Source organism: Rhinolophus hipposideros (genome assembly GCF_964194185.1).
Source record: "Rhinolophus hipposideros genome assembly, chromosome: 11".
Lineage (NCBI taxonomy): Eukaryota > Metazoa > Chordata > Mammalia > Chiroptera > Rhinolophidae > Rhinolophus > Rhinolophus hipposideros.
In genome coordinates this window covers 55,311,510-55,383,598 of record NC_138057.1, presented here as the reverse complement: position 1 = coordinate 55,383,598, position 72,089 = coordinate 55,311,510, and the positions used below count along the sequence as shown (strand labels likewise).

The window sequence follows — 72,089 nt, the reverse complement described above, 5'->3', positions numbered from 1 at the left end:
GATAATTGCACTCTTACTCCCTGATACTCCAAACAAAAACTACCCGATTCTTTCCTGAATAGTTTGGAGATGATATTCTCTCCTTGTAAAGAAAACTGTTCCTCTAAAAACTTCCTGAAATAGAAGAAGTGGGTGTCTGTAAAATGTCAAGTTATTTCTTCATATACTCCCTGAGTTGTTGACCGGATGCCTTATGCTTCGTCTTCTGCTTTCTTTGGCCAAATAAACCAGTCAGTGCTCAATTCTCCAATTGACTGGTTGGCTCAGGGAACAAACCCTCAAATCTGATCACAGGAAAATTCATTACTTGAAGTCCTCCCTTAGGGTTCAGAGCTCATAAAAGAAACCTCCAGAGGCCCCTGCTTAGGGGAAGAGAGGTCCCTGTGCTCCAAATCTACAGATGGGCAATAATTAACCTGAACTAATTATGGCCAAGCCCCAGGCCAGTCTGCTCAAATCAAGGATGCCCCCTGACAAGCAGGTTTTTAGAGCAAGAACTTTGTATTCAAACACTCAAGGAACATTCAGCAGATTTTAACAGAAAGGAGCTTCAGGCAAATAGCACCCTCTACCAGCCAAAAATGGAGGCAGCTGGAGGTTCACTGTTGGGAACACATGGAACCCCAATACAGTGAATGGGCAAAGATGCTTTCCCTGGAACCATCTTATGAGATTCTTAAGGATTTTAAAACAAATACTACCACAGATATCCACACATAAAGACAAACAGCGAGCTAGGAAAGCTATGTTTTATCAATATATTAAAGAAGGACATGGAAAAATCAGAAGAAAATGAATACCCCAAAAGAAAAAAATAGTAAATTATAAGGAAAAATAGTTCACCACAGAAACAATGGTCAATCAACATGGTTTTTTAAATGTTCAACCTCACTCTAGTAATAAAAACACAAAATCAAACTATGAGAGAACTTTTTGTCGTACGAGTTTGGTAGCTTCTTTTGTTAATGGTAATGCTCACATTTATAAGGGTAATGAATTGGGCACTTTCAGACCCTGTTGGTGGGAGTAAATCATGCAACTTTTGGAAGGCAATTGGCAAAAGACAGCAAAAGTCTTAATATATGGATGTCCTTGGCCCTTCTGACTTAAGAACTTTATCCTTAGAGCAGGTGTTCTCAAGCAGAGGCAATTTTGCCACCCAGGGGACATTTGGTAATTTGGAGATATTGATTGTCAGGATATTGGTGGAGGGGTATGCTACTGGCATCTAGTGAGTAAAGGCCAGAGATGCTGCCAAACATCCCATAATGCACTGGACAGCCTTCCAGAATAAGAATTATTGGTCCAAAACATCAATAGTGTCACTGTTGAGAAACCCTGCCTTAGGGGACAAAGTCAGGCAAGTACACAGGGATATATATATATGCAAGTATATTCAATGCAGCATTTCATAGAAGGTTAAAAGTTTAAAGACAGTGAACATCGATAGGGCACTAGGTAAAATAAATCATACTCCATGCATACACAACAATACAGTCGAACCACTAAAAAGTACATAAATCTGTGTTTCTTAGCATGGAAATACATTCATCATGTAGTGCTCAGTGAGAATATCTGGATTCAGAATCATATGCCTTGTGTGATAAGACTTTTTTGTGTGCATATATGTACAGAAGAAAGTCTGAATGCTTTTAACCACCCTATCACATATTTGAAAGGTGGAAAGATGACGGGTGATTTTAGTTGTTTATTTTAGCTTGGCAGTGTTATCTATTTTTCTTCCAACAGCACGGCTAATGGGGACCTTGTAATGTACAGTTTAAGGCTAGAGTCGGACACCGAGCATTCTGGCTTGGTCCTTTTCCAGGAATGTGAAAAACGGAAAACTCTAGTACCAATGAGCCTGTATTCCCATATGCCAGCAAGCAGCTGGGGCTGCCCCCTTAGACAACAGGTTAACTCCAAACCCCATCAAGTCACCTCATGGCACTATGTCAACATTTCCCTTTTCTCTTCCTGGAAGTCACTCCACAACAATTGTTATTGAAGCCGAGGATATTTAAAACTCCAGAACCAGCATTACTTGGAAGGGCAACCCAAAGCAGTGGAAATAAAGCAGGAGCTTGAACAGGGGTAAGAGGAAGGAGGCTGCAGACCTCCCAGAAAGGATGCAGACAATTCTGAAAATGAGGGCCACCCCCTGACGAGCAAAACTGGAGCAGTTTGTTTTCAGCAGTGGGAAAGGAGGAAATGTTTTGGTTTTAAGAAGCAGGGGAGGCAGGGCTAAACGAGAGATCTTCCAAATTAGCCATATTTGCAGGAAGCAGTCTTCCTCTGGAGCAACTGAGACAAGCGTGAATTTGCATAGCAAAACCAAATACCACCCCCAGCCCAAAAAACAAAACAATTAAAAACACAGCTTAAGTCCATTGGCTTGGGAGCAACAAAGGCTCAACAAACTCAGGTACAATCCCTTGTATCATTTTTGTAAAAAAAGAATCATTGTGCTGGGAACAGTGGTGGAGCAATCAGACATGCTTCCTTCTGCCTTTGCAGTTCAGTTTTCTGGGGAGCCACAGGTCAGTCAGATCATTCCAGAAAATGCAATATGTTGGGTAAGAGCTTGGGCTTTGGAGGTTGGTAAACCCAGGCTGGAACCCCTCTGTCATGCAGGGTGTCATGCGGGGTCTCATGTCCCGCTCCCCACACAAGAATGCAGAACATGGTGAGGCCAAAAAGGAACACCCACAGAGCCATAGACAGGGGAGTCATACCACTATAGTCTTGCTGGCAGCTGTGTTGGAGACACAGGAAGCAGGAGCCACACGATCAGCAACCTGCTGTCCACTTTTCTGCCAACCAACCAACTCCACTTACTAGCTGCAATCCGCGCTTGCTAGCTCAGCCACCACCTTCTGGCTAGACCCCTATTTGCTGCTAGCGTAGCCATGGCAGTTATATTAGTGGCCAATGGCTCACTGATTACAGCTGACAGCCAACTAGCCACAGCTGATGGCCATCCAATCACAGTTGATGGCCATTTACTACCTGGGCCAGCACCTTTCCACGTGAGGCCGAGAGCCTGGAAACTGCACTCCTGGCTCTGTCCCCACACCCTCCTCTTTGGGAGACTCTTTGTTCATCTGCCAAATGGGCAAGTATAATAGCTCCTACCTCCTAGGGTTGTTGTGGGATTTACCAAAGGTACTGCATGCACCGTGGCCAGCTGGACATCAGTGCACACGCGGTATGTGCTACTGCTACTAACACAGCTGACACGGTCAGTAGCAGTAGCCGCAGTAGTAAGAGTATGATGAAGGGAAAACAAAAGTTGTTGTAAGAACTTACAGTGGGGAGGGGAGCAGTCTCCTTCAGATTGTGGACCAGGACAGCTTCTCTAGGGAAGAGCTAGAGGAAACTAAAAGAACGTATGTCTCCAAGAAGTTACAAAAATCTTGGGGATGATTTGGATTCTGCTAGTGCGCGGCACTCGTATTATACCTGAGCTTAGCTGGATCTCAAGGGCCAGGAGACCCCTGCTGACACCTGAACCTAATATAATGCAGAGGGCCCTCTCTCCCACCCCATTCTGCCTCTCCTGTCAGCAGGTGTGAGCGGCCTGGCAGGAGCTAAGGAAATGTTTACTGAAAAGATTAGCTTGTCAGTGGGGCCTGGACAGATGCCTATTGCTCCTCTGCTGTCTGCCATCCCTAGTCCATCTGAGACTAGGTGAGGGGGCAGGTTCCCTCTGACCCAGAACGCAGGATGGGGGCTCAGGCCTCAGGCACACTGCAACACAGGAAAAGATGCTGGCAGTGTGAGAAAATCGTTCAGATCTGTGGTGTGGTCAGATGCTCCCTGAGTCCTTGGAAGACCCCACCTCTGCTCCCAGGGATTGTTCAGCTGCAGAACCATGGAAAGAGCAAACAGAGTTCAAGTCCTGCCTTAATTATTTTGGGACCTCAGATTCTGTGAGACTCAATTATTCTCATCTGTAAAATGGAGACAATAATACCTACCCCATGGAAGTGTCGCAAGACTTAAATCAGGAAATAGATATCAAAGTTCTGAGAACCAACACTGTTGAAGGGATGTTTGTTTGATATTTATAAATTAGAAAATTGGGGCTGAGATGAGCATTCTTGTCCGAGTCCATGAATTTTCCCAAGGTGTTGTGCCAGTCAGTGGTCTTGAGGAATCTGGCTTGTAGGGTGTTCTCAAGAGCATGACCTTTGACATACGGGCAATGCTGAGCCACTAAAGGGTGTAACTTGAGAAAAGACAGATTTAGGAAGATCACTCCGGCTATAGGGCGGTTAGATGGCAATTTGTCACAGCTAAATTAATGGCAGTGGTAAAATAGAGGCTCCTTGGAGATTGAATGTATAGGGCTGGATGACTAATTGATTGAGCCATTCATTGGACATGAGAGATGGGGGGGAGGGATGAATCTTATATGCCTGGTGACACTTTCAATGAGACGGGGAGTCCTAGGGGAGAAGCAGACAAGGGGAGGATAATGAGCTCATTTTGAACGTCTGAGTGTGAGGTGCCTGTAAGACCCCCAAGTGGTATGTGAACCAGGGGGCTGGATATAAGCCTGATGCCCAGGAGTCAATACAGACTCAGTACAGAGATTCAGGAGCCATCTTCATCATCATCATCATCCAGTTGGTAATGGAAGCCACCAGAGTGGATGCAGTTACCCGTGGAGAATGTGTGAGGAGAAAAGAAGGGGCCTGAGGGGGCAGGCAGACACAGATGCCTGGAAAAGGAGGGGTGTTTTCATGGAAGCCAGGGGAAAGTGAGGTTCAGAACGGAGCGAGGGAGTGATCAACAGTAGAAAATACTATGGAAAGAAATTTCTATTTCAAAAACCCAAAAACCTAAAACATGATTCCTGAATTTAGTAACAAAAACGTTCTTTTGAACATAGGAAAGGCCGTTTCTGTGGGGCAATTGAGAGTGGGTGGGAGGTGAGAATTTGCAATGAGTGTAGATGGCCATTTGGAGAAGCTGGACACTAAAGGGGAGGAGAGAGGGAGGTAGCAGCAGGAGGACGCTGGGCTATTTTAGGATGGGAGTCAGCCGAGAGTATTCCAACGTATGGGAAGAATCCAGGAGAAAGTGAGAGGGTCGAGACAGAAAGGAGAGAGAGGAGCCAGGTCCATGAGGAGGCACAGACTCAGAGCCCAGGTGGAGGACTCGGGGCACCTCTACAGCTAAAGGGCAGCCCCGTGGACCGTGTGGACAGGGGGGTGGGGGGGCTGTAGTCCAGCAGGAAGGAAGAAAAATTCATCAGGCCCCATGATGATGTCTGTTTCCTTCGGGAGGGAAGTGAGGGTGTATGATCAGAATATGGAGGGACCAGTTAACGCCTTAAGGCAAGTCAGGAAGTTGTGAAACAGTCGCTGTGGGGAACTGAAGAATGGCCTGGGCACACGGAAGGATTGCCCAGCTGGGATGGAGACCATGAAAGTGCACAGGGAAAGGAGAGCTGGGTCTCAGTGATGCCAAGGACCTGGGAACTGATGGCAGGTGGGGGTGAGGGAATCTGAGGGAAGGCATCTCAGATTGCTGGGCTGGGGGATTCGGGTGCCATTCAATCTAACTGCACACGTGGGGAGGCGCAATGGGAGTCAGATTAGGACATTCGGGCACAGGCTGCCGGGAGACGCTTGTCCCATCTCCATTTGTGAGCGGGTGCCCACCCCTCCACACCCTTCAGGTCATGAAAGTTGACGATCCTGATTGTCTGCCATCAGTGGATCAGAGCAGATGCCACCCCAGCATTTCAAACCACTCCAAATGCCCATGGCAGAGTGGAGAGAGGACAAGGCCAGGACGACAACCAGCTGACCCTGTGACCCTGGGCATTTCTCTTCCTTTTTCTCAGCCTCAGTTTCCCCACCTAGACAATAAGATGATTTCCAGGAACCTCTAAGTGCAGACTTTCTTCAAAGTGCAGTTTTACTTATTATGAGTGTGTTTTTTATAACCTGAAGTGCCGGTGAGAGGGGTGGGTGCAGAGCAGGGCTCAGCAACACACACACACACAGTTTACAGGGAAACATTCAGTCTCACCAAGATCTGAACGCTTCCTGTTAATTAATGGCTTCGTTTGAGATTATTAAGTTAGACTGGGTAGGTGTATGGCCTTTCTTTCTACTGCCCTTCCAATTAACAGGCACTTTGCAGGGTAAATGTTAATTTAGAGTAATTGGGCATGCAGAAGGGAAGTGCAGGCAGGGGAGAACAATGCTCCCTCTACTGCAGTTTAATTGCTAGTAAGTGTTGTTCCCGCTGCCCTAGACCGGGATGATTAATGGCCTTGGAGTCCAGGCTGAAACCCCTGAGGATGGCAGAGGCTGTGGCAGTCTTAACCCCTCGGTGACTGAGATGAGGGTCGAGAAAGATCCCAGTGGGTCTTTCTGGGCTACGGAGCAGGACTTGTGGTGGGCTCCTCATCTGTGAAATAGGAGGTTGGATCTCTTCCCACTGGTATGTTACGAGAGTCAGGTATCCTTCCAGGTAATGTTGGCAAAAATACTTCAATCCATTGACGTAAAGAACAGGTCATTGTACCAGTTGGTTACCCTGAGTTATCATCATCTGGGGAAATCAAATTGATTAAAAAAAAAAAAAAAACCTCCAGCACCCCTCACTAAATAGCTGCTGTCAATCTCTTTCAGCTGAGTCAACCTATGATGATCAGTTGGCCAGGCTATATTCCCAGTTATTCAAACAAATGTTAATCTAAGGATTGCCATGCAGGCATTTTGTAGATGTAATTCGTTTACGATCAGTTGACTTTGATTAAGGGAGATTATCCTAGATAACCTTTGTGGACCTGATCCAAATCAGATGGAAGGCTCTAAGTGCCAGGTTGAGGCTTCCCTGAAGATGAAATGCCACAGTAAGGAAAATTGGGAAGACACAAATTTGACAATACTATGGTGGCCAAGGCCTCACAAGACGCTGCCCCCACAGCCCTTTTTAAATTGTCCCTCTGCTCTGAGACTGCTCATCCACACACACACACACACACACACACACACACACATGCACGCACACACAAACTTTTTTCCTTCCCCCACCCACCTAGGTGGATTCCCGACTTCTCCCTTCTTTTTAGGAAGGGCAGAAACTTCACCGCAGGTACTGTCCAATTTCCAGTGCTTTCTTTCACAGGATCAGTTCAGAGCACTGGAACCCCACATGGGGACATGGCAGTGAGGGAGAAGATAGGCAGAGAGAGAAAGAGACCATTCAAGAAGGCCCTCAACGATCAGCTTCTTTCTTCAGTTGAGACATCTACTTTCAGGGCTTCCCCAGTAAGCACAGGGCTGGGGAAATGGCTGGGCCCACTGGGCATCCATCGGAAGCACCAGCTCCTGTCCTGTAAAGACCCCAGAAAGATACAAGATGGGAAGAAAATGGATTTACTGGAACTTCTCACAAGAGATTATGCTGTGTGGCTGTAACATTTCAATAAATCTCTCTTGGGGCAAGGGGGAATGAGTTCTCTGAGGGTCATGTTTGAGTAAGAAACTGTCTCAGAGTGGAGTGGGTTGAGTTTTGTTTTCATTAGAGGGCAGTGTGTACATTGGAGGCAGAGCTCAGTTTGTCACCAGCAATCCTCCTTCTCAAACAGAGCCTGGGCTCTTCTTTAAAGAACAGCTCTTTGGTACAGCACCATTTATGTAACAATGGAGAGGGGACTGTGTGTGTGTGTGTGTGTGTGTGTGTCCGTGCATGTATACATGTACTTGCTCATCTATGCATGACATATCTCTGGAAGGATTCAGTAATAGGATCCCATGGGTGCCTCTATGGAGGAGAACTGAGTAGCCCAGAGATTGTATCAGTTGGGAGGGAGGACAGGCGGCTGTGAAAGTGACCCCAGAATACAAGGTTTAAACAAGATGACATCTCATTTCTCTCTCACATACCAGGGCTGGTATAATGGTGATGAAGTGTCGGGGACCCAGGCTCCTCTGTTACGTAGCTCAGCCATCCCCACAGTGTTGCCCTTCTCAGAACAGACGAGGATGGCTCCCCACTGCATCTGCATTCCAGCCAATAGGAAAGGGGAAATCAGGAAGCCGCGGAAGGCACATCCTTGCCCTTTGAAGGAGCCGCAGGGATGCTGAACAGGCTCCTTCTGCTCACCTCCCATTGGCCAGAATGCAATCACTTGGCCACACTTTAGGGAGTGTCCTCCTTAGTGGAGCAGTCATGAGACCAGTTACAATTTAGAGCTTTATTTTTAAAGGAAGAAGGTGGAGACGAGATACAAGGGGACAAAGAGTAGTCTTTATCTGGAATAGGATGAAAGAGGTATTTTCACATCATATATCTATCTTATACCTTTTGAACCACATGAATTAAGAAAAAATCTTGTTTAAAAAATGTATTAGAAGTTCACAAATTGAGCACATACACCCACCTCTCCACTATACCATGGACCCATTTGAATAAAATGTTATTTTTAAAAGAATGAACTCATGTTAGTGCTAGAAGAGAGGGTGCCAGTAGATCAGAAAGTCTGAGAAAACATGGGAAGCTAGAAAGTAGAGGAGATCAGATTGAGAAAGACCAAAGGTAAACTACAGCCCCACACACTAGGACTAAGAACTTCCCTTCTCAAGGTAATTCCAGAAAAACTCCAAATTGAGAGCGAAGAAACAGGGAAGAAGAGTAAATCAAAAGGCAATCAGAATAATTGAGCAAAGACTGCATTCACAGTGGCTGGGCCAATTGGGCCCCCACCTTTTTTTCTTCCCCTACCCCCTTATATACCTTCAACCCACAAGGAGCAACTTTCTCTAGGACCCAAAAATTCTTCTCCAAAACATACGGGTGATCTATTCAGGAAGGGATCCCAATATGGGGTTGAAACTCAAGAGAGTAGAATAGAGCTTAAAATTACTCTAGATACCCACAGCAGACATGTATGGCAAGGGGAACGGGTTGTTGTGCTGCTCACGAGGAAAACATAGTAAAATGCTCTAGTCCCATTATTTAAGCCTCTCCTTACACTGGCATGTGTGAGTATCCCCAGGCTGCAACATAGAGGAAAGCCTGCTAACAACATGGCCCAACCACTCATGGGAACCTGTAGCCAGACCTCCCATGGAAGGCAGAGAGAGGCCTGCCAGGGAAACAGGCACTTTAGCAAAGCAGAAGGAATAAGGAATGAGATTTCCAGAAACATGAGATTAATCGATCTAGACGGATTAATCTAGACTTTCATTTATGAAAGTGGATGAACAGTCCTAGGTCACCAAACATTTGAGGGAAACCAATAGCATGAAAGAGCTAAACAAAGATGAATAAACAAAAGGAACCATCCTAGGAAAACAAAAAACAGGACACAGTAGGGAATGTTCAAGAAAACTCTAAGTATCTTTGGAGAGATTTAAGAGAACTTTAAACTTCTGAAACAAGAGCTAGCTGCCATTAAAAGAGGGAACCATCAGAGACTAAGAAATCATATCTGGAAATTAAAAATGATTGTAAAAATGAAGAAAAAAAATCCAGCAAAGAGAAGGAGTAATAGAATGGCCAAGACTAAAAGCCAGACTGGTTATCGGGAAGACAACGAAATCTCCAAAAACGGGAAAAACAAAGCAGTGAAAAGAAAGTCCAGAGACAGAGGAAAGATCCAGGAGGTCAACATCCATTCATTCAATAGGAGTTTGAGAAAGAAGAAACAAAAAAGGGTGGGGGGAACCAGACATAATAGAAAAATTTTCTGAGCCAGGGGAAACGTGTATCTTCAGATTGAAAGAGCCCACTGGTACCAACCAGGATAAGAAAAAGCAAGATCCATACCTTGACACTTGTAGAAATTTCAGAACCCCAGGAACAATGAGGACGTCTTAAAAAGCTTCCAGAAAGAAAAAATATGGGTCAGCTACAAAAGAATGAGAATCTTACTGACATGACTTGCCAGCAGAAATACTTTCAAATCATGCCTTTAAAATTCTGATGAAATAAGAATTTGAGCCTAAATTATACCTCAGGCCAAACCAGCGATCCGGGGCAAGATATTTTCAGCAATGCAGAGAAAGCTTATGACGGATACACTCAAATTTACAAATTATTCAAGGAGGCACTTGAGCAAAGCCAAAGGAATAAGGAATGAGATTTCAAGAAACATGAGATTAAAGCAAACTCATAAAAAACAGTGATGGTGAGTAAAAGTGAGGAAAATGAAATTAAAAGACAGCTTTCAACCTTGTCAATTGTGTGGTAGGAGTTAAGCACATAGGATTATCTTTATTTCTCTATAGATCTGATCACATTTTGTTCTGCAGTGATTAATATTTACATAACCACAATATGGTATGTGCTAGTTTTATTGCATTTAAGTATTCAGTTTGCCTAGAAGACTGGACTATAGTTCTGAAACAGAATGTAAATGTTATAAACTGTGAAAGTGGAAAGAATGTAGATCATGTATGTCGATGTAAAGGAACGCACACAATGGAAAGAAGCAACGGTAAGTTGCAGAATAATATATGTTATATGTATATTTTATATGCATAGTAAAACACCTGGAAAATTTCCATTTACTTTTACTTTCTACACTTCTATATATTTTGAATTTTTACAAGCATGTATAACTTTGGTAATTAAAAACTTTAAGTAGAATATTAATTTGAGGGTTTATTAACATGCCTGGGGGACTTAGGTTTTGGGTAGGGACCTGAACAACAAAGACTGAGTAAAAAGAACTACATTTTGTGAAACCCACAATCTGAAGCTAGATAGAAACCTCAACTGTTCTAAATCTGATAACAAAACAAACAACAGCAAAACCCACAGACCAAAAATCAATGAAAGATCCACACTGCCATCTACTGAGGATTTCTTGGCGAATAGATTGAGTCAGGAAGGCTTTCTCTTTTATGAATAACATTATGTACTCAGACCTGCACAGACCTGAATCTGGTTTATCTTCCATCAGGAGCAGGGATTCCTACAATGAAAGAAATCAGGATCATACACGGAGGTGCTTGAGAAAACATGGGCAATAGTAGAGGAAATGGAAGTTGTTCACCTCAGCAAAGAAGTGACCCAAGGAACGTGGACTCATGGACGTTTCTGACACAGTTGTAGTGGGGCAAAGCCTCAGTGTGTGGGACCAATGAAGAGGAGTGACTGAGTACCAGAAAGAACCTTGTATTGACAAGTATTACTTCCCAAAGATATATCATCCTAAAACATAGCAAATGCACCCCTGGTCTCTGAAAATGGGTAGAGTCAGTGTAACCCTCTATCCTGGAAGTTACAGAAAGGATGCCTGCATTTCTGAGAAGTCAGATTACATAACCATGGCATACAGGCATTCAACCAATACTTTGGACTGACTTAAATATAGCCAAGGCACCAGAGGCTAAGAGGAATCAAGCTCTATCTGGTGAGCCATTCTGCCAAACCCAACCTGTGTTTAGCAAGCACTGGATTTCCATCACACTTATCCACGCTTAGGACACATTCCTTCAACCAGGTCCTGCGACCTAATGAACCAGACTCTTGTTCCTTTTTACAGTAAAGGTTGAAAATACTGTTTCCCCCAAAATAAGACCTAGCCCGGTATTTTATATTATATATTATATATTACACCCGGTCTTGTACTAATTTTTACTCCAAACGATGCATTAAAGCTGATGGTCCGGCTAGGTCTTATTTTCAGGGAAACATAGTAGTAACATTCCACTAAGATCAAAGCAGACTTCATTCACGTATTGTTTTAAAAAAGGAAAACAAAGAGAAAAGAAAAAAACTGTATTGGATCACAAAATATTAGAACTGGAAAGACTTCCAAAATCATCTGGTTCACTAAGCTCATAGCTGGGCTGAGGTCTGGAATGCTGTAAATAAGAATTCTGTGTTTTTAATTTGGAAGGATAGTACAAGAAATAGGAAAAGGTAATAGGTACAGGATTTATATAGTCAATGCTCAATAAATGTTGAGAATGTAAAAATATTCATGTCAAATTTCAATCCCAAAGCCGCAGGCTTCCATCTTACTATAATAAAAGGTGCTAGGTTCTAAGGAGAGCCCATTGTTTTGTTGTTGTTTTTTTAAATATCAAGTATCAGAAAAACAAATTAAAAGACCAACGGAAATAGTTGATGGAATAAGTAAAAAAAAAATATCAAGAGGGAAGCCAGAGATTGGTGAGGCAGTTAAGGACAAAAAGTCTTCCTTCTCTGAGAAGTCCTGAAGGGAAGCTGGGGACTGGAATGCCTTTTTATGAAAAGCTTGCAGGCCCTCCATCTGGTGGGGGCCCAGGGTCAAAGATTTTGCTTCTATAAATATCCAGGCCCATAGCTGCATTCTGTCAGATCAGTTCATAATCATTTAGGATTCCTTTCACTGTACGATCCCTCAACGAACTCTTCTTGGGAACTGCTCTGAGCCAAACCCTGGGCTAAATTTCTGCCAAGAGATTTACAGAAATGAATGACACGTAGTCCCTACTCTCAAGGTATCCCTTTCCAGCCTCAGAACCATCCAAGAACACATTTATACAAGGTCTTAGAGGGAAGTGTGTGTATGATATGACATGGCTCCAGAGAGCTACGCAAAGACTCCCCTAAGAAGTGGTACTGTGCTTCTGACAAGCACCCGAGACATGCCACATTCCCGGAGAAGCCAAAGGTCCAGTGGGTTAGCATCCAAATAATTACAGAACCTATTCTGTTCTTGCATTATGTGCTTGGAAAGGGAAAAGTGTGAAACCATCTGCTTCCTTCAAGGTGAAGAGGGAGAGTCCTAAAAACCCTCAAGGTGGTTAAAATGGGAAGAAAGTGCAACCAGTGGCTGTGCCAAGTGACTTGGAAATACTGCAGGGGACCAGCGATCTACTAACAAGCAGGACGAGTGCTTGGTGGAGGAAATGACTTTTGAGTGGATCCTTGGATGATTCAACTAGCAAGGCAGAGGGGGAAGAGCCTGAGCAAGGAGGCAAGAGGTGTGCTGGGGAACATGAGGGTGATTCAGCATGACTGGTGTCATGTGAGTCTCGGCTCCCGCTCCCCACATAAGAACGCAGGACATGGTGAGGCCAAAAAGGAATACCCACAGAGCCATAGAGGAGTCATACTGCTATATTCTTGCTGGAGGCCGGGTTGGAGACACAGGAAGCAGGAGCCACATGATCTGCAACCTGCCGTCCACTTGTCTCTGCCAACCAACCTCACTTGCTAACTGCAATCCGCTCTTGCTAGCCCCCAGTTGCTGCTAGTGTAGCCACAGCAGTTATATTAGTGGCCAATGGCTCACTGGTTACAGCTGACGGCCATCCAATCACAGTTGATGGCCATTTACTACCTGAGCCAGCACCTTTCCACGTGAGGCCGAGAGCCTGGAAACTGCACTCCTGGCTGTCCCGACACTGGCATATAAAGTGTGCTGGGCAGGAGTAGCAGCAATTTTAACAGATTTATTGAGGTATAATTTATATATCATTCACCCACTGTTATGTGTACAATTAATGATTTTCAGTCAATTTAGAGTTGTGCACCCATCACAAGAATTGTTTTAGAACATTTCCATCCCCCAAAGTTCCCTTGTGCCTCTTTTCAGTCTTTTTGTGATGCTTATTTTACTTACCATGATGGTTCTGAGGTTCATCCACGCTACACCACCAGTAGTCCATTCCTTTTTGTTACTGAATAAGAAACCACTGAGCAACTATAACGTTTTTAAAAAAATCAATTTACCAGCTGGTGGACATTTCGATTGCTTCCATCTTTGGCTATGATGATCAATGCTGCTGTGAACGCTCACCTTCAATTTTTTGAGGAAATGTTTTGATTTTTCTTGGATTAGGGTTGTCAGATTTAGCAAGTTAAAAATACAGGATGCCTAAATTTAAATTCCAGCTAAAATTTTTTTAGTATGTCGCATGCACTATTTGAGATATATTTAGATAATAAATTATTTATCTGAAATCCAAATTTACTTGGGCATCTTATATTTTACCCGGCAACTGTATTGTGCCAATTGCAACTCTAGAAATGGAATTGCTGGGTCATACGGTAGGTTTATATTCAACTTTTTAAGAAACTGCCCTTCTGGTTTTTTCAAAGGGACTGCACCACTTTACATCCCAGTAATGTATGAAGATTCTAGTATTTTCTCATCTTCACCAACACTTGGTAGTGGTTTTTGATTATAGCCATTGTACTGGATGTGATTTCTCATTATGGTTCTAATTTCTTAATTAGTCTTTAAGAAATTGTTTATTAGCCATTCATACCTTATTGAGAAAATGTGTATCAAATCTTTTGACTCCTTTGAATTGGGTAACTTACCTTACTGAGTTACAAGTGTTCTTTATGCATTCTGAATACAAGTCCTTTATCAGATACAGAATTTACAATTTCTTTCTGTCTTTGGTTCATCTTGTCTTTGTCTTAACAGTGATTTTTAAAGCCCCAAAGATTTTAAATTTGATAAAGTCCAATTTATTCATTTTTTAAATGGATTTTGCTTTTGGTATCGCATTGAAATCTTTGTCTAACCCAATGTCATGAACACTTTCTCTTTTTTTATTTTGCCACCTTCTTTTATTTTTTGCCTTCATTTTTGAAAGCAAGATGTTTTCAAATCTTGTAATGCACCCAACCCAGTCTCTGGAGCCTCCTGAAGGTACAGGAATAGCCCTTGAGCACCCCGTCTCTTCATTGATCGCAAGTCAGAGATCCCAAGCAGGCTTTAAGATTAGATTTAGGAATATCGGACATTCTGAGGCCCACTGGGGAGAGTGGAAACTTACTCCAGAATTTGCAGGCCCTACACCTGAGTCACAACCCCAGAATGCCCAGGCTTTCTGAGCTCACTAGAGGAACTTCCGGGCAGCAGGAGTCACCTTCCTTACACTCTTGTGAGCACAGCTGGAAAAGGAAGGGAAGATCTGAGCTTGGCACAGAAAAATCTGCTATGGTTCTAACCCAGGTGCCCTCCCTGTACCTCCCTAATTCAGAAACCAGAAAGAAGTGAACCTGCAGGCCACCCACCGAGTGTATTCCATCCAATGCTACTGTTCATAACTGCTCTAGCCTATCACAGATCTAGCAAGGTCTGCTACATACTGAGAACACCTCGAGTGTCCAGCGTCCTAGGCTTTTCTTTTTTCACCACGAGAAGAGGAAGGTGCCTGAGAGGCCTCACCACCCTTTGAGACTAAGGTGAATACCATAGCTGGCTCTGGGGCTTGGCCAGCCGCCACTGGCCTCCAAGCTAGACACCCCCAATTAGAATTCCCAGGGGGACATGCGGAGCTCCACCTTCTGGGTGAAAAGCAGCTCACCAGGCAGAATGGCCAGTGAGGGAGGAGGCTACGCCTGCGGCTCCCATCCAATACCTGGCCTCTCTGGCCGCAGCCCTCTATCACACATCCATGCCCAGGTTACCTTCAGCCATTCCCTAAAGGAAGGATTGCCAGGCTCCTCCGTCATGTGTACCCTCCTTAGGACACCTTCAACTGTCGCTTCAATGTGTCCTACTTGCAAAAAGCAGGTGAGACATGCAAATAAAAGCACTTGGACAAAACTCAAATGCTAGGTAATGACAAGCACAATCATCTCTCATATCTAGAATTAAGTCTCAAAAGTGTATTCAACCCATCACTCACAGTGTCCCCATCTATTCCAGCCTGTGAGTCCAAGGATCACCTGTATCCTCTTCAGGTATCAGGAGTGCCAAGCAGCAATTCTAATTTTATTTGCGTGTTCACGTCCATAACCTTTCCCCCAGAGTTGCTCCTTTTAAAACGTCTAACATTACCAAGTAGGCTACCATACCACACCTCCCTTTGAAGGAAGAACTGGACCTCCCCGTACACCATCGATTACATTAAGATCCCGAGTGTTTTAGAGCTGCCTACCACAACACGTGCACATTTTAGTACTGATCCACGCTAAGGCTCCCTTTCACCTCCTATTTTGCTTACCCTCCCTCAACTGTTTTCTTTCCCCTTTTCCCCTCTTTGAAATACTTAAGTGACTAATCCCCCCTTTTATTCTATCCTTTTATGATAAGTAAAATAGTTCTTATGTTTCTTCCCTTTTCCATTTCTCTACAGCTCACACAATCCTTTATTTCCACAATGATTTATTATTTAATTGTATCTTTCCTGATCCTTAAAAACCAGGCATGACTGAGCCCTAGTTTTTGTAACATCAAGTTTTTCTACTCATTTCTCAAAATAGCCTATTTCGTAAATCCTCAGTTATGAAACCCAAAAAAAGTACAGTTGAAAGCTATGTCTAGCAGGTCATGTATGTAAAAATGCCTTTTCCAAATTAGGAAACACCAAAGGAAGGAGAGGTTTGTATAAAACTAGTCCTGCTTTTTCTCTGAATCTATGCTATTTTGAAAATAATTTCACTTTTTTCCAAATTTCAACAAAAGCCTTACATTCTGGTGATATCTTCCTTATTAGGAAAAATAAAAACAAAAACATCCCCACATCCAGTCTTGGAGTTGAAGTACCAGTCTTCAATGTGAGAGCAATCCAATCTACAAAGTTCTCCCAGAGTCAGTCCAGGGTTCGGGGATCGCATCTCCTCCAGCACTATTTTCTCAGTTCTCTTACCAGCCAAGGTCTCACGCCCAACGTACTGATACTACTTAAAAAAGAAGCCAATTTCTATAAACAAGCCCATTCTCACAAATCCTTAAATTAGAAAAGAAGATGAAAATTTCTAAATTGCAGCTGAAAATCATTGAAAAGCTTTTAAGAATCAACGGCGGCTGATGGCTCAGGTGGTTAGAGGGTGAGCTCTGAACAACAGGGTTGCAGGTTCAATTCCCACATGTGCCAGTGAGCTGCGCCCTCCACAACTAGATTGAAGACGACGAGCTGCCGCTGAGTTTCCGGAGGGGCAGCCGGATGGCTCAGTTGGTTAGAACGCAAGCTCTCAGCAACAAGGTTGCTGGTTCAATTCCCACATGGGATGGTGGGCTGCGCCCCCTGAAACTAAGATTGAAAACGGCAACTGGACTTGAAGCTAGCTGCGCCCTCACAACTGGATTGAATGAAGGACAATGACTTGGAGCTGATGGGCCCTGGACAAACACACTGTTCCCCAATATTCCCCCCTCCAAAAAAGAAAAAATTAAAAAAAAAGATTTTAAAAAAACCAAAAACTTTAAGAATCAAATTTTATACAAACTTACTCAGCCAGAAGCAAAGCCCTTCCCTGTGGACAGGTCCCATCGTGTCCACTGGGGTCAACAACCCGCAGCCTGTACGAAGAAGCCACCACGCACGTAGGTGCACCTTTGAGCAGGTGGGTGCTTCTCCAACATGTTACAACACTAGCTCGTCAGGGCAGCGATCCAAAGATTCTAGTTGATCTACAGCCACTACATTTCCCAGCAGCACGGCCCACTCCCATATACACACTTTATTTTAAATTATGCCACTAGCACTTGGGGGGAAAAAGTAATTTATTTGCATTGCTTCCATTTTTCTACTGTAGTGTTAGGACTTGACATAAGTATCACTCTTCTACTTCCTATTTACAGTTCATTCAGTATATTACTACAAATACAATATACAATCTTTAAAAACTTATGGGGAACTGCAGTTTTTGTTTCTCCTCTTTACAGATTTCTCAAAATCATTCAACATTAATGAAAATTTATATGGACATTTTCTGTACACATCTGAAAGAACAGAGATTATACTGATAAAACCAAAAGAATTTTGCACAAATACAATAAAATACAGAAAAGAAAGAATAGATGATGTTATCTGGGGTACAAATATAAACAATACAGTACCATTTGAGTAATTTAGCAACATAATACTCATACTTTATAGAAATAAAACTGCAAAACCTGGAGAATGCTCTGACAAATATTAAACATATATATACAATGAGGTAAATGTACCTTGGTCTCTTGAGAGGTAATTTAAGTTTAAAGCAATTGACATTTTGAAGCATCTCCTTGACATATAAAGAAATATCAAACACCTCATTCCATTGGCACAATGTGAAAAGAGGATATCAAAACATGGTTCATGATATTCAATTCACAAATCTTGTTAAAAAAAATAAAAACAAATTCACTGAAGTTCTTTTTAAGCCTTAAGAAACAGATTGAGTCACCCCAATAAACTTTAATTTAAAAAAACACCAAAAAAAAACCCAAAAAAGCAAAACAGGTTGAATGTTATTAACCACATTTTTAAAGTTTACAATTACACATAAGATTGCATAATGGGATTGGAAAGTTTAAATGTGCTGACAATCCTCAGACTGTCCTAGAAGTCCAGCCTTCCTAGACAGAGGGTCCATGGGTATTCCAGCATCCCAAAACAGACACAAGAAGCTGCAGTACATGTCCAGAGCTGTTCTTTAAGACCCCAGAAATATCTGAATTGGCATTGTCTGCCAAGTTGTAACAGAACCATTATTTGGAATCTCTTCCATTTGGAGCCAGAACACTTCCCGCCATGGTCAAGAAACAAAAGAAACAGTTAACTTACAATCATTCTTTCAGTGCAAGGATAAACTCTTGACATGACTGATTTTGTTGCATTTTAATGAGCACTTTGCCTTTTTTTTTAATTTAACAAAATATTCTATAGTGACAGTTCTAAGATGTATAAGAAAAACAGGTACCTCATGCATAAGCTGCAAAATGGCCAGGTGAGCACTTTAGGTTTTGCAGTAAGAACTGAAATTTGGACTTCCTGATGACCACGGCACTGGACACCAACTCAAGGCACTTCTTGCGCACTTTCATTACAGCAGAATTACAGGCTCAGCTCTTTGGGCCTTATCTGTCCGACAGGGGCTGTAACTGGCCACTGCTTCTGGCACAACGCCCATTGCCACAGCTGACACTCTTGGACAAGGCTGATAGCAGCTCTGTCATCTACCCTCTCTCCAAACTTGGAGACTCCTCTCAGCAACATCCAATGACTCAAAGAAAGTATGTCCCACAACTTCTATCAACCGTTTTGTGGCTACTCAGTCAAAAGGTTGCTAGGGGGAGGTGGAAGGGATGAGCGTGGCAAGGTCGTGGCCTCTGAGTCAGAGACCAGCAGGAAGGCAGGCTGGGAGAACCAGAGCTGAAGTTGTTAAAAGAAGAAGCGGGGATGTCTGTGCCCCATGAGGGTATACCTCCCCCATCCCCACTCCTCCGGGGTACTGACAAAATGGATGTAAACAGGTAATAATTTGCCTGAAGGTATATTTTAGCCAAGTTGAATATTGGAAGGTGAGCCTGTAAAGACAGGCAGTATAAACAAAGGTATGTTTCTAAACAACAAAATTAATATTCTAGTCAAATTTATCTGCAGTTGATCTATTTGATCTTTTAAATTACTTTCATTTTCAATATTAGCCAATTGGAGTTTATCAAACCATCATTAGTCAAAAAAGGAATTAGGTGCAGTAATATGTAACCCAATTTAGAACTAAATTCCAGCTTTAAAAAAATTCCCTGATTCATCAAAAATACATTTTATCCACTTAGGCAAGAATAGTATAATTGTAATTGAATCTTTGATTTAATAAAGAATATCTTCAGCAAAAGTTGATTACCTTATATGAAAGTGAGAAATCGTATATCACAACTTTAAATCAGACAAGAACTTTTGGTATGTTCTTAAAATTACATAAAAATAGTTTCAGTGATAAAATACATTGGTCCCCTGACTTTCATAAAGCAGATCTGGTAGGCTTAGAAATGGAAAAAAAAGTACCTGATCACAGAGCTAGATTATTTAACTGGAAATATAACACAATTATAAAAACAATCCTCTCTAACTCATTCATTTGCTTTGATGAAATTGTGGTAACTAGAGAAAAAACTCAAATTTGGAGTCAAAATATTGACCTCTAAGCACATTTTCCCCATGATGTTTTTAAGCACATGAAATTGACACTAAATTCCTATGCAATATGTCATTCATTCTAAAATTACTTTGGCTTAAAGACCAAATAGTCTTTCAAATTTATTCTATGTATACGAGATAAGACACTATTCAAATGCAGCTCAGTCAGCGTAAATGGCCACTACCTCTTACTGACCCAAATACTGTAAAAGTTATTCTGACCTTTTCATTGGGAAATCAACAGCACTATAAAGTCAGCGTCTTGCCTCACAGCTAGGATAGTTTCCCTCCCCCTCAGAATAAGATCACAGTGATAAATAGAACTTTGAAAATTGTAAAAGTCTTGCAAAGACTTTTAGCACTGGAAGTAAAATCCAGTTATTATACGCCAGCTTCAAGTTGATGTGAGAAGACCACAAGTTTGCTTTAAACATTTAATTTGACCAAAAACATCTGCAAATGGAGAATCTATACTCAGAATATGCTGTAGCTACCACTCTTCCAAATATCAAGAGTGCAGTGAATTCATTACATAACCATGTAAATGAAGCAGTTAGAATATCTGCACACAGAAGGAAAGACTGAATTAAAAGCTGCCTTCCTCAAAGTGTAGTGAGACCTCAAAACCACACTGACTCTAACTTTAGTTACAAAGACAGAAAATCCACCAATGACTCCTACATAACAAATATGACTTGCACATACCTGTTACCTACTCAAATTATTAACTACCCTTAACTTCCTAGAAAAAAGCCTATTATTTAACATCAACCATAAGCTAACTTTAAATGTAATTCATTTCTTAAAAAAATAACACTGTCTTTGATCAGATAAACAAAATGGCTTACAGAACGCCACACAACTTTTCACAAGCAGCTAGACAAATTTTCCCTTTTAAGAAAAATTAGTCTGTATGCTACAAATTTTAAATTATTAAAGTACTGTAAGCATCTAGAGTGCCACTTGATTTTTTTTTAAGTATACTCAGACAACACAACTAAAATGTAAAAGCATGATGTGAGACTATTCAAACAAGACCATGATAACAATTTACCAATTAATGCCACTTCATTTCTTTAGTGGTTTAAGCGCATTTTGGTAGGAGAAAGGCATTTTGAAAATGGAATACCAAATGACATACCACAAAACTCTTCCAAAAAACGAAACAGAAAAGGTCTGGGTTACCCAGATAAATAAACTCTTTGAATTGAAACACTACAAGTTTTAACACACACAGACTTTAAGCAATTTTACTCATTTCCATTAGAAAGACACAGGAGTGGCACTTACTGGTATAGTACAATCCCATTTTGAAGGCATGTAATGTTCTAAATATGTGAAAGAACAATAATAGTATACAAAATACAATTGCATAAATTATGTTCCTCACTACCGTATGAGGTCATTTTTAGACTCAAGATAAGAGTTTTATAAGTGTTAGTTTTAAGATCCTGAAACTTATAGAACAGTACATTCAAAGTCTGAATCAAGAAAACTCTTTAGTGGTTCAGAATCCTCTGAGAATGTACTAACCAGGAGTAAATCACTTTCTTTAAAAATAAGAAATGTTCCGTATTAATTCAGCATCCAGCTCCTTTACCCTTAAAGATGATCTTCAGCACAGCAGTTACCTAAAGTTAAGACCAGCAATCATCTTTAAAAGAAAAAGTTTTGTATTAATAAAAAATAAAGGTAGACTACGCAACATTTTGTAACCGACCTGGGAAAGAAGCATCCATAGTGCACAGAAAGGACCCACGTGGCTGTTTCCTGGGTCCAAAGAAATCCTGGGAAGTTTTTCATTGACCTTATTACAGTTGCAAAAGGAAGCAATCTCCTTCTGTTCCCTCTCAGTTGAGGTAGAACAACTGATCTCCTAAATTAAAACCCAGGAGCAGATCTGAAGAAAATGTGGAGTTCAGGCAAAGTCGCAGAATTACATTTTGATGCCTTCCTGTTGACTGAGTTGTGACAATGTTTTCTTAATCCTCAAAGCTGTAAGCCTCGCTGCTCCATTGGCATACCAACATTCTCTCATAATTTTAGCCATTACTCTCAAGGCCTACAAGAAAATACAAGAAAAATAATTAATGCACGCACCATTTCCCATTGATCTGGATAAGAATCTTTACCTGTAAGCTTTCTTTCTAAGTGACATGTGCACAAGTTTTTTTTGCTTGTGCATTATTCCTAATAGCAAATGAATAGAAATGACCTAAATTCCAATCAGTAGGGTCCTGGTGCCAGCAGCTGGAAAGCAGATAGACACGGGGTGGCTTACTCAGCTAACCCAATAAAGCAGAATCCTAAACCAGAGGTGTGCAAGGCAAGGAGGAGCCTGACTTATTTATACTGAAACCCCCTAAACTCAGGGCTTAACTATATATACCAAGTACCTCTGCAGTGAAGCTCAGGTCAAAAATAGAAGGATCAGCCAAAAGAGTTGGAACCCCAGACACTAAGACTGGAGGTCTGTATCTGAGATGGTAGAACAGAACCTTCTGACTTGGGGAACGTGAGCACAGTGCTACACCGACAACACACTAAACGCCAAGCCCACAGGTTTTCTCCCCAAAACACAGGCACCAGCTCGTACAAAGGCCTCCAGGCAAGAGACTGGCAGGGTCCTCTTGGGGAGTGAGCAGCCCAGGAGGAAAGACGTGAAGGGATTGACATCAGTGGTTCCTCAGGGCAGCAGCCCAGTTAAATCATCCTAAAGATCAGTCCTAAAGCTCCATTCACTAGCACGAAGCTTCTATAAGCTTTCAGGGCCGTTTTCAAATAGGAAGAGAGAATGAGTTTGATCACACATTGGGGGAAAGTAATATGAAACGCAGAAGCTGACACAAACAGAAAAAAGCAACTTGGAGAAAACAGAAGCTGCACAGAGAGAAAAAAATATCAACAATCTATCACTAATATCCTCAAAGAGATAAAAGAAAATACTGATATTGGATTTATCATTGATAAGTTTTTGTTTCTTGTTTGATTTTGGAAAAACTTTACAGAAGAACTAGAAGATAAACCTGATGAAAAAAACATAAAAGCTGATAAAATCCCCAGAAATTGGAGAAAAAAGACAAAGAGATGGATAACAGGAGGGAGAAAATAAGAAAATTACAAGGAGTTCTAACATTCATAATCAGAGTTGAAGAAAGAGAATAGAGAAAAATGAAATCAAAGAATTACTTCAGGAACATTTCCTAGAAGTGAACATTTGTTTGCAGATAAAAAGGACCAAGTAGCCAGCACATACATAGATTCATTCGACAAATATTTACCAAGTGCCTACCATCTACAAGATACCATTCTAGGTTCTAGGGATACAGCAGTGAACAGACAAAATCCTTGTCCTCAGGAAGCTTACATTCATGAGGGCTAACGTATGCAATTAATAAGTAAGAATGTAGGGATACAGCAGTGAACAGACAAAATCCTTGTCCTCAGGAAGCTGACATTCATGAGGGCTAACGTATGCAATTAATAAGTAAGAATGTGGCCTGTCAGTGGGTAAGTGCTAAGGAGAAACATCATTTAGGGAAGGAGATAAAATATGCTAGTGAAGTCTTAGGATGCTATTTTAAATAGATGGAGAAGTAACATCTCACTGACAAGGTAACATCTGAGCAGAGACCTGAAAAAGGGGAGAAATGAGCAAACCAAGAAACAGGCAGACAAGAAATCCAGGAAGGAGGATTCACCTCAGAAGAGGCTGAGGGAATCTGGGGGTGAAAGGTAAGGGATATCCTAATAGGAAAGCTGTGTAATTGGCCAAACCAGTTCAAAAGGTTCTGAAAGACACTTCTATCAGTTTCATATTCTTGATGTGTTTCAACTATTGAGGGGAGATTTATAAAACCCTAGAAAAGTAAAATACTGAATTAGTGATAAGTAAACAGAAAACTAACTAAACGGAAAAAAAACAAAAATGACAGCGATGGCATTAATTCAGCCTGATGTAATAGTAACTGCAAGTTGCATGGGTGCTCTTAATGTTAATTGCTAACTTTTCTTCATGTTGAAAAGCCATCTGTTCAAGAATAATCTACTCTAATTATTGAATGATTGTATGACTGCTTTAAGTTCGTACTTTCAGTATCAAGATCAAATTTTTAAAAGACAAAATATAGCCTAATTTCATTGTCACACATGCCAGTTCCTTGAGGACATGAGATGTATTTTATCTGTGCCAGTATGTGACTTTTGTTGGAGGTAGCTAAGGAGCTCTCCTGATGTCAAAGGTTTTACTGAACCCTCCATTATTTTAAGACGTAAAATCAACTACTTAAATAACCAGCTTTTTATTGCTCCTTAAGGTAAAAAACTTTGAATCTGGAGGGAAATGCTCTGCCTCACCAATACTATAATTAGTAACAGCTAGCAATTAAAGGTAGTAGATTAAATAAAATTTGTCCAATGAATTCTTTAACTACAAATACATGTCTAAAACTTTTTATAAGCATGAAGGTTGAGAAGCTCAGACACTGAAGGAAAACACTGCCCCCAAATTCCTGGTGAATGTTCATACAGGCAATCAGACGAATAAGATATAAAATCACCTGAACCATCTTCATAATTATCTTACCCAAGTCCCTCATTTTACAAAACAAGGCATAAGATCCAGAGAACTGGTCCAGAGATCTGAAGTGACCAGCCAGCGGTCACTTAAACAGTAGCCGGGCTGGTCTAGTATACAGGCCTCCCTGCTCCCATCTGCACTCATGCCCACCGTCCTGGGCTGCCCCGACCAAAGGGAAGTATTCACTTAAAATTTAGGTGCTCTGGTTACTGGTAGATCTGAACACTGTTCTGATACCTTGATGGCCATTGCAAATGCTCTATGGCCTTTTCATCGTGCTGAAAAGTGAACATGAAAACCAAATTATTCTGTTTTTATTCACTGGTTTAATTGCCATGAAAAAAAAAGAGAATTCTTGTGTCTGTTTTCCTTAAAGAAAAGTAGCAACTTTCCACTTACTAAGCAGAAGCAGTTTAAAAACTTGAGTAGTATCCAAAAGAAATACTCACTTCACAGCTCTGCCATCTGTTTGGAATATTTGGCCTTAACTTCTGTTCACAAACAACTTTTCTCATTTCTTCAACTGATGGATCAGAAGGTACAAGATCATAATAAGGCAGCTGGTAATCCTCATGAATTCCTATATTGGTTTAAAAAAAATCTATTATAAATTTACTCAGATAATGTCAGACCATTCTTTGAAAAGAAACAGCTAAGCGTCCTATTCCAGGGTCCCATTACTAAGTAGTGAGTGGAATAGGGCTCACAGCTTGCTATCTCATTCATACCCACATCCACAACCCACCTCCCTGAGTCCATACTGGGCCTACACCTTGAAACTAAGCATCCCCATGGGATCAGTAAAGGCTATTTTCATGATGGTGAACTATGAGCTGTGATGACCAGAAAGACCTTTCCCCTAGAGCCCTAATGTGCAAGAAACGAGCTTTTATTCTGAGAGTACACAGCCTCTCGCTCAGTACCGGGATACCCCCTCTATCACCGAGATGTGACTCCTACGAGGCAAGCCTGAGGCGCAAGTCCCTTTCTGCACTTCCATCTGTCAATCATCAGTCCTCTTTGCTACAATGCAGAGACATACTCTGCCCCTCACTCACTGCCTCAAAAACCTGAGGCCCTAGTCTTAGCCAAGTGTGGGCCCCTAAAGATAACTTTCTCAAATACACATCAAAAATGCGCAATCAAAAAGAAAAGTTAAAACAAACTTACTTTAAAAAGTAAAGTAAAGGCAGTTTAACTGTACTGTAGTCTTTATATCTGTTTTCCAGCTATCAAGTTGGAGAAAATAACCACAATCTTGGGGCGGGGAGAGGGAGGTCAGTTTGACCCAGGCACATGCTAGAAACAGCTTCCGAGGTGGCCTCTGAAGCAGTCGTCCACTCTAAATAACTATAGTTCAAGATAATAAGGGGTTGCTTTCCGATGCTTCCTAAGATGCTAGTGGAACAAAAAAAGACTGCACTAGGCTAAAGCCGCGCACTGGGGTAAAGCACAACATGTCATTCTCCCCTCACTACAGGTTTCATCGGCTTTTTCCTCTTTGGCACTCTTAGTAAACTTATTTCACACTGTTGGTGTGTTTAATTTCCTTCAATAAAAAAGAAGGTAATTCTTAACCTCTATTCATGACAAACTGTTGGGGGAAAAGGGAGCAAATTACCACCAATGGAACATCGTCGAGCTATTTCCCAGAATACTAATCCCATTGCATAGATGTCGGCACGTTTGAAGGATTCAAAGTGTTTCATATTTATGGAATCATCTAGAACTTCAGGGGCCATGTACCTAAAAAAGAAGTCAGCATTTTATTTTATGGAATGGTGGCCATATTACTTTTGAACTGATTCATAAATTTTCTTTTACTCCTGAGAAATTAAAAAAAAAAATCAGTATTAAATTTAAGACTCCCCGCCATTTCAGCATGGTTCTGATGTTCTCTAAAATGACTTACACTTCTTATAGAAATTTTCCTAAAGTACGAAACGAAAAATCATTCCATTACTACCACAGTGTTAAAAATTTTGCTGAACATCCTTTCAGACTCTCTCTAGTCATATACATACAATATTACATAACTGAGATGATATTAGACTCAAGGAAAATATATATCCATACTGGTTTACAAATTAATGATCACCTAAATCCTATGAAAAGGTGAAACAGCAATTTCCTGACATCTATTTACCTTATGATCTTAGTTTCCAATGAAAGACACTCAAGTTAAGAACTATAACTGTTACAAATGTCCTAACATACACCAGCCACTTAGTCATGTACTTTGCAGGGACCATGTATTAATATTTTAATCAATAATTCTTCTCACTAAAATAGGATGAAAGAAAGGGTGGGGACATACTCCAGAGAAGAAAAGATTAAAAATGAACGCCAGTCCTCCTACTGACACCACATTGTAGAGTTCTGAAGTTTCAAAAACCCTACTAAGGTTACAGATCAGGATTCACGAAGACCTGCAGCAACCACTGTCCTGGAATCTAGAGTTGAGAGTTCTGAAAGTCCCTGCAGAATCCAGAAAACATAAAGACAACTTAGAATAACGCCGGGCTCTATCCACGGCTGAGGCGGTTTAAAGCCATATGATTCAAATCTCATCTCTTCATCTTACCATCCATATGAGGTTGGCCACATTACTTAACCACCATGAAGCAGTTTCCTCATCTGTGAAATGAGGGTAATGACATCTACCTAGTTAAATTCTTTTGAAGCCTTGTGGATTCAACCAATATTTACTGAGGACCCACTATGTTTTAGGCACTGTAATGAATGCTGGGAATACAGGCTGCTTTCAAGCAGACCACAATCCAACAGAATTTACATACAAATAAGTGGACAGTTACAATGTAACGTGGCAAGTGCCTCAATGTTCAAGTTCAGTGTGTCTATGAGAACTCTTGGCAAGAACACCTAACAGTCCGGAAAAGGCTTCCTATAAGAAAGGGTGAATACAAGTTAGGGAAACAGTAGGGGCAAGTATGCTCTAGGATACAGCACATGCAAAAGTTCTAAGGATGAGTAAAAGGCATATTTTTAGGGACTGAAAACATGAAAACAGTTGGGCTAGCTATAGTACAGCATCTGAGGAGGGCATTAAATGAGGTTATATTAAAAACTCATTAAAATGATTGGCACATAGTAGGTATCCTCTAAACATTAGCTACTATTGCTATTATAATTAATATAACTAATGATAACATTTTCTGAAAGAGCCACTTTTCATCAGCAGGTATCTTTTTAAGTCAGGCAATCTTGGCTTCAGAGCAGGCAAGATCATGAGATCTTCTACCTGTGGGCAATCTAATACAGTATAAGTTTCAGTTTCAGAAAAACTACGTATATACACATAAGAAGGAAAAGGAAAAGAAAAGAGATTGCTTTCAGAACATATGAAATACTACTTATTCACAAGTGTACCTTTTTGTTCCCACTCTGTGGTTTGGAGCAATATCAATTGTATCTGTGGCTGAATCATGTCTTACTGCCAGTCCCAAGTCTGCAATGCAGCAAGTTCCATTTTTCTTTACCAAGATATTCTTTGATTTCAAATCTCTATGAGCAATGGCTGGTTTTCCTAAGGGAAGAAAAAATTAAACATGACTGCTTAAAAGGCAATATCATCACAATTCTTACCTTTAGGTTCCAAAGTCTCTTCTCCCATCCCAGGATCACAACATTTCAGCCCACATCAGCTGCAGTACCTGCGCCATTACTTAATAATAAGCTCAAGTGAATCAGGTAGCAAGTGGATAATAATTGCTAGGGCATAGAGATACATTGGCATCTGATATCCTACACAGCACAAAAACCATAGCGCATATATGTATATATATATCATAATTAAAATTTAGTATTTAATTTTCCAACTGTTTCATGCAGTCTCCTTATCTCAAAGTCAAATATAATTTTATTAGATGGCCATATAACATTTACATAGCATGCTGATGCTTACAAAACAGTTTCACATTTCATTTGTACACATAAAAATACACTCTCCTAGACTTGAATTCTAAAATCAAGATTCAAAAATCACAAGACTGAACACTACTTTTAAGAACTCACAAAAATATCAGTGTTGATACAATGACTAGACAATCTAAATGAATTCCCAGATTTCTAACTTTATCTGAGATTTTTCAACAGAACAATTAAGCTGACTTCTGGCAAAAATTTTCTGAATATACATTAGATTTATGGGAATTTAAAGCTTAAATAACTGGGTTGCTTCAAGTTACCTTGGGTACCAACAATCTCCATGTGAAGATGGGCAAGTCCACTTGCTGTGGACAGAGCAAGTTTTATCATTCCTTCCACAGTAACTGTATATCTGTTCAAATAATCAAAAAGGGATCCATGCTCATGATAATCTGACACCAACCAGAGCTGAGTCCATGTACCATTGTCTGCAAAGTATAATAACGATGTTTCAGATGGGCTATAAAACATTTATAATTCATTTGTTCAAAAGTTATCACTTTTTACTCTCAATCCTGAATCCAACAACTACAATATCATGGTACCTTAAGTTTGTACATATTTCCTTCGTATTTTCTTGTTTTTTCAGTATGCCTTCTACGTTTACACATATATCCTTTAGATCCTCATAGTAAGCCCCCGATTCTTGAGATAAAGGTAGGATAACAAATCCCACTTAAGAGACAAGGAATCATAGTGCAAAGATAGTAATCTTGACTCTACATAGATTGTAGCAGAGCTAGGAACTTTTTAGTGCCCAGAAAAATGCCCGATTCAGATTAGGTGCTCAATGACTGTTTCTGGAAAGAGGGAGGGAAATAACGAAGGAGGGAGGCGGGAAGACGAGAAGTGTCTGGAGCCTAGTTGTGGCCACAGTGGGCATGGAGTAGGAGTAGTATGGACAAAACTCAAAGTGAGCACAAGTGAAGAAACGCAAGCTTTAATGACAGACTCTGTGTAGTTCACAAAGAAGCCAGACAAGATGATTATGATTCCAAGGTTTCCAGCTTAGAAAAACATAAAAATAGTGTGGTACCACTGAATCATGGGGAAGCTGAGATCGGAACTGAAATATCAGGAGGAGAAATGGCTAGGACTGACCCCAGTTTTACACAAGATGATTTTGAACCTCACCAACTAGGAATATGTGTTCCACAAGTTCATTTGTAAGCTGATAACATGAATTTGAAATGTGTTTTCCCATGAGAATCAAGGTAAAGATTCTGGCGAGGCTGGTCCACAACAGCCCATATAAACTAGAAGTACTGGAAATATATGGAAAACCACACATTTCATGAAATCATGGAGGAAAACAAAAGCATTACAATAGTACAAGGAAGCAGCAGGATGCAGCACAAGATACACACCTGGAGCCATGCTCACCCGGCTCGGAATCCAGGGCCTGGCTGCTACTGACTAATGGGCTCAGACAAACTCCTTAACCAATGGGCCTCTGCTGCTTCTTTTATACAACAAGAAGACCTTACTTTGCAAGACCATTAAGAAGACTTTAAAAATAGAATAACAGATTTTTTAAAAAGCATTTAATACAATACATGTCATATTAGAACTTAAAATGTACCATTTCCTTCTTTATCAGTTGTAAAAAGAAAAAACCCAGGTTGACATAAAACAACTTTATTTTGAAGGTTGTTATTTGAAGGAAAGCCAACTCTGCTTAGAAGAAATTAAAGAAGACGTTTTCAGAAGATTCTGGATGGGATTTCTGGGTACTTTTCAAAAGGATTTACAGATTCATGAAACTACTTCTTTATAAACTTGCTCTTCATAAACTTTATAAACTGATTCTGTTCACACTTGTACCTTTTCTTTTCCTTGATACAGAGGCATCACTAGCTTTATCTGCATGCTTGTTAACCATGACTGAATTCTGAAAGGCTCACGAATACAAGAAATAAATAGGATCACAGGCAGATGGAAGAAAGGCAGAAGGAAGAAGGCTATATAAGAGGCTGTGCACATATAAAGGGCTGTCTGGGTGGAATTAACTAAATAAATCAGGAGGATGAAGATAAAGGAAAAGGGAATTGGGGTAGAGGGGCTAGGTTTTGGGCAAAATCCATTAATCCCTGACAGAGAAGAAAGGGGCGGGTAGGAACTAGCAGGGTCAGCTAGTTCCCATGGCGACCAGCAGATGACAGCACCAGCTTGGCTGCTGCTTAGGCAAATGCCAAGGGGAAGCGCAGGGCACAGCAGCGGGAGCATTTTGTGCCAATGTGCCTCGACTTGGAACATAACTAAAACATGCTGAGCCTGGGGGAGGCTTGGGCCTCAAAACGCAGATTTGAACCACAACAGTACAGTTTGAATCCATGAATGTGGGTAAGTTCTTTAAAGGAGCAATTACTATTTGTAGAATTGGACTGTTCATAGAAATCAGTAAGAAGAGTTTCAAAAAACAAAGATAAGTATTAAGAATACAGTCTAGAATCACAGAACATAACAAAGGTGGTTTAAAGAACTGGAGGAGGAGAAACTAGTGTCAAAGATAGAAGAAAATGAAAACTAAGGACTTGGTCTTACTATAATCACTGCTTTCGTTTTGTTTTTAAATTAATTGATATTGAACTGGTAGTAGCCACTGATAATCACTGCCTACATCAATCACATCCATCACTGCCCCTAAGTCACAAAAAAGAGGTAATCAGAGATTATATGCTTCCTAATGTGATACAATAGAAAATGTACAATATATAGGAAGTATACAATACTTTCGGGAAACCAATGAAACTTAATCAGATTCAGTCTCTAATTCTACCAGTTTTCAAATAATACAAGGAGCAAGTTCAGAGATACTATGGGAATTCAATTAGCAAAATCCAGAATGTGATTAAGTCCTACACAACAAGCAATCCAGTTTCTTCAACGAATAAATTGCAAGAAGCAAACAAACGAACCAAAAAAGGTGAAGGAGCCTATAACTCTCAAAGGACTTAAGATAAATATCAGCCAAATGCAATGTGTAGACTTTGGATCTTAAAGTGAATAATTGTTTAAAAAAATGAAATAAAATAAAATAGGAGGCAATCGCAGAAATTTGAAACTGAATAGATATTTGATGACATTTTAAAAAATGACAATAGTAGTGTGGTTATGTTTCATAAAAAAGATTCTTCATAATCTAAAAACACAAACTGAATAATGTTTGTGGATGAAAGATATGTTACCTGAGATTGGTTTCAAATAATTTAGTTAGGGACAGTGTGGGTGAAATCAGAGATCAAACTTGATTGGCAGTGAGCTAACCATTGTTGAAGGTGGGTCATGGAGGTTCACTATATTATTCTTTGCTTTTCCATATATTAGAGATTTTCTCTAAATAAAAGTTAGAAAAATAAACAATAAACGCTTGTTGTAAATAAATTTGAAAATACAGAGAAGCAAAAAGAAAAATCACAAAATCACCCATAATCACCAACTGAGATTAGACACCGCTGAAGCAATAGATACTGTTGAAGAAACCGTGGAGGGCAGAGAAGGACAAAGACGACAGTGGGTCCGGACAAGCTAAAAAAGATAACTACAGCATTTTTTTTTCAATAGGAGGATGGGAAATACATTTGATCCAGGGTGGGGATGATAGAAGCTACAAAAGCAGGAATTGTGGGCACAAAGGCAGTAACTGAAGCCAAGAAAGTAGATGAAGTACAGTCTGAAGTCACTGCCTGCAGTCACCACACATTTTGACTCTCGACTGACACGGCTTCCTTTTTTCCTCAGCATGTGATCCGACCCTGCATGTGATCTTACGCACCTGCCGGGTGGGCCTCAAGCAAGCATCTGAGCTATAAGCAAGAAAATGTCCCCGTGGTCACCAATGGGAAGGTGGTTTTAGAGAAACCAGGTCTCTATTTAAGTGAGTTTACTTAAAAGGTTAATCTGGGGGCTGGCCCGGTGGCTCGGGCAGTTGGAGCTCCGTGCTCCTAACTCCGAAGGCTGCCGGTTCGATTCCCACATGGGCCAGTGGGCTCTCAACCACAAGGTTGCCGGTTCCACTCCTCTAGTTCCGCAAGGGATGGTGGGCTCTGCCCCCTGCAACTAAAATTGAACACGGCACCTTGAGCTGAGCTGCCGCTGAGCTCCCAGATGGCTGGTTGGAGCGTGTCCTCTCAACCACAAGGTTGCCGGTTCGGCTCCCGCAAGGGATAGTGGGCTGCGCCCCCTGTAACTAACAATAGCAACTGGACCTGGAGCTGAGCTGCACCCTCCACAACTAAGACTGAAAGGACAACAACTTGAAGCTGAATGGCACCTTCCACAACAAAGATTGAAAGGACAACGATTTGACTTGGAAAAAAGTCTTGGAAGTACACACTGTTCCCCAATAAAGTCCTGTACCCCTTCCCAATTAAAAAAAAAAATCTTAAAAAAAAAAAGATTAATCTGTTCAGCGCCCGGCAACTTAAAACACAGAACACATGGAGAAGTTATTTTTACTCTTCCTATAAATAAGGCCACTAGTATATATCAGAATGCCCTAACGGCCAGGAAGAGATGAAAAGGAAACAGATATCTGGGCCCTATCCTACCTCAAAATTTTAAGCAGTTTACAGTTTTTTCTGCATTATGACTGTACTCAATAACTAATTGCCCAGAAGCAAAACAAAGCACATGCCTTCTTTTTTATAGCTCTTTACATTTTATGAAACAATTAGAGATTTAGGAACATGTTGTCAAGAGTCAAGAAAATCTTTCAGAAGTTCCTTGTTCTAAAGGCTTTTCTAATATACTCTATTTGACCTAATGGGTCTAATCTATTTGACAAACATCTATTTTTCTCATCAAATTTCACGATGTTTAGTAGCTGTATCTGTAAAAAGGCTTAGACAGACTCTGTTTCACGCAAAGGAGAAGCCAATGTTACTGACCTTTATTGTCTGCTGCTATAAATCCCAAGATGTTTTCATGACGTAACATTACGGTTTGATAAATCTCTGCCTCACGGAACCACGAACGTTCCTCTCTGGAGGAGAATATTTTAACAGCAACTTCTTCTCCTCTCCACTTTCCTCGCCAAACTTCTCCAAATCGACCTTTCCCAATACTTTCTTGTAACACAATAGTTCTCGCAATTGTTCTCTGAACAAGCAATGGTAAACCTAAAGATAAAAAGAGCACAATCAATCAAGAACAGTATCGGTTTCTAACATCACCATAGGCACATTAAAGAGTGATCCCAAAAGGTATAACTCTTTAAGCTCTACTTTTAAGGAACTTACAATCTCAATGAGGAGATAAAGACCACATTTGCAAAAACAGTAATTCATGATAAAAGGAAAATAATAAATACAATAAAAGAAACCAGAAATTCTTGCCTAGAGGGTCAAGGTAGGCTTTGTAATGTAAGCTGAATCAGACTGTCCTGTACAGAGGGATAGGACCCAAGGAGGAGAGGAGATAAGGGGAAGGTGGAATATGCAAGCAAAGGTAGAAGGAAATGAATGGCACATGTTTCAGGAACCAGTTTACATAAACAGAAAGGGAATGTATGTGGTAAAACAGTGGAAGCAAAGGTTAAGCTGGCACCAGAATATGAAGAGTACCGAATACCAGGCTCAACACGACCAATGACAGCTGTGGGTAAAAGATGCTAAAGATTTCTGAGAGGGGCCATGAACGGGAAGAAATAGTTTAAAAATCTTATTTTAGAAAGATGAATCTGGTAATGGTTTTATGGGTGGAAGGAGAAAAGTATGTGAATATAAGACATATAGCAGTAAATGTTGACGTATTTTTTAATAAATCAGTGAAAATTATCACAGAAACTACTTCAAGACAGGCAATTTATTGCTAGGAACTGGCTACCTAAGCAACACAAGCATTTTAAAGCACAGTGTCAAGTAACTTACCTTAAGAGGACATTGGAGATGGGGGTGGGAGATAAGTGGTAAGGAGATTAGAAAGCACAGTGGGTTGGGTAACCACAAGATGGCCATGGGGATACGAAAGTCAATTGGGAGAACGTAAGCAATAATGTTGTAAAGATTTTTGTAGGGTATCCGATGGACACTTGTCTCATTAGAGAGACCACCTCAGGGATGATGTAGATGCCTGATCACTGCACTGTACACCTGAAGCTGAAGCTGGATAATAATGAATGCCAACTACAATTTTATATATATACACACACACACATATGTATATACATATATATATAGTTAGTTACAAGAAGTGGAGTACAGCATTAGGAATAGAGACAGTGGAAATGTAATGGCTCTGTGCGATGTCAGAGGGGTAGTGGATGGGGGAGGGGGGTTCACACAGTGTGAGCGATATAAATGATAAATGTCTAACTATTACATTGTTTTGTGCACCTGAAACTAGTAAAAAAATGTTATATATAAAAAAAGAGGACACTGACATTTTTTCACCAATTAAACTTTACTCTAACATACATATTTTAAAATATTGCCACACATTTCATTTACAGAAAAGAATTCATTAACTACCTACAACATTTAAGTAACACTATATTTGAGACTAGTCCAATTCACTTAAAATCATATCCCCCATGGACTAAGGAACTGCCATCTTCAATTATACTGACAATGACAATGACAGTGTATATATATATCATGTTCTACACTAGTATGTATATCATCCATTACATATAACTCTGTGTCATTTATAACCTATACTGAGAGTTGCTTGCTAGATTAAACTAACCCAATGACAGTAGATGAAATCACCTGTTCTCTTTGGTTCCCTGCTGTCAAATGCTTATAAATCCAAAAGTTAATCTTTAAAGTGATCAGAAGTTTTTCTCCTTTCATCTTTAAGTTTCTCAAATGGTTCCTTTCCTCCCCTTGTTCCATCTATCCTCCAATCTCCTGAAAAGTAGTTAGTAGTCATATTATAAACAGTTGTTTTTATGCTTATAAGGAGATTACTAGTTAACAGATTTGTGAAAAATCCTTATTTAAATTAAGGAGCTCTTCTGGATTATGAAAAATCAACTCCTAATTATGCTGTTTACTGTAGACACTAATTTACTAAATTTTCTTAAAGGCTTTGACCAGGAAGGGCCACACCATGTACTTAAAGATGTCAAGTGTACTTGAGAGTTAATTTCAGAAGGCAAGGAATAAAGAAGAAAGGGGGCTGCAAATGGGAAGTCTGAAAATGCCCGGCACATTCAGGTTCGTGTAAATGGTATGATCAAGAAAGGCTGATGGGACAGGGGGAGTTTCTGCCTTCCCCATCACCACTGGATTCTAGATGCAGACCTACAATTAAAAACCCATCTAGATTCATCATATTATCTATATTTGGTTACTATAACCCACATAAATACCTGAGCATTTTTAAAAAGCATTTTCTCCTCAAGACAAAAACAAACAGGCCTAATTTAGATGCATCTCTACATTTTCTGCTATACTCTTTTGTACCTTTAGAACTGCCTGAGAGAGAGTTCAACAGGGAAACAACTTCACAACAGTGAATAACAGAAATACAACCTGAACAGCATGCACACATTCATTACAAGAGATCTTAGGCATGAACAAAAAACATAAGGAACACTGGCCTAAGAGACTCACTCTTTCAAAAACTGGCACACATGCGCATGCTCACACACACTTTACGATCTAATGACAGCTTAAATATGGGCACAAACACAGCCTGTGATTCGAGCTACTGCATCAGGGATTAGGTTAGCTTGAAAGGTTAGAGCTGCCGGAACCCAGCTCTCCAATGTCTCTCCCACAGTTCCCAAGTTAAAAGCACAGTCTTTGAGAGAGAGATGAGGCCTTTCCTCAATTATGGTCGTGGTACTGAGTAATAAACATGTGCATTCGTAACATGAAATGATTAGTTTTCACCTTGTCCTCAATGAGTGAAAGAACTAAAAAGGGAATTATGTATAGACAGCTCACTTACTCGCAGGCATGAGTCCCATGCATGACATGGCATTAAGACTTTATAATGAATAGAAGGGAAAGAGATGGTATTTTCTGCTATTTCAGTAGGTGACAGCTTGTCTGGATAAATGTGAAGGCCATTCACACAACTATGACATGTCAGGGAAAGGAGGCCTAAACTAAGATTTTTTTGTACAATGCAGCAAGCAAATTGATAACTGTCATATTTTTCTTCCAAATATCTTTTCAATAAGAGTAACACTCTTCATTTAAACACACATTTACAGTTTACCACATGCTTTCACACAACATCTTGTCTCATTTGAACCTCCCAACAATCCAATGACATGCACAGGGAAAGGTCCATTACATTCATTTTAAAGATGAAATAATTCAGGCATGAGACATCAGCTAACTGCCTAAAACCACAGCCAGCAAACAATGTAGACAAGTTTTTGCAGGGTAAGGCATTAAGAGAGAGGCTTTCAAACAGCCATGATCCCTGATGGATCTAGAAACATAAATAAAATGGAAAAAAACCCACAATTCCATTCTTTACTTCATGTCTATACCTTAAAAAGTACCATGTTTCCCCCAAAATAAGACTTAGCCAGACTATCAGCTTTAATGTGTTTTTTGGAGCAAAAATCAACATTAGACCTGGTCTTATATAAGCAAAATATATATTATAGTAAAATAAGACCAGGTCTTATATTAATTTTTGCTCCAAAAGACGCATTAGAGCTGATTGGCTAGGTCTTATTTTTGGGGAAACACTGTAAACAAATGTATTCTTCTTATTCGGAAATCAACTGCCATCCAGACAGAAACTGCCATCATTTCTTTTGATCCTTAGGTAGGCTTGTTTCCTTGAGGCATGATACATACCACTGTGCCAAGTGGCAGGAGCTGCTTGGATTTCCCTGTGTGTAAGTTTGGCAATAAGAGAACAGGTCCAAGGGATTAATCCCAAATGATCTGTTGCCACCCGGATTTTCTGTGACTCTTTGGTCCTTGCTTATTATAGTTTTTTGGTCCAGGTTAACTTCTAGAATGAGCCAGATAGTCTGTGAAAATTGTTTGGACTAATTCATAATCAATGGGAAACCCCAGGGGCGCCCTGAAACAACCTCTCTCCACTCCTGCCCATAGACTGTCACATCTTCAGTACTAAGGCCACTCCATCTCAATGCAACCTGTTTCCTCCCTCTTCACAATGGTCTCCGGGGTCCCTAAAGAATGCTTTAAGAGACCTGGGCTCCAGTACACGCCTGCATGTGTCCTAGTAATCATGGACAGAACTCGCTTACTGAATATACATGACTAAATTCTACAGAAGACTTCTAGCCATGAAATCAGTTTCTTCATACTTAGATGAACAAACAGATATATGCATCAATCAATTCATTTCCTTAAAATAAACAGGCTATGTCATTATGCGAACTTCTGTACTATTAGATGTGATTTTGTGCTTCAGTCATATTCTTCCACAGTCACAATACCTGCTTTAGTATTCCTTTAGTCACTTGATTAAAAGGTTAGTGAGATTTTCATTATACCGTGTTTCCCCGAAAATAAGACCTAACCAGACAATCAGCTCTAATGCATCTTTTGGAGCAAAAAGTAATATATAAGACCCGGTCTTATTTTACTATAAGACCTGATAATTAATATATTTTCAAATCTTCATTTTATCCATGAATTTAGTCCTTATTTGAAGTTGATTTATGCTTTACAAAAGGCTAGACAGTATATCTCATTTAAAAGTCCTAACAAACCATATTAAGTATTATTACCAACAGTATCTGTTTCATATTTCTGATGAGGAAACAGAAGCCCAAATAGGATACATGGTTTAAACAATGTCAGAGAGCCAATCAATGACAAAACTTGCACTGGAAACTAGATCTCTTGATTTCTAGTTGTCAAATTACAACATTGTAGAGGATAGGAGTCTTCCTCCCTTAGTATCCTTCTAAAGCAAGAAGTAAACAATAAATCCCTTTGGTTTAAACATAAAGCACTGCTATGACAAAATCCACCTTCAGGGGATAATTCTGGCAATTAGCCAATTTCTGATCCCACAAAAATCAACAAACAGAACTGAAACAGCAAACATCACAGGGGCCATGGACACCAAAAGCTACATTAACTAACAAAGTGGATAGACTTTTTTTCTAAAGTGAGAGAATGACTAAGAATTCATTATTTTAATAAAAAAGTAGGCCTGGGCAAAATACAGCAATTTCATATGTTAAAAAAGCAAATAACTTTCATAATTCCAAACACATTTTCTGTCATGTCTGTTTCCACAATCCTGAAGAGAATGGGTAGCTGCAGATCACTTGAATATCTTTGATAAAGCCTCACCTATGAGAATAATTATCCTTAATCTTACTATCTCACAAAGTCATGAGAAGATGAGAATGCTTTGAAATTTATATACCGTATTTCAATAGTGTGCATTTTTTTGCCCAAACTTGTGATGGAAAAATAAGGATGCGCATTATACATAGTAGTACTAATTCTGTATCTATATAAATACTTGTAATTCTTTTATTTATGCTTTTGAGTTAAAAGTGCAACTCTAGAAATCAACAATGATATCCATATGCAAAACAATACCCTGGCATACGATAATCAGTTTTGTTGAATTTAGGACGAACTTGCAACCACGAAGAGCTCTTGGCCTTCTATGATGCGTAAATATCGTAAATTTGTTACCAGTACATAAAATTTCTTGTACCTTGTATCTGTTCTTGTGTTTTGTAATTATTTGTTACATAACATTTCTTGTACGATAATGTGTTAAAAAATAAATGCTAAAATTCTTATAATACAAAAAAGTACCTAAATGTAAACAAATAAAAATTTGAATTAAAAAATTAAAACGAAAAGATTTTTTCCCCTGAAAGTTTGGGCCAAAAAAGTGGGTGTGCATTATACATGGGAGCAGTTTATACATGGCAAAATACAGTAACCAGGAAGCTGTCGTAGTGACTTATTTCAAAAGTAAGAATTTTACCCCATCTAGCCACCAGCAGATACAGATCAAGCTTAACGACCTTCATCAGTCTCAAAGCTGGAATAGCATTCACACTATCTCAAGTTTCAAGAAACTAAGCCAAGGGGCTCAGCCAACTAATAAAATAAATAATATAGTTAATTTTAAAAAGATTTCTTAGGAAAAAGGAAAAACAATTACATTACCTGATCCAGAACCTGATGTTGTCATATCATAAATTAAATCTTTTAACGTAGTACCCTCGGAAATAAAAGGGCGATCTAAGGAAGGATCTTCTTCATTCGGCACTCGATGATGAACGACAGTGCGGTGATGGCAGATGTAGACCATCAACATGAGTAGGATGCAGAGAAAGCACACTGGCCCAGCGATGACAGCCGCCAGTTCAACAGGACCAAGGCCAGGAGATGTCTTTCCTGAAAAAGGGCCTCCAGTGGAATAAACAACAGAAACACTGCAGGTGGCATTCATAACTTCCTAATCCTGCACATTCCCCGCAGTTGGCCACTACCACCCTTAGTCCTGGAGCCTCATTACAGCAGCTCACAGGGCTCGAACCCAGAACAAGCGAATCACTCCGTCTTCTCCCACTGGCTCTCCTTTTACGATCACCAGCTGGGTCAGCATCCACTTTTTCTTCCCGTATTCTTCAGCCATCATCTAAATAACAAGGCCACTGAGCACCAACGTTCTAGAACCTCCCCATTTATCACTCTCAGCTCACTAATAAAAGAAGCAATAATCTGGAACAACTCTCATTAAAGTCTTAAGAAGATTTTTTTCTAAAGTATTATAGTTTTGGCTTGTGTTCTTATTCCAGGCCAGTATACGCTCAGAGCGGAGCCGCGGGTGGTGGTGGTGGCTGGGGGAACGGTATAAATACAGATGAGCAAAAGTAAAAAGAAAAATTATATACAGCCTCACCTCCCCCAAACAACTCACATTTTAGTGTATGTGTGTATGTATGTATGTATGTATATACTACGTATCTCCACCAATTTTGTTCAGGTAAAATATGTCCTTTGTTTTTTTTAAATAGAGTGTATGTGTATATACCTTCTAGTCTACTTTAACAATTTGGATTTTTAATTCAAGAGCATTTATTTTCTTATAATCTCTTTTAAATAATTAATGCTTTATACTGTTTCAGAAACACATTAATTAAAATTATTTTGGCATTCATCCTGAGCCTTGCTGGTTCACTGCTCACCATCATTTTTTCCATATCACACCTTCCCCAGTCTTGAGACCTTTATTTGGATTGATTTCTTATACAGCATCTTAATTCTAGTAATTTCTTTCAGGAAGAGTACATGTGTCCTTATACACTGAATACTTAATTATCTAAAATGTCTTTATATATGAAAGGCATTGCCTTTATATATGAAAATTCTTGCCTTATCTAAGGGATTTTAGATGTTCCTTTGCCTTTGGTATTTAAAAAAAAAGCAAAAAAATCTAAACTTTTCCCCCCTTTTACAGTGAACTAGTGTTCACTATAATGCATATACAATTGTTTTTCTTTATTCTTGAAATTGATATCTTTTTCATCATATGTACTTGCACAAGTATTTTTTCATTGATTTTGCACGGTATTCTCTCTTCTGTCTCCTCTTATGTCTTTTTCTGGAAGTTTTATACTAAGTATATTGGATCACCTAGATCTGTCCTCTGTATCTCTTAATTTGCTCACCAACTGTCTTTTTCTCTGAAGTGTAACAAGCTTGTCTTGCCTTAAGCTTGTCTCACACTTGATTACAAAATTACAGTATCCAGTCTGCTGTTCACTTTCAGTATTCCATTTTAAAAAATATAATTCATCAATTCAGCTTTTCATCTGAATGTGATCTCGAACAACTGTGAAATGTTCTCATTTCATAGTGAACAACTGAAAATAGACCTTGGAACGTCTGAAAGTTTTTCCCTATCATGTGCTAAATCTGTTTCAAAGGATGCATCTACTTTGATTTACCCAGTTCAGTTTACTTCTTTTGAACCACTAAGTCTTTTCATTTGGTCTTTTTTTTTTTTTCACTATTTGCGTATCAGGACCTGGGAATACGGGATTTACATCTGTTTAGCCTTAAAAATGAAATGAGTCCTTCACAAGGTATGGTGAGTTTCCACTCAGATACTTCAAGCCCAAACAATGGAAATGGGAAATTCTGGAATTATCATTTTGTCCCTGTTAGAATTTCACATGACTGAATAAAAATCAGAAAAATTCAGAGTGCCAGAGCCTGGCACAGGAGCTTCCGTATGTGTGCGCCCAGTCCTGCTTCACTGCCACCACCTGCATTCGGCAGAGGCCTGCCTCCTCCTGTCACTGGGAGGAACGGCCCTCTCGCCGAGCTGCAGCCGTGCTTCCTACTGTGATGAGCACGGTGCTGGGACCAACTCTGCGTGGAAAGTGAGCACTGGGGTCTGCCCCACTACTGAAACCACGTGCTTCCGAAAGGAGAACTGAGTTTGCGCCTGTAGCCTAATCCCAGCTCCTCAGCGTAAGGTATTGGGTTTTGCAAGAGGTCCTTTCCCTTCTTTTCTGATGGTTAGTCGATTCTTCCCTCATCTGCACAAAAACCGCAGAAGATCCTACAAGTTTAGGCACGGGGGTGGCTTTCTTCCATTAATTCTTTGAGCATCAATACAGGCTCCCCCGTTTCTGTGTTCCTTTGATTATTATAGGAGAAATTTGGAACTTGAGGAAAGTGATAGAGAAGTTAAATACACGTGCTCAGACTGACATCTTAAACCAGAACCTTGAAATTAATCTAATCCTAAGAGTTTATCCTTGAAATTCCTGCCTCTGTCGGGGCACTTTAAAACGTGAACTATGGTGAAGGATTAAAAACCTAGAAACCATATATAATAATTTAAACATAAAGATCACAAGGCATGGGGAAATCACAAAAGAAAGGCACCTGGACTGTTCAGTGGTGCTCTCGAGTGCCACCCATTGCTGACTGCTTTAAGACTGCACTTTGTACAAGGGAGATGACATTTACTCCAAGGACAAAGTACTGACACTTGAGGACACACTGCTGCAGTGGGCTTTGTCAGAATTCACTTTCAAGAGGCTACCCTTTCAGCACAACAGACCTCAGAGAACGTCTATCATGGAATCACAGTCTCAAACAACACACACCCAGCAGTCAGGATCTTGGCTACTCTTACGATTCTACAACCACGGACAAGTTCCTTCTTGCTCTAAAGTGAACAAGCTGCGGTAGATAATTTCTAAGATCCCTTCCACTTCTAAAATCATAGTCTAAGAGCTTTTCTATATTATCAAGAAAAAAATGTCTTATATAACAACTTACCAACCGTTGGGAGTTCTATTTTATTGCAGTGGTCCTGATTGCAGCAGTATGTTGTAGTAACGGACCCAGTTTTTGAAGATGGTGCACATACAAATGGCCGGTCTCGAGGAATTAGGTCGATTTCAGCTATACACATGCTATTATGTATAATTTTGTCTGTGGTCTCCGTGACAGAGACAAAGCACAGCCCATCTGTGACACAAGTAAAATTGTCTTTTGTGCAAAGGTGGCAGAAACACTGTAATGCTGGTAAAAGAGAATAAGACTTTATTAGAAAAAAATTCTCAAAGTTAACAATTTGATATTAACAATTTGACACTATAAGAATACATTCCTGATCTTATTATAATACCTTCTGTTCAAAAAACAACACTCTTTGTTCCTTTAGAAGTTACAGATCCTGTTGAGAAGCACACGTAGGAGCCAAATATGAAATTTGAACACAGGTTTTTTTCCTACAACTTTTATGTTTCCAAGTATAGAAAAATTGTTCCGTGTAATTTCATCCAGGTAAGGCAAGCATTTGCCCTCCCATTTGAAACAAAGTACACTTAAATTTGTAATGGTTATACTCATTCTTCTTAGCCCCAAACTATGCATTCAATATTCTCCCAGTGGGGAGCAATGTGTGAAAATACTACTACCTTCCACTGTAGGTTGGAAATGTCATTTGGGCGGATTTATGGTAATAGAATAACGGAAATAGATTTGTATTGAGCCACTTTTCTCTTGTACAAACCCTGAGAAAGACATTTGTCTTCCAGCTAGGATTAGGGTACTTTTTCAGGAAGCGAAGGAAACTGTAGCAGTAACAATACATATATGCTCCATCGACACAGACAAACTGGCTACAGAAATGACTGGAGAAACACCAGCTCCCATGCCCACTTGTATCTACTTGATCTTTATGGGTCAACTCACAGAATGATTCCTTTAGGGAAGTCATCTCCTAATTATCACCAACATCTTACCACACAAACACAAACATACCTTCCAGCAGGCCCTCCAAGGAGGTTCACTGCTCCCCAGAGCACACACTGCTTACCAGAATTGCTACTTTTGTTTTTCTCTCCCCTATGAAACTCTTAAGCTCTTTGAGGGCAGAGGCCCACATTAATCATTTCCGTAAATCCACATTTAGCACTAAGTCTGGTATATAGTGGCATTCAAAAAATATTTGATGATTGAATTATACTATCTATGATCTCATGAAACTGCAAAGCACATTTATTTCCTTAAGTCCGATCAAACTTTCCAATTACTCACTGGCAATGTTTTCTAAGCATTAGCTTTTTAAAAATCAGTTACTCTATCAAAAGCTTAGAATAAAAAGATTAATAACACATGGTCATAGCCCTTGAAGAGCTCCAAAGACTAAAGAAGGAGAACATCAGAATACAATGTGGTAATCGCTATACATAAAAAATACTGCCAGGACTACCCCTAAGATCTTCCCTTAGAGTACATGAAGGAACAGTGACACATTTAGTCTAACAATTACAACTTTCACTTTTGGGTTCCAGCTTACCACTCACATTCCCAGTGCTATCTGGGGCCACACACGTCTCATCCTTATGATAATCATGACTTTCATAACCTTGGTCTTTACACAAACTATCTCTGCCTAGTTTAAACCCACCCTCTCATCCTTTAAGACACTATTCAAACAAGATCTTTTCCATGATGTGCTTGCTCTAAACCTCTGCCCTACCCGTAAGATAACTGAGCAGCTCCTTTCAATTATGTTCCCATAGTCCTCTTAGCGTAACTTTAGGATGGCACAAATCAATCTATTTATAGTTTGCTGTTAAAGTGTCTCTCATTACATTAAGAAGGGCCAAGTTTCTTTCTTTCTTTATGTTTTGCTTTCCCATCTTTGAATCCTGGACTCCTAGATAATGATCAGAAAAATATTTGCTAAAGCAGTGTTTCCCAGACAGAGGTCACAAATATGTCAGGAGAAGAAGGGGAGTCTAAAAATTGAGTACAAACATTTTAAAAAAATATTTCCATTTAAAAGATAATCTAAAATAAATGATGAACATTCTGGATCATGAGTAACCAGCATGTAAACAAGTACTATCAGTACGCTTTCACTGTGGCTTCACTGTGTTAAGATCTCCTTCAGGCCAAATAGCCTCAGAGCCCACGATACAAGCAAAGGTCGCATAGCGATTGTAACTGAAAGGGTGAAAAAATACAGGGAACTTGAATCATCAGAGCATCTGGAGGTATAGGCATGTTATATGCAAAAGCCAACAGCTAACAGACAATACCACACATATGCTACGAGTCTTATATGGGTCCTATCTTTGTAGTGTAATTTGCGAAAGTTTATTAGCAGTAAATGTGGTTGTAAGTATGCAGTGACATTTTTTCCTTTCCCATTCCCGCATTAATTGGTTTAGAGAACCATTTAATAAAGACTTCAGTAATGTCATAATATTAACCTCATCTTCAAGTGAACATGACAGCAGGCATCTCATTACACTAGTATTTGCAGAACGCTTGCTTGCTGGCAAGTGTTTTGCTTAGGTATCAGCTCTGATGATCTTAAACTTACACACAAAGCCTTGAAATCACTGATACCACCTTGTACAACATAACTTACGAGAATGGGCACTGGCAGCTTTTAGTGTCACTGAAGTTAAAATACAGAAACAGACTTAAAATGGAATCAGACCTAAGGCTATTTTTTTCTACTGTGAAACCTAAACATCATCTGTCATACTGAATAATTGTATTAATTTGAATTTTGTTGGTTTTGTAGTTGTCTTTGTATTTAATTTGCACACTTGGTTTATGGTTATAAATGAGTCAAAAACATCAAGATTTTACATCTAGTTTCATGTATATACAATTTAAGTAACATTCTGATAAATACATTCTGTACTTTTCCTTTCAAGGGGTCATTATATTATGGCATGATGATAGGTTCCCTGGGTATACTCTCCTAAGGAGGGATTCTGAACCAGGAATCCATGGACTGGCTAGAGGGACATGAATCTCATAAAACTGTAGGCCGAATGAATGTGGTGTGTATTTGCATTTTCACGAAGAAGGTTTATAATAGCTTCTTTGAGAAAGTACCAAAGGGCTTCTTTTAACAACTCTTTCAATAAGAACAGGGTACTCGACAAATACAAACATATATAATGCAAAGCTTAACCGGTTAAGGGTTTATTTCTTGGGGGAATTTTAAAATTCTATATGACCACCCTAAATCAGAGTCTTGATTGCATACAAGATTGATGTTAAATGTATATGGTATAGAAATATTATGTAGGGAAAAAATAGAACAGGAATTTTAAAATTCTCAATGAATTCATGAGCTTTCCTTCCCATTAAAAAATTCATAATTATTTTACTAATAGATCTGACTACTAGCTAACTCCCTTTTATTAAAGTGTTTTGTTTTGTTTTTTAAATGCACGTACAGGGCAAAACTTCTACCTAAAAGAGGTATACAATGATGTCTTCTTCTTACTCCAGAGCCCAAGTATCATTCCCTATTCTGTTGCATTTTAATACCAGCCCATTAATCTGACTGCCATCTAATTCTGCAATTTTCCATTGAGCATCTCTATATAACAGGCACTATACGGGCTGTGGAGTGTAGAACCGAGTAAGACAAGGTATCTGGACTTAAGCAGCTCACTCGGGTGGATAGGTAAGGCAGGATAAGGCAGGATGGGTAAGGATAAGTAGGATCCAGGGTCCTGAGGACAATGATCCACCAAAGCAGAAGATACAAAAAAAGCTTCACAAGACATTCAAGTCAGAAGTTGAAAAATATGTACATTTGCCAGATAGAGAAGATGAGAAAACTATCCTGACGGGTTTTTGCTCAGTGGCAGGATTTCATCCTTGGTGGCTAGCCTTCCAAGTGTTAACAAGACCAGCAAGTTGAAAGAACGACTTGACTGCTAACCACAATGGTTTCATTTCATCAGCAAAATGCACATGCTACCTTCCTGATCTATTCCATCACCTCATTGAGATGGCCAAGTGAGATACTGTCTATTAACACATTTTTAAACCACTAATATAAATTATGTGAACATACGACATTATTACATCTAATAAACAGCATTGTTTCAAACATGGTTTTTACTTACAGGCCACCAAATAAACACCTCTTCTCAAAAGTAGTGCCTGCAATTCCACTGTAGAATCCTAGACCAACTGAACCACATGAAACCTTGAAGATCTAGTTCTAATTCAGTTCCACCCTTTTATGAATGAAGAAACCAAAATTTAAGAGTACCAAAATGATTAACAATAATATTCTACCCCGGATACAGGTGGATGTGAATCCCCACTATCTGATCATCAAAACACAAATAAAACACATGTGGCTGCTTTCTGTACGGGGTCCACATGCTGGCTCAAGCCTTTCTAGTCTTCATGGGGGTGCAGTGGCACAGGCCTGGGTCCCTCGAGTCTGACTCTTCCGCTCCATAGCAGAGATAAGAACCAAACTCCCTGTTTGGTGCCTTTCTCCTTCCTTGGCCATTTTTTGTTTCTGTGCCCCAATCTATCAGAAGCCACAGCTCCAATTCTAAGATGCACATTTTCCCACACGTTAACATTTTTTAAAATCTGCATACACGTCAAAAATCGAGGTCAAAAGAAAACTCCAGCTTCAGGACAGAAAAGGAATAAATCACACAATTTTCAAAGTTTGAAGATGCTGGTGTGATGTGAAGACTGTCAGAAACCAAACATCTAGCTGCCCGAGGAAGTGAGAAGAGTAAAGAGAAACAGCAGGACCCGGAGGCTGTCATCTTCAGTGTCCCACGTTGAGATTCTGGCTCTTGGTCCCAAATATAAAGGAAATCTCCATCGTTGCCTATTTCAGGGTGGCTGGAGATCACACATCAAAACACTTACTACGACCTAATGCCAGGGCTACCAAGAATTGATGCACAAGCCCATATACCTGGCTAGAGAAATGGAGAGGTAGTGAGCCTGTGAACAGCACATGGAACAGACATTTCTATGAGCCTCGTTCATTAGATAAAAATTAGCACCAGAAACCTTGTCTTCCCAGGGCAGAGGGATAGTGTCTGTATAACTCATCATTCTGTTTCTGCACACATTTCAATACTCTTTCCTTTTCAACTCGTCTTAGCTAGTCTTCTATCACCATCTCCCCCATCAAGAACTTGACTGAAACATCTCATTTAAATTCACTAGTGATGCCCTTCTGTTGAATGGAATGTTCTTTTCTAAATTTTTTTAGAATGAGACACAATGACATACCTTTCCTTATTAGTTTACATTATACTACACTTCCCTAACTTACAGCACTCAGTTCCTTTGCTACATCTCAAATCTGTATCTCAACTTCCCAGCTCTGCATTTGTGCTAACTTGTATTTTAACTGCCTTCCATGAAACATTCTGCTTGACTTGCCTTTTAGTGCAAAGTCAACATTTTCAAAACCAAATACAGTTATTCCTTTAATAGTGATATCTGTACAAGAAAGAAAGAAAGAAAGAAAAAGGAAGGAAGGAAGGAAGGAAGGAAGGAAGGAAGGAAGGAGGGAGGGAGGGAGGGAGGGAGGGAGGGAGGGAGGGAGGGAGGGAGGGAGGGAGGGAGGAAGGAAGGAAGGAAGGAAGGAAGGAAGGAAGGAAGGAAGGAAGGAGAGAGAGAGAGAGAGAGAGAGAGGAAGGAAGGAAGGAAGGAAGGAAGGAAGGAAGGAAGGAAGGAAGGAAGGAAGAAAGAAGCCCCTGATAGGGCTCCTAGGTTCGCTCTTGCTGAGGCAGCTCAGCAGTTAAAAAGAGGGCACTGAAGATTTCTGTCAGCAGAGACTACATTCTGGTCTTTTCACCACTGACTTTGCTGGTGATGTCCCTTCTTTCCCTTACTGGTCCACTATAGCACAATTACACTTGACTACACAGAGAGAGTAATTCCAAATATTACAATACGCACCAACCTGCAGGTAAAGGGCCTAGCGGCATAACGCCCTCTGTTCAGTCTGCTTAGCTACAGTTAAAAGCAGCTCACAACCCTGTTGGCATTGGTGAAGGCCAAAGTTACAAGTTGTAACAAATCCTTTCAGGTTCTAAATTAATCCCTATTTATCAGCCAGTGTATTCCTGCACTCCAGTTCTGAATAGTCTGCCTTCCCCTCTTCTCTCCAATCCCAACACCAAGGCCCATCTCAAAGAGGCCCCTCCTTTCTTCTCACTCTTCTACCTCTGGAAAAAGCACACCATGTAGGTTTTCTTCTTTAAATACAGAAGGTGCCAAGCAAATATATACACATTTTAAGAAAGAAAAAAACTATATTAACATTGCAATACTCAATATATACCGATAACAAAAGATGAGTACAAGTCACGCGTATACATTTTTGCCACCCCCAGTATGTATGTATGTATGTATATATGTATATGTACACACACACACACACACACATTATATACACTGGAGATGCCAAAAAAATGTATACAAATGACTAGCATCATCCTTTGTTATCGGTATATATTGAGTATTACAATTTTTATGGTTTTTTTCCTTTCTTAAAATGTGTATACATTTTGGAGCATCCTGTGTGAGTGTGTGTGTGAGTGTGAGTGTGTGTGTGTATACATGCTGCATGTATTTGTAAACAAGGCCAACAACCTGACCACCAACTCCCTCCAGCCGACTGCCCTGGGTTTGCTCCTCAAAGGACTCCAACTCCACCCCATGGGGTTACCCTGCAGCAGCGATGACAAAGGGAGCTTGTCAAAACACCATGCACCAAACAACGTAAAAATAAATTCTCCTCTAGTCTAGATAACATTTCACTTTCAAATTTAGAGCTTCAAACACCTTTAAAGCCCTTTAAAAAGCATAATTTATAACTATACACACACCTCCACCTTGGAAGAATGGGGGCTCTCCTAAATTCTCAATCACTGTTTTTCCACAATACCTCCATTTCCTAGCCTCTTAAACTCTATGGAATTAGCTGACACAACGTTATCAGGGCAAAGCACACTAAGAATAGGTGCCTAAATGGCAAGATGAGATTTAATGGGGGCAATTAATACAAAGGCCTTCATTTAGGTTCAAAATCAAACTGCACAAGTTCAAGATAAAGATTTGCTCAGCAGATTTGGGGAATCTGTTTAACAACAGATTTAACAAGAGTCAACAGCATTTACTGTTAACTGTAGCCATGGTGATGGGGGAGACAGAGGGAGAACTGGGCACAAAATCCCACAAATGTCCAACATAATAAGTAATCAGTACGTGTTACTTGAATATCAATCTGCCATGTAAATATGAGTCAGAGATTCAAAGAATTAATTCAACAAAGTTTGATCTGAAAGGTAACTTAGCTGTGGAGACAATCACCTCATTTTATAGCTTTTGCAACTGTCAATTTATCTCACCCATATACTAAATCAAATCATGAGGTCAGGATGTGGTAAGTTTTGTTACATAAAAAACCGTTTCCTAACTACAGCTCCTCCCTGCAATAAAACTGGATGTCTCACAGAGTTCTGACTTCTCTGTCACTGGAGATATTTAAGCAGAGGCTTAATGACCAAGCCAGACAGAGTTCATGAAGTAGGGATCTCCTGAACTAAATGAAAGGTTGGTCTCTAAAACTACAATCTTTTAAATAGTAACATTCTATTATTTTACAAGTTACATCAAATACCATGTTTTCAGTTTTTGACAAATTCAACTTAACATCTTCAAGGTACAACAATTATAGCAAAGCACCTCGTGTTTTCATTGTTTATCTATTTCCTCTATTAAACTGCGAAGTTCTTCACTCAGGGCCTCGGTTAGTGCTTTATGCATTTCTGAATCCCTAGGTCCTGGCACACAGGAGATCCAGTACATGTTTCTTGAATAAACATCCAAGAAATATCTCTTTAGCATATGGGTGGTTGCTATCACCAGGGCCCTCAATAAAATGGCCAAGCAAGCACATTTTCTCTTATCTTTTACTACCTTCATTTTTGAAGTCCTTTTCCCATCTCTTAGTGCTGTCCTTTCAACTTTCCAAAATTCCCACTTAGGTACCTCACTCAAGCCTATTTGATGTAAAATATCTTATTGTCCAGAATAACCTCTCTCCATATAAATCCAACACTTTCAAAATTACAAATGAACTTTACCCTCTGACCCAGAAGGAATGTAGCCTATGAGTGGCTTACATAGTTATTAATTTCCTAAAGTTTATACTAGATTGTTTCTAATCTTTCCTATGCATCAAACCTATCAATAGAACTGATATAAATCAGTTCTATCAATAGAACTGATATAAAATTAATGATATAAAATGAAATACCATACAACTCCAAAAAAATAATTTTAAAAAAAAGGTGACGTTTTCTATATACTAATGTAGACCCATTTCCCTGAGGTGTTAAGTCAAAATCTGTATGGTACAGAGCAATGCATTTGATATAGTAACATTTGCGCTAAGGGAGGGAGGGAGGGAAGGAAATGCATACACATATTGGCTTGTACATGTTACAAAGTATCTCCAGGAAGGACACAAAAGAAATAGGTGTAACACTGGCTTCCAAGGAAGGGAACTGGGAATCCAGAGGATAGTGGAGAGAGGAGACTACGGTGTTTCCCTGAAAATAAGACCTAGCTGGACAATCAGCGATAATGCATCTTTTGGAGCAAAGATTAATGTAAGACCTGGTATTATATTATATATTATATTATATTATATTATATTATATTATATTATAGACAGGGTCTTATATTAATGTTTGCTCCAAAAGACGCAATAGAGCTGATTGTCTGGCTAGGTCTTATTTTCGGGGAAACACGGTATACACCCATTTGTACTTTCTGAATTTTGAAAGATATTAGTGTATTACAGCTATTCTAAGTTATAAAAAAAAATTAAAATGCCTCTTTATGCTCCATCCCTTTTTCCTATACTGTCTTCAAAACTCCAACTCAGGATATTTACCCTATGGAGTATAGTCACTTCATGTCAGTTTGAAAACTTTAAGGTTCTTTCTGGAAAGTAATTTGCCAAGATATAATAAGAGCCTTAAAAAGGTCTATATGTTTTAATCTATTAAATTTACTTCTTAGAATTTTGTCTAAGTTAACAATGGGAGATCAGAGCAAAGACATAAACACACGGATGTTCATTCCGGTATAGTATGGTTGAAAACAACCTATATGGATGGCAGTAGGGCAATGACAGAATAAATTATGACACAATCATAAGTGGAATACTCTATCGCCACAAAAGCTAATACTTTACAAGCCTGTTTAAGGACAGGAAAATGGTCATACGATTAAGGCTGTATACAATGCGATTACAATTCCGTTCCTATCAAGTGATCAATCTTGTTTTCGTTGCACTTCAGTGAGGTGCGGTGGTATGTTAACACACCGAGCAGAAACGTATACTCTGACTTACCCTAACCTCTGCTAATAAATGGAGAAACTTTTATTTCTGGTGGTGAGTACTAAAACAAGAACTGAATTTCTTAATTTCCCCCAATCTAAACACACGTTTACCACAGTTTATTAGATTTTACGTTGACTAACGGATATTACAAGAGTAGGGTAGTTAATCTCATGGAATTCAGACACAAAAAGACTTAAGTGTGAATCCTATCTCTACCAGTCAGCCTCTAAGTAATCCTGAGGAAGTTGCTTAACGTTTTTGAGCTTGTAAATGTATAATAGCAATCCCAGAATGTTTGAGGGTTAAATGAAATAACATTTATAAATACTTAGCATAGTGCCTGGGACATAACAGAATGCTCACATATTCATTTATGCACTCATTCAACAAGTTTATTTAGCACCTACTATGTGCCCATCTCTGTTCAAGAGCTGGACAGAGAATCAGAGTAAACCTTTATACAGGGCCAGGAGACAGTAAATACAGAATATAACGTGAACAGTGTGTACATAAAGCAGTGAACATTCACGTAGCTGTTTCTCTTTCTCCATTCATAGATACCCATACAGAGTTTTCTAGCAATATGACAGTTTGAACAGGGTTAACCCAAGAACTTCACTGTGGTAGCATCAGAGGTACCTACAGGGAAGTCTACTTTAATTCCAACCCAAATTAACAAAGTGTTGAAACACATCCAGTGTGTACATTTGTATGTAATAACCCTAAGGAAGAATCGTAACTCATTAACCATAAAATGTTCATGCTCAAAGGAACCTAATAATTACCTGATCGTAACCCCTTACTTTATAGACGGAGAAACAGAAGGGCCCTAAGAGTCACATCAACATAATTTATTCTAAAAACCAGAAAGAAAAAAACAGATTGTGAAATAATCTATGGTGATGTCTCCCAAGTAAGACAAGACAAAGCCTTTCCCTCTGGGAAAGCAAGGTGGCTGCAGGAGGTGTTGGGACTTGGCTGCACAGATACTAAGGTCCAGTGATGAACGCGAATGAGCGGCAGATCACTCTGGGCTAAGGACAGGAAGGAACTGTGCTAAGGGAAGGAAGTGGTAACCGCCACCAGCCGCCTTTGAATGAAGGGCAGAGGAAGAGTTACACCTGGGCCAGCACACGGCAAAAAAACTACTGGAGCCATAGTTGAACAAATGAGCTGACTGCATCGAGCAGTTAGTAACTTTAGAAATTTTAGAAGCAGAGAGCAAGGTCTGAACACCTTTTACCAGAAAAGAGCAGTGTATGTTCCCTGTGTAGGAAGAATACCTTTAGGAGGACAGAGGTATCAGGACAGGATTCGTACTCTCAAGAAGTTCACAATGTAATGCGGAGAACAAACATGCCAGGACACAGGGTGACGCAGACAAAGTGCAGAGAGAGCACAGAAAAAGGAGACTTCTCTCAAAGATTAACGCTAAACTGAGGCATAAGGAAGGCTAACGAAGAAAGGAAGGTCATCCTGGGGAGATGATTTACAAAGATATTGTACACAGAATCAGGAATAAAAGAGTTAGTTTAGGAAAATGTAAATAGATCATATACTCATCTTGATGTAAACAAAAACAAAAACTGATTAAAATTCAACACCTATTATAGATAAAACAAAAAAAGCATTATACAAAAAAGTCATTACTTTGTCTTAAACTAGCAACAAATAGAAAACAAAAATATATTCTTTTCAAAGGCATCAAAAATAATCAAATACCTAGAAATAAATCTAACAAAAGACATGTAAGACCTCCAAAGAGAAAGCTTCAAAGCCTTATTTGATAGAAATTCTAAAAGATATAAAACAAATTTATTCATTTATTTATGGAGGAACATATCAACCTCATTAGAAGATTCAATACTGTAAAGATGTCAATATTCTGCAAAGTGATCTATATATTCAAACAAATCAAAATCCTATGTGTGTGGGCCGGGGCTCAGGCGGTTAGAGCTCCATGCTCCTGACTCCGAAGGCTGCCGGTTCAAGTCCCACATGGGCCAGTGGGCTCTTAACCACAAAGTTGCCGGTTCAATTCCTCAAGTCCCACAAGGGATGGTGGGCAGCGCCCCCTGCAACTAGCAAGGGCAACTGGACCTGGAGCTGAGCTGCGCCCTCCACAACTAAGACTGAAAGGACAACAACTTGACTTGGGAAAAAAAGTCCTGGAAGTACACACTGTTCCCCAATAAAATCTTAAAAAAAAAAAAAAATCCTATGTGTGTGTGTTTGTAACAAGCTGATTCTAAAACTTAGATGGAAAACATTCCAAGAACAGCCAAAGCAATCTTGGGAAATGGTGCTGTTGGAAGGCCTACTTTGCTAGACTTCAGGACCCAATTAAGGCCATGTATTGGTAAATAGACCGGTGGGACAGATTCCAGAAATAGACCCTCATGTAGTCCACCACTTGATTTATGATAAAGGACACTAGGAAAAGGAAGGTATTACCAGTAAATAGTACTAGATCAAACTGGGCAAACACACCATTGTAAAAATGAAAAAAAATGTCATATCATAATCAAAAATCAGCTCTTGAGGGACTGACTACATATCTCAATGTGAAAGGTAAAAGAAGCCTTTTAGATGAAAACACAGGAAAACATTTTCAAAACTGTGGGTCCAGAAAGATTAATCAAATAGGATTCAGGAAACACGAACCTTAAAAAAAAAAAAAAAAACGACTAAAGTTGAACTACATTAAAGTTAATTAAAAATACGCTATTCTCTTTTGTCATTTTTCTATTCATATCTTTTCTGAGATTTGCCAAATATGTGTCTATTTTAATAATGTGTTTACATTATAACCAATTTAGGGCTTTATGGATCAAAACCATTTTTCCTAATCTTTTTCTAAATCCTTATTTTCTTTGTATTTACTTATTCCTTCTCTAGCTTGATTTGCATTCTTGCTTTCAAATTTTCCTTTGGGTACTGCTTTAGCAAAACTCCCACTAATTTTGATATGTAGGGCTCTTGTTCATTTCTAAATGGCTTATAATTACAATTGTAACTTCTTTAACCTAATAATTCTTTAAGGAATTATTTAGAAGAATAGTCTTATTTTCCAAGTAGATATGGTATTTATTTTGACTTCTTCTTTATTTTTTGGGGGGGGAGGCATATGTTGTTAATTTTCAACTTGGGTGTTCTTTTTAGATCTCCCTATCACCAATTTCCTGGGAAACTCCAGAAGTATTTTAAAAAAATAATGTTGATGATTACAAAATTGGAATACATTAAATCTTTACTATACTATTCAAATATTTCTTTCTTAATATATAAACAGTGACTTTATCCATTTCTTCTTATATCTTTAACAGTTTCACCTTATGTATTTCAACATCATTTTATTAGTTGCATAAAGATTCATGACATGTCTTGTGAGATGGTACCTGTTTAACAATAAAAAAATACACCTTTCTTCCCTTTCATGCTTTTGTAGGTTGAATTTTATTTTGTCAGGTATTAATCTTACCATAGCTACCTTTTGGTTTTTGTCAGATTTGCCTTTTTCTATTCCACTATTTTCAACTTTTGATGTCACCTTTAAGTGTCTCTTGGAAAAAAAAAAAAGCTAGATTTGCAGGACTGTGTGTCTGTGTGTATTAATCCAATCTAAGAATCTATCTTTTCAACAGGGGAATTCAACCGTTCATATTTACCAAGCATTCATGAACTTGTAACTGCCATTATTTACCATTAATTTTTTAACTTAGATTTTATTTTTATCGATGTTACATATATACAGAGTTTAAGGTGCCAAATAGTTCTACAAGACTGTTACACTTACTTACACACACACACAGCAGTTCCCCAACATTCAACACTTCCTATTTCTTGCTCCACAAAAGCAGTCACACTTTCTTCTCTCAAGTCTCTTGGTATTTAACTTGATGCATTTCCACCCCTTTGCAGAACAAAGAAAAAAATCACTGAATTTAGCCAAAAGACGATGATAGCTACCATTAGAAATCTCAGAGACTTGGTGAACCACACATATAGTTACACAAGCTTTAATTTTCTTGCCTTCTCTAGTCTGAAATGTTCATCTTTCTTGTCAAACAAAACGCCAAAGCAAGAAGTTCGATTCTGATTGCTGTCACCTACAGGAACGTAGCTGAATTAAAAATCAAGCAAAGACAGAAAAACCCAACCCAAATAGAGGGGCTTTTATAATACTTCATAATATTTATATTTTATAAAATTTCTAACCATTGAATTCATGGCCTCCCTTGGAGCATGAGAAAGCCAGCATCTAGTGTTGCCTGAACTCCTTTCAAAGGAACACTTACCCTTTAAGACTAAACTGTGTATATAAAAACTGGAGCTTGGAAGGCACTGTAAACAACCTAATGAAGTTTCCAGACTTCAAAATCTAGATGTCCAGAGACTTAGCATTAGGAATATGAGTTTCGAACTGGTGGCAGCATTGATGCTAGCATTTTGGTGACTGAAGAAGGCCTCTAGTAGGGGGCTGGTTATTAAAAGGTAAGGGTCTGCCAATGCTTGATGTTACTTATGCCTCAGAGAACTGAAGCTACAGCACAGAACTATGCTACATAGAATTTTGCAGCATATGTAATATGCAGCATGGAATTATGACATCTACATATAAGTCAATAATTACTAGGCCCTAGCTATGGTTTAGAATGGCTCATAGGTGATTATACCCCTTTAACTCTATGAAACTTTGTTCCCAGTTCCAGGATCTCTAAGTGAAATTAGATGCAAGCATTTAATTGCTCAGAGCAGCTATTTCCTCAGGGCACACCATCTGTGTGCTATGCACAGATAATTCTGAGTCTGGTGGTGCTTCAAGTGTACCCTCCAAGGTTCCTGCCTGACTGACTCCTAAACCCCGTTTATTGAAACTCTTCCCTCCTTCTCCTCCCATCATAAGGCCAGTGGAGGCTGGATCTGATAAAACTTAAACGACAGATGAGAAAGAGTGGAAAGGTCCTAGCTAAAAGAATATTTTTGTGGCTTTCTTTTTTCTTTTCTTTTCCCTCCCTCCCTTCTTCCCTCCCTCCCTCCCTTCCTTTTTTAAGGATAAGGTGGAAGAAACAATTGTGATCTTGGGGAGAAAGACTACCTGAGAACAGAAAGACTCAAGCTTATAAATGCATTAAATATAAGAAGGAAGACAACAAAAACAAATTTTACCATGGGAAAAGAAAAAACAAAGCAATGTAAAGAAAAAAGATACAGCATTTGCTCACAGGAAAGTGACCTACAGTGCTCACTGGTTTGTTGGTGGGTTAGGGAATTTCAGATCTGCAATGCCCAACTATCATTTGTAATTTTTTTTTTTTAAGGGAGAGAGAAAAGAAAGAAAAGGCAAAGTCAAGGCAGACCCATGGTTCTCAATCCTTGAGATGTCAAGGAAAGGGCCTAGAATGTGCACTCCTGAGGGCTCTGTCCACCCCCACCCCCCACCTCTGCTTGTATTTCCTTTAGCTGTAGCAAGCCCTGCTGGTTTCTCTGTTTAGAGAGATCAGTATAACAAGAACACATGTGGCGTGAGAAGATACTATAGATTGTTCTCAATTTCTCCCCTCCAACATTATGAGCATCTCAAGTATTCAGAAAACTAACAGAACTGTGAACACCTATATACCCACAACCTAAATTCTATCAGTTACTACTTTTCTATATTGACTTTACCGTGATTTATCCATCTATGCACCCATCCGTTAGGGGTCTGATTTGATAGTAAAGAGATCTTCCATAAATTTAAGCGATTTAAAAAAAAAAATCATTCTCCCTAAGAAAGACTTGAGTCAGAAAAGGGACAATAATGACGTTCTAAGTGAGGAAGAAGCCCCGTTCCTGTTCAGCCTTTAGCTGAATGATTACCCTCATTACCCTGAAATACTACATAACTTCTGAGGCCCCGTTTCCTCACCTGTAAAATACAGTCAGATGAAACGATAATGAAGCTCCCCTAGTTAGGGTCCTTTGTAGTCTACAAATTCTATGAGTCTATGAAAAACAATTTTCTTAATAATAACTATCATTTACTTCGTTTTATGTGCCAGGAAATATGCAACAAGTTTTATGTGCACAATCTCGTTCAAGCTTCACAGGTCCCTTAAAATTTTGGCGATATCTCCTCCATGAAAAGTGTCAACTGTGTTTAGTAGCACTTGGCACGCAGCGACGCTCCAGCACCATTTTCAGTCCGTTTCCCCAGCACCAACCTCACAATGCTTTGGTGGGACTAGATGAAACGAACAACTGGAAATTATCTTCCCTCACTGATAAACGTGAACAAACTCTGGCCCCTGGTTTGTAATTTTTTTCCCCCAAATGTGGAATGAGATAAAACAGCTAAGATTACTTTAACTTGTTTATTTTGGTAAAATAATTACATATAATTATTGTTGAAAGAAATCTACAATACACAATCTTGGTGTTTTTATTTAAATCTGTTGCACATTGAATAACAAAATTAAAATGTCAGTTTTTCAACTGGAGAAAGTACTCAAATCAACAGCCATGTGCTAAACAAAGAGACTCAATTAGAGCACATTATGGTTCAATCTGGAGATGAATACATCAAGCGAAAAAAAACACACACACAAAAAACCTCCATACATATATTGTGTTTGTGTGTTTATATAAATAAAAAGCTAGTTACTGCTTTTCTATCTCTATGTTCCTCTTCAGGTTTAACTATCTCCTCGATGTTTAGTGCTCCCAAATATGTGTATTAGTCCTCACTTCTAATAGAAAAAGCCATGCTTTTATTTTTTTCCATGGGAGCTATTTGTATTTCAATGCATATTTAAAGATCTTATATTGTAGAAATGTAACAAGATGCCTGCACGAGGTGTCCTAGAACTATAAATATACACTATTACGCAATCAATGAGTTCACATCTAGAAAATTTAGATGGAATGGTGATCCTGAAGCAAGTGAACAATAGTAGGGAGGTTTCAACCTGTTGGTTAGAGCAAGGAAACACCGGAACGAGGCCTAAAGTAGTTCAGTAACTGCAGAGTAAGAAAGGAAAGAGAATCCACTCGAGTCACGAAGAGTGATAAACTCAAATTCTTCACTTTATTTCCAAGTGCCCTCTATACAAAGACTTCTGTAACAGATGCTGCTCAAGAGCAGGGAGAAACTTGTTTTTCACAGTGAAATCAGCATATCTCTAACCAAAGCATGTCCTTCATGGTAACATACGTGGGTATCTTTTACATAAATCTTGGGGTTACTATGCAATCCACACACACAGAACCACGCTTTCTGAGCACGGTCTCTCCTGAGGGAATCATCATTCCCAACACCCCTCACCCACAAAGGCAACAGCTCTTCAAACAGAAACCCTTGCTGTCTTGGGCCTGTTTGAAGAAAGGCAAATGTCTGGCTCTGTTCACCTTTGCTTGCAGTACCCAGATGATGTCTGCCAAATGGAGACAGGTCGAAAGCTAAGGACATGAGGCAAACGTCTTTGTTAGCCAGGTTGAACAGTTTCATGTTACTCTACTCATTATCCTCTAGCTTTTAGCAAAGCTTGATTTAAACGTTCCAGCCTTACATCAGCTGTTCCATTGGCATTAGGGTAAGACTAGTGTGTTCATACTTGGATCGGAGCCTTAGAGTGGAGAAGAAAAATGGAGCAGCAGTACTAAATTGCACCCTCAATACATGGTAAAGAGGAAGCCTGAGAAAACAAGACAGGGCTGCCAGGTCCAGGAAACTCTAACCACTTGGACATTCTCCCTGCATTGCAATCTTTATGTTTGGCGCTCCATATTAGTAAGGAAGGTGGCAGCCGCCTCAGGAATTCTCAGTAACAGGCAATGAGATCTATGCAAACTAGCAAGTTCCCTTATTGCCCTCAGTGCTAGAAAACTCAGAGTTAAGTACTGCGCTCAACTACTAAAGCTTTCCTCAGCTAAAATTTATAATCTTTCTCTCTTTCCCCTTTTACTTACTGGTTCTCATCTTTCTGGTCATTATTTTTCGTCTTACTGCACATGTTTTTATTTCAAGCTTCCTAAATCCTTTTCTGAAAAATGGCCAGGATACACAAGCCAATCAATAAATAAATTTCTTCCATATAATAAGGAAGTTACAAAATAGTGCTCTTCTCAAAGCCATGAATGCAAAAGAAGTTGAGAGCCTGTGTGCTGGCTAAAAACAGTGAGCAAGGAAGCTTGGATTACACCTACAAATACAGAATGCTAGAGTAGAAACAGAACTTGCAGTTAATCAATTCCAATCTCTCACCTAACACAAGAAATTCCTTCTACAACTTCTCAGACAGAAGGTCATCCAAACTCTGCCTGAATACTTCCAGTGACAGGGAACACTACGTTACAATGTTCCATTTTATGATGGTTCCCATTGATAGAAAGTCTTTCCTTACACCCAGTGAAATCTGCCTCTCAGTCTGCCAATTAATTACAGTTCTTCATCATATAGACATGTATTTCTCTTCCAAAAAACGTTCCTTCACTTATTTAAAGATGTAATAATTCCCATTTACTGACTATCTACTGGTATCAGTCTGTGTGCTAGGTACTTTGTAGCCTCTGTGATACGGTATCTTCATAACTATCACTAAGCTGGGTGTCATCCTCTTTTGAAAAGTGAGTCCCAGACAGATACATGGGTTAGATTCTAATTCCAGACAAATATGTGTGGTTCTTATATCTACTCCCATAAACAAAGATTTTATTAAACTTCTGGCAACCAAATCACATGATTTGAATGCCTTCAAAATAGGAAGGAAAACAAACAAGTTCAATCAATCAAAAGAGAAAAATAAAGACGGTCTAGAGGTACAACTGCACCAGAGTTTGGTTGGTGGAGAAAAATGACAGCATGAAAAGCATTTAAAGAGATAGGCATCAGGGAGCTCTAGCACACAGTAAAGGTGACACCTATAAAATCACAACCATGACCTGAAGCCAGTAGTGTAAAAGCAGGCCCCAAACAGGAAACCTCCTCTCTTCTACTTCAGTCTAAAACCAGAGCAGATTCCCCACAGGTCAATCATATTACTGCGGAGAAAAGCAGCACAGCCTTTTCTGTGCTGAAGTTGATTTCAGTACAACCAGAACACAAATAATTCTGAACATATACTTCTATGACATTGGGGGCTGGGGAGGGGGGTGGCAGTGGGCGCGGCACAAAGCATGGACCCACAAAACACAGGAGAGAAGCATATCCCAGTGAACTGAGCAAGGTTCCAGATCTAAGCTAGGAGTTCAGGGTCAGAATAAAAACAACTCCATTGACAGTGGCAGGGCCCTGGAATCCAAAACAAAGAGGATGAGATGGACGGCGAATGCCAGCAATCATTTCTTAGCCTGACGTTCTCTCCCATTTCCAGTCATGTTCAAGTCATATCTCTGCTGCCTACTGAACGATTCCACTTGGCTATCCTAGCACCTCAAACTCAACATGCCCAAACTCGAGTTCACTTCCCTCTTTTTCTCACCCAATTCCCTACTAGTTAAAGGCATTATCCAGAGCTAAACACTGGGAGTCATCCTTTTTTTATTTTATAGTCCTTAATCTTTGTACTCCACTTTGTACAGCTAAAAACTACTGCTATTCCACAAATATTTACGGAGTGCCTAGGATGCACCAGGTACTTTCTATGCATTTGAAACACACTGGTGAACAAAACGAAAATATCCGTTTTCAAGAAGCTTATCTTCTGGTAGGAAAGACACAATAAATATAGTAAATAGGTAAATAAATACAGAATTTCAGAAAGTAGCATTACAAAAAAGGAAAAGCAGAGTAAGATAATGGCAATTTTTAAAAGGGTGATCAGGGTAAAGCTCATTGGGAAAAAGGTGACATTTGAGCAAAGATGTGTAAGCGGTGAGGGAGGCGGCCATGCAGATCTGTGGGGGAACAGCACTCAGGCAAGGACCCTACTATGGGCTCCTGTCTTTCCTGAAATGCCATGGAGCCGTCGTCCTCCCACTCCATTCCCAATGCCATCACACCAACTCCACAATCTCCTAGGCAGCCACCCCGCTCTATTTCCTCTTGGTACAGTTAACATTCCTTTTCCACGTTAAAACCATCCCCCTGATTTTCAAGGCCCATAATCCTCTGAAGCCACCCTTTACATCCTGAACTTCTGTTCCTCTTCCAAAAATTCTTGAAACTGAGCATGCTCCTTCTTCACACACATCCTCCTCTCCTGCCTAGGAGTGCTTTCCCTCCCCCCGCATCCACACCTAACCCATCCTGTAAGGCCCGGTCCCTGTGGTTGCTATTGTTGAATCGCTAGTCATGCTGTCCCAGCATCATAATCCTTGAGAGCAGGTCTGCCTCTGCTTCTATAATTCCAACGTGTTGATCACTACTAAATATTTGCTGACTAAGATTAAATATGACCTATTTCTTCTACAAGCAGAAGCTCTTTACCAACTTAAAAACATTTTTATCAGCTTTGATAAAAACTACTGAAAGAGATAAAATGATTAAATAATGCTTTTATAATACTAATAAAAATGCACGGGGGCTGGGATAAGAGAAAATGCCAATGATGGACAGCGACAGCTTTTTTCTTTTCTGTAATTCAAATTTTCAGTTATTTTTCAGGTCTGTGATTAAGTTACTTTGAGAAGGAGTTTGCTGTGAATCTATATAAATCAATACAGATAATGAATGATCAACTATCATTAGACTCAATAGAGAGATTCAAGTTACCAACCAATATAATGTCAAAGAAAGACTGCAAGTACTGAGTAACTTGCAGTTGCAAAGAAGCAAACTGTAATTAAGACAAGCTGAAGCAAATTCTCATGGGTTAAAAACACATTTTCTTGATGAGGTAGCCATAACAAGATATTTACTGTATATGACAGCAGCATGATGTACAGAAAAGAGTACAAACACTGGAATGCTCAATTGCAGCCTCCACCATTTAATAACACCATGACCTCAGTTTCGTGGTCTGTAAAATGGAAACAGAAACTCTGCTATTTACAAACTTTCACAACACAATCTATGTTCCAATCTGAGCAAAATCCTGTCAACTCTGGCAGATGGAGTCGATGGTAATGCAGAATCATGTGAGTCCCAGGTGACTGGACTACTGTTAGTCTCTAGTAGATACCTGTTCTATGTGAAGCAATGTCTTCCTTTTATAAATGTATTTATAATGAAAAGACGAAAGAAAAAAAATATTAACATCTCTGGATAATGTAAGAGCTGAAAAGAATCCTGGGTTAGAACCAATGTCATCAAAATCTCCAGTTCTCTTCTGAGCACTGGTCACCTAGGCCTGGGGACAAACGGACTTAAAAAGAGCCTCATGGATGTTAACCGGTACATTAGTAAGGAGCTTTTGGACTATTGTACAGCCACTACCCAGGGTCGGGTATGAGAATTACATGAGCCAAGGCAGGCAGAATCTCTGGCATATTCTTCAAATATATTCCTTTCAGATTGACAAAATGGTGCAAGGACTACTGAACCTTCAAGAAACACCAAACCAACTGTGTGTCCACTCTGCAAATCATAATTTTTTTTTAAGTTACAAATCATTCTTTATAATGTGTAATGCTCACACATTGCCCAAAATGAGGGAACAGCTTTACAAAAATGCCAGACCTGATGTATAAAACTGGACCCATAAAACCAATCAGACTTACTCCAGCAGTGTTTGAGAAAAGTGTTTATTTAAAGCAAAAAACCTACAAGTCAACCAACTGTAAGTTCTTATCAAAAAGAGGCAGCCATGAGAAACCTGGCCCATGGATTATCTGGGCCAAAACTGTACTGGATTTAAGTCAGAGTAGCAGCAAATCTTAATGTTTATGGAGACAGCGTGGATTTGATATTGAGAAAATTCAGTTAAGAAAGGCACTAAATACTATCCTAAGTATTGGAGATAGGCTGGGTCAAGAGAAATCATAAATTGTGAGAAGATTCCAGAAGTTTTCTTGAGCTAGTTCTGTGGGTCAAAGCATGAAAATCCCTGAGAAACATGCCAGCATCTGCCCTCAGTTCCAGAAGCAGGAAGCAAAGATGTCACCAATCACATGATGCCAAACCAGAGTGCATCTGTTCTGAGAACTTGTGTTATGTAAGCCACGACCAAGACAGAACAGCAAAAGGCATACGGTTTGTCAACATGTGCAGGGGGTTTTGTGGTTTGAGGAGACATGTTCTCTCTCCCATCAAAAAGGCCATCCAGAGGATAACGGCATTTTCCAAACCCACTTCACTGGACATGAACATACCTGATGCAATACAACGGTTCCACAAGAATGATGTGGAGTTCGGGTAACTGTTTCAGCGAGGCCTAGAAGAACCTTTCAAAAAAGGCCCTCCCCGCAGGAACAAGATTTATCTCCCTCTTGATTATTTTGATCATGTCAGTTCCTGATTTAATTTCAATAATGAAGCAGATCATCTAAAATTCTAAACCTAACCATGTACCATAAGGCCTTTCAATTACACCCCATTTCCATTAAATTCAAAATTGTTTCACCATCTTCCAAACCATGGTAAGCCTGGTTTCCTCAATAAATTTGAAACGAGGTCCTTTTATCAGCAATATAAACAAGATACTTTCTCGTGAGGACTTTATATAACCTGTAATCATCTGCCTTCTCCCACCTACAGAAGTCATTTTTCATAAGTTCATAAGTTCAAGACAACTTCACTTAGGTAAGTCACTCCATTAACCCTGTTCCTCTCCTACTCCAAGTCCTTCATATTTGAATGTGCCACATGGGGCACAAGATTTGGAAAAGAAAAACAAGAAAATCAAACTTCTTGTCTCAGTTCTGTCTAACCCTGAGAAATCCACCTAACTCTGTCATGTTTTTCCATCGGTAAACTGAAGTGACTTACGACATTCACCATTAGTCTGGTGGGCAGTCCATAACATAATTCTCCCTCACTTATCCCACTTACATTACCTTTCTGATTTGTCTCCAGTCATATATTACACTTTTTAGAACTGCAAAACACACACACACAGACACAAAATGGTTCATACATCCAAACCACACTATAGAATAAGGAATTAACTCTAAAGAGTAACTTGCAAGTCAGTCAATACAAGCTTTGGTTCCTGCCCTGCAGTAGGCCCCGGGGGCAGTAGGGAGACACAGCTTATAAAGAGAGAGCTTAATATTCATAAAATTCCCCTCTGCCCATTTGAATTCTAGCCACCTTTCAAAGTCAGTTGAAGTCCTCAAGTGTCCGGGAAGCCTCCCCAATCGCTTCAGCCTATGTTAATCATTTCCCTCTTTGAATACTGATGCTTCTCTGCAGGGGTGATATTGAAAAAATGTTTAACAACCAGCACACAATGGTACCCACCAATCAGAAAGGATGTCTGACCAATAAAAACACACGTGGCCCAGTGGGAATTGCTGGTTGAACGTCATTCCTACCTATTACTGCCAGTGCCAAGTAGCAACTTCAAACTCCAACACAACTGTCTCATTTCATCTTCAAGAGCTAGTGAATTAGAAAAGGTAGGTATCACTCCCATTTTCTGCATAACTACTGTGTTGCCCAGAAATAAGACCTAGCCGGACCATCAGCTCTAATGCGTCTTTTGGAACAAAAATTAATAAGACCCGGTATTATATTATACCCTGTATTATATTATATTAGACCCGGTCTTATATTACGGTAAAATAAGACTGGATCTTATATTATTTTTTGCTCCAAAAGACGCATTGGAGCTGACGGTCCAGCTAGGTCTTATTTTCAGGGAAACATGGTGAAGTTTCAGGGAAAGAGGTGAAGTTGGGCCTAATAACCACATCTAATAGCCTCCTGCTTCTTTCACATCATGCAACTTGTCCTGAGTATACACAAAGAATTATTCATTAATATTGCATAAACTGTACTTACATATAACAATATAAATACTAAATGAATGCCCAGTCAAGTGGCATTTAGTCAACAAGCATTTAAGTGGAACTGAATATAAAACACAATGCTAGGTTGAGAGCATAACGGAAACAAAAGGCATGACCCTGGCCCTCTGGGTACCTGTACCAATGTTCAAGAGCATAGTCAAATAACAGTGCAGAAGACAGCAGACATAGACAACACAAACTGGAAGTGTTATGCATACAGTTCAGGGAAATACAGAGTTCAGGAAGTCAAGATTGAGAACTTCTTTCCTCACACTCCCAAAAGGGCAAAATTAAGTATGTGGTGAAAAGGCTGAAAAGTCAGGCGTCAGTGAGAAAACAGAAATCGCTGGAATTGAGGGTTTGCAATAGTGAGAAATGTTGGATACTCAGAGATGGCCCTAATCATAAGCTTCAAGTGGTGCTCTCGATGCTGAACACAAATGGGAAATCTTGTAAACCCTTTATAGGAATGGCTGAGGAAGATTAGCTTGGCAGTAGCCTATAGAAAAGCCCAGAAGAGAGAAACACTGGAAAGCAACTAGATTTGAGGGCTACTACAGGCAAGATTAAACTGGTAGATGCACACAAAGAAAGGAAGAGACACTCAAGAGGCATTAATATAAAGAAGAGTTGGATTTTAGGCATGTTTTCAAAGAAAGAAGTTACGAAATGGCAGAAAGGAAGCAGACAGCATTCTCACATGGGATGTACATGTAGACACAGTGGTACTAAACTGTGTACTAGAGCAAGGAACCAATTTCCCCAGAGAAATCTATGTTGGAGAGAGCAGAAGCTAGGCAGAGAATACAAAACTTGATACCCAGACAATAAGGAACTGTGAGCTCTTAAAAAGGAAGCCAAATTATAAATTTAAAAAAAGCACTGAGCTTCTTGGAAATGTTATGAAAGGATGGAGTGAGACATCAACATAACCACCCAGGGCAGGCAGACCAGCTGAGGTAGTCTAGACTTAAAGAGTATTAGCACTTGAATCAGCTTTGTATTGTATGCATGCATGCCTGTGTAGTCATGTAGTGTGTAAGCTCCTCCAGGGCACGGACTGAGAGATGTTCTGTACATCAATTATTCCGGTACTGTTATTTGAATCCATGAAAACTTTGTGCTACACTAGGTGGAAAAGAATGAACTGTTAATCAAGTTAATGGTGGTGTGGAAGTGTAACTTATGCTTGAGGCGTAACAGTATTGATTCTCCTACCTGTCTGCACATTTGTCTTGCCCATGTCAAAAATCCATTGTTTCCTCTAAAGTAGACCCAATGTGAAGGGAGTCCAGGAAAGTACTAGGAATCAAAAGGCTAATCGGATTTTCAAATTGTGAGGGCAAAATCGAAAAGTGAATAATAAAGATCAATCGCTCATCAGAGGACTGAAAATGGAAAGGAATGCTGTTTGCTTCCTTTCTGCCAGACAGATAGTTAGGTGTATATATTAAGGGGTATAGGTTTTGAAAACACTGAACCCTGGGTGCCAATCCTAACTCCACAGCTCTCAAGTAACTGAGTACAAAACCTCTCCACACCACAGTTTCCTCATCTATAAAATAGGGCAAATGCCACTAGCCCTCGGGGCTCAGTTGTGGGAATTAGATAACAGTACTTTCGTGTACTTTATACAAAGGTCTTAGTAGACAGCAGCTATTAGTAATAATTGGTACCCTCAGTCTTGAGTTTTTTGCTTTTTAAAACACTGGGTATTCAATTCCAGAAGCAGAAATGTACTTGCACTGTATTTTTAGGTTTAGGCTCTATGGTTTCGTTTCTAGTGTTTTATTTTAGATGCTAACAAAGTTCTCCACTCCCCAGGGTAAGTGATGACCACGTACGCCATCCTGATTTTACAGTTCGGAACACGAAGGAAATACTCCCTAGAAAACTAGCCACACAGACAACGGATTCAAACTACGAGCTGTCACTCAAAAAAAAGGAACCTCACGAGCAACGTTCCTCCGAGGAAATAAAAGCGTGTGATCAATTCCCATCAGCATTCCCATTCACACCTTCCACACGTCGCCGAGCGTGCAAAAGTTCAAGTTTCTACTACGAAAACAGTCTGCAGCCTTCCGGTGACTGCATCCACTTCAACGCTTCCCAGACGCACGAAAGAAACATTCCGCGCATCCTCGCGCCTCCTGCTCCTCACACAAAGCTCTGCAGTTCCTCTTCCGAAGCCACCGCGGGCCGGAGCAGCAGCAGTCCCCGCCGCGGGTCCACGTCGCTGCCCCCGGGGTCTGGATCTCACGTCGCCCCTCCCACTGCGCCGGGAAGCCGCGGAGGCTCAGAGCCCCCACCCAGCGCGGGACCTCCCCCGACCCCCACCCGCCTCGGGCCCTGGGAGCTCGCACTACGCCCCGCCTGGGGTGGGTGCCGGGGACAAGGCCACCCAGCTCCCAGAGGGGTGGCGGGGAGCCGCCCCAGCTCGGCCCGTCCCGGCCGCCCTCGTGCCCCTGGGCCCGCGCCCATTCCGTCCGCAGGGCGCAGCCCCCGACCTCGGGCCGACGCCGGCTCCCCCGGGGAGCAGACACCAGCGCCAGACACCGCCGCCGGTCAGTCCACCCACGCTCGGACACACGCCCCCTCCCGCCGGCCCCCCCCGCCCGCAGCTCGCGTGGCCGCAGGCGGGCCAGGAAAGCCCGGCCCCGGCCCGGGCGCCGCCACCTGCGCCCCCGGCCCCGCGCCATGTTTGAGAAAGAGAAGGAGCGAGCCAGAGGCCAGGCCCGGCCCGCGCGCCCCGCAATCACCCACCACCCCCGCCGCGCCGCTGCTCACCCGTCGCTCCCGGGACCAGCGTCGCCGCCGCCGCCGCCAGCACGAGGAGGAACAGCCGGGGACGCGGAGCAGCGGCCGCCGCCTCCATGGTCCCGCCGCCACCGCCTGTGGCCCGGCCCGGCCCGGCCGCCGCCTCGTCTTAGCAAGCCTCGCCTCGCCCCACCTCCCCCGCCGCGGCAGCGGCCTCGCTCCGGCCCTTTGTAACTGCTCCGGGGCCGCGCGTCCATTGGCTGCCGGGCTCCCGCCGGCCCCGCCTCCCGGCTGTCGGCGAGCCGCTGAGCGGGCCCCAGTCTGGAGCCCCGCCCGCAGGCCCGCCGGGCAGCCAATCCAGAGCCGCGGGCGCCCGCTCACTGGCCACGCCCCCAGACTCCCCCGGGGCCGGGCCGCCGGACCCCTGCCGGAGCCAGAGTCGCTCGGCGCTCGCTGGAGACCAAGCGGGGGCAGGGTCCAAACTAGCCCGGGCCCCGCTGATTCTGCAGTCCAGGGGGGCCTGGGCTTGTACGATGGGCGTGTCTGAGTGTGGGTCGCTTTTGGAAAAGGCTGTGGCCACTCGACGACCCTTTCTTCTAGCCTCCCTAGGCACCTACGATCGGATATTGACCCCCAACCCCACCCTGACCGCCGTTCGCCGCTCTGTACCACCAATCCCCAACACATTCACGCAGATCCGCTGTACGGTCAGGCAGACTTGGACTTCCCCTCCCCAGATCGACGCCGCAACTTGAAACATCTGCCCGCCAACATCTGTCCTCAGAGCCCTTTACGTGCGCCTCGGACTCCCGTTTCCTCCCGCCGGCAGCGTCTACCCCCAACCCAGGCAACGCGCCCCCGCCCCCAAATTCCAGGCCCGGAAAGTCCCCAAATCCCGGCCTCAGACTTCGGGTCCTTCCTGCGCTCAGACCCTCCTCTGAAGAGCCGCCCGCCTCCCTCCGCACCCCTTCCCGGCCCAGCGGGGACAGGGCAGGTCCCCACGTCCACCCCCAATGGGAGGAGCCCCTCTTAGCGCGCAGCGCTCCGGGGCGGAGGCCGAGCAGGCACGCCTCCGAGCGGCCTCCGTGGACACGCCTGCACGGTACTCCTCAGGTGCCACTAGAAACCCAAATAAACTCAGCGACGTTTCCGTGACGGATTCCTGATCTGCTGTGAGACGCTCCACCCACCGTCCCTCCGGGACGCCCCCAGGAGCTGCGGACTTGTAACTCTTCCGGTCAGCCTCGTCCCCTCTTCACACACACACAGGAGCCGGTGACCCAGCACAGAGAACCCTTTCCCACCGAACCTTTTAGGGAGAAAACCTTCTTTTCTGTGTGATGCGAACTTGGCATTAAACAGAGTTGGTGGCGGGAACGAGCACCAGCGTCCAGTGCTGGTCCGTAAGCTCCTGTCCCCGCCCGTGAAGACCTTGTCCCTCCTGAGCTGCGGAGGGACAGGGGCGGGCTGGTGGCGCTGGAGCTGGAAGCTGAGACCCGCCCTGTGTCCCTCCCGGCTGGGACACCTACGGGAACCAGTCCGTTAACCTTTCTGAGCCTCCATTCCTTCGTCTTTCAAATGGACATATCTAGCTACCTTCCAAGGTTAGTGAAAGAATATAAGATTTGGGGGTTCCCCCCTTCAAGTTCTACTTTTAGGCCTTCCCTCCAGACCCCTGGTCTGCTCCTGTCCTCCAGACGGGTAAGGCCTGATTATACACTGACTCTCCCCACCAGGGCTGCAGTGTCCGTACAACCAAGGACGGCCTGCTCTCGGGGCTGCCAGAGCCCATCGGCGGCAAGCACTCCTCTTAGTCCCTGCAGCGGGCACACACCAACTCTGGAGGAGGCTTCTGACAGGCTCCAGTCCCCATCTGCCCTCTCGTTTCCGATTTCTTCAATGGAGACTTGGTGGAGAAGTAAGTCAGGGCAGGAGCTCCAGTGGCGCAATCGGTTAGCGCCCGGTACTTAAATGACAGTAAGTCAGGGCCTTGTGACACCTGAGGTCTCTAGGTTACTTCTTTGCGGCTCTATTCTCAGTGTCTTACATAAGAGATGTTTATTGTATGAATGAATGAATGAATGAATGAATGAATGAATGAATGAATGATTCACTTCAGACAAGTGACTGTTCTCTCATCATTAGACTCTTCATCTCTTAAATGGAAATCATAATAGTACCTACCCCATTAGTAAATAAAAGGGATTGAATCACATGTCCTAAACCTCTTACCTAAGTGACATAATGTGTCTGCATGAATATCTGGAACAAGATAAATATTTAGTTAATGTCATTTCTCTGCCCCTCCCCTTTCAGCTCCTAGGAGTCTAGTCAGCATTCGTGTTGATGGTAACCTGTGCCTTTGCCTTAGAGAGCTCCAGTTACCCAGTGTTAGGATATCTTCTATAACACACTTTGTGAGGACAGAGCCCCAGAGAACAGTTTCCAGGCTCTCGCCCTCATGTGGAAAGGTGCTGGCTCGGGCAGTAGGTGACTGTCGGCTGTGGCTACTTGGCCGTCAGTTGTAACCAGTGAGCCATTGGCCACTAATATAACTGCCATGGCTTTGCTAGCAGAAAAATGGGGGCTAGCAAGAAGACGGAGGCTGAGCCTGCAAGTGGAGCAGTGAGGGTTGCGAACAGTGTGGCTCCTGCTTCCTGTGTCTCCAACCCAGCCGCCAGCGAGAATATAGTGGTGTGACTCCCCTACCCATGGCTCCGTGGGTGTTCCTTTTTGGCCTCACCATATGCTACGTTCTTATGTGGGGACCAGGACTAGAGACCCAGCCTGACACCCTACATGACACACTTCCAGTTCCTTAACATTTTCCATGGACTTGAGTGTGTTCATCAGGAATTTGAGGAACAGGAAGGAGAAACAGACTATTTATGAATTTCATTTTCCTAATGTTAGGAGGAAATTTCCATGAGCCACGAATCTATAAATAAACTGCATTAGAATGGAACAACAAATTATACGTTTAAAACCATGGTTCTCAAACTTCGTAATGTCTTCAAATTACCTGGGGAGATTTTAAAAACGCAGATTCCTGGGTGCCAGCCCTGGAGAATCTGCTTCAGTTCATCTGAAAGAACTCCAGGAGTCTGCATATATAACAAATACCCCCAAGTGATTCTGTGGCAGGTGTCACCAGGCCACACTTCTAAAGGCACCATTTAGAAAGCGTGACTTGAAAATTCAATAAGTAATTTCACCTTTTGAGAAAGGATGGGCCATGGAAAGAAACTTCTGGTTTGAAGGCCTGCAGACCCCAGCTGGAATTCTGCCTCTACTATTTACTAGATCTGGATCTGTGCACACAACTGGGTATTTCCCAGATTTCTCATCCCCGGATGTAAAGTGGGATAATGACACTGACTCATATATTTGTTGTGAGGTCCAAATGAGCTAGTGCACATAAAGAATCATAAGTGTTAATTCCCTTCATTCTCTACAGGCTCTCAAAATGG

At 40.7% G+C, this 72,089-nt stretch overlaps 1 protein-coding gene across 3 annotated transcripts; it reads right to left on the bottom strand.

The window, feature by feature from the left end:
• Positions 1-17,421: 17,421 nt before the first annotated feature.
• Positions 17,422-68,825, bottom strand: TGFBR1 (transforming growth factor beta receptor 1). Of its 3 annotated transcripts, XR_013994496.1 has the most exons (10): positions 68,650-68,822; positions 42,591-42,836; positions 39,456-39,686; positions 33,255-33,485; positions 28,626-28,793; positions 27,808-27,964; positions 26,039-26,163; positions 24,867-24,997; positions 21,559-21,900; positions 17,422-18,440 (listed from the first exon to the last, which is right to left on the bottom strand). XR_013994496.1 is itself a non-coding variant. In XM_081067125.1 (9 exons), the coding sequence occupies exons 1-9, from the start codon at positions 68,735-68,737 to the stop codon at positions 21,775-21,777; spliced, it is 1,503 nt and encodes a 500-aa protein (XP_080923251.1). In that variant the 5' UTR covers positions 68,738-68,825; the 3' UTR covers positions 17,422-21,774. The 3 variants fall into 3 exon arrangements, 2 of the variants coding, with proteins under 2 accessions (XP_080923251.1, XP_080923250.1); XM_081067125.1 differs by having other exon boundaries at positions 17,422-21,900; positions 68,650-68,825; XM_081067124.1 differs by having other exon boundaries at positions 17,422-21,900; positions 39,456-39,698.
• Positions 68,826-72,089: the final 3,264 nt, after the last annotated feature.

What these genes read in the sequence shown, in the direction of transcription:
- TGFBR1 (XM_081067124.1), bottom strand. Translation starts at nt 68,737, where the DNA reads ATGGAGGCGGCGGCCGCTGCTCCGCGTCCCCGGCTGTTCCTCCTCGTG. An exon ending in AATAGAACTCCCAACGGTTG is followed by an intron (nt 39,699 to 42,590) that starts GTAAGTTGTTAT and finishes ATTCCACTGGAG; the next exon opens with GCCCTTTTTCAGGAAAGACA. An exon ending in TCGACGATGTTCCATTGGTG is followed by an intron (nt 24,998 to 26,038) that starts GTAATTTGCTCC and finishes AAACCAATATAG; the next exon opens with GAATTCATGAGGATTACCAG.